The sequence below is a fragment of the Leptopilina heterotoma genome, unplaced genomic scaffold, assembly GCF_015476425.1.
Source record: "Leptopilina heterotoma isolate Lh14 unplaced genomic scaffold, ASM1547642v1 Lhet_397, whole genome shotgun sequence".
Lineage (NCBI taxonomy): Eukaryota > Metazoa > Arthropoda > Insecta > Hymenoptera > Figitidae > Leptopilina > Leptopilina heterotoma.
The window spans coordinates 12,283-84,371 of record NW_025111062.1 but is presented as its reverse complement, the minus strand read 5'-3'; the positions used below and the strand labels follow the sequence as shown (position 1 = coordinate 84,371).

General features: G+C 27.2%; 2 protein-coding genes across 4 annotated transcripts; one reads left to right on the top strand and one right to left on the bottom strand.

Moving 5' to 3' along the window:
- Positions 1-12,822: 12,822 nt before the first annotated feature.
- LOC122506164 lies at positions 12,823-52,033 on the bottom strand. 3 transcript variants are annotated; one of them, XM_043618196.1, is made up of 5 exons: positions 51,836-52,033; positions 46,481-46,666; positions 29,269-29,487; positions 15,042-15,083; positions 12,823-14,872 (listed from the first exon to the last, which is right to left on the bottom strand). In XM_043618196.1, exons 1-5 carry the CDS (start codon positions 51,893-51,895, stop codon positions 13,706-13,708), a joined length of 1,674 nt encoding a protein of 557 aa, XP_043474131.1. In that variant the 5' UTR covers positions 51,896-52,033; the 3' UTR covers positions 12,823-13,705. The 3 variants fall into 3 exon arrangements, with proteins under 3 accessions (XP_043474131.1, XP_043474132.1, XP_043474133.1); XM_043618197.1 differs by lacking the exon at positions 29,269-29,487; XM_043618198.1 differs by lacking the exons at positions 15,042-15,083; positions 29,269-29,487.
- A 12,650-nt stretch (positions 52,034-64,683) lies between these two features.
- LOC122506190 lies at positions 64,684-66,262 on the top strand. Its single transcript, XM_043618240.1, has 6 exons — positions 64,684-64,958; positions 65,082-65,129; positions 65,331-65,381; positions 65,756-65,959; positions 66,046-66,083; positions 66,216-66,262. Exons 1-5 carry the CDS (start codon positions 64,865-64,867, stop codon positions 66,078-66,080), a joined length of 432 nt encoding a protein of 143 aa, XP_043474175.1. The 5' UTR covers positions 64,684-64,864; the 3' UTR covers positions 66,081-66,083; positions 66,216-66,262.
- The last annotated feature ends 5,827 nt before the right edge of the window (positions 66,263-72,089 follow it).

Here is a 72,089-nt window from a genome sequence, read left to right as displayed (position 1 = left end):
TTATTGCAGAAGAAAAATATATACAAATTTTTTTTTTTGTAAATTTCATATATGAAACATATTTCTCAATATTTTTTTGCCAGAAATAGAAAGAAATATAAAATTTCCGTGTATATTTTCTGTCTAGAGGAAAAAGTCTGCTGACTAAAGATAGTGAAGGATTCAGCCGAGGATTGCAAGTTGAGAGAGGATAGAGAGGGGGGTAGCATGAGTTGGGAGGGATAATTCGGTTTATTAATAAGACGTGCATTCAAACCTTAGTCAAGAACTGCAGATTTGCAAAAAAGGAAGTTGTTAGTTTTCTTTTTCTTTTCTTTAAGAAAAAAAAAAAAAAAATACGAAAAAGGAAATTCGAAGACCGGGAATATTTCAACTTACTCTGATTTTCACATTATTTGCAACATTTTGCAAAATTTTATACCTAATTGATAGTATAAAGAAATAAATTATTTCTTTAGAGAAATTTGGAAAAAATTATTTTTAATTAAAATCGAGATTAAAATTTTGGAATTATTTTAATTTTAATCACTCGTTCTTTTTAATAATTCATTTTGTTTTAAATTTTAATCATTCGGTCTTTTGAACAATTTATTTTAATTATGTTTGAAATTTTAATTATTCGTTCCTTTCAACAATTTATTTTAAAGTTAATTTAAATTAAAGTTTTAATTATTTTAATTCAAGAGTGGAAAACATTAAAAGAACTAATTAAAATAAGAAAGAACTTTCAAAATAGCGTCAATTTAGTGTGCATTTTGTAAATACGGCGTGTGTGGAATGGGGGGAGGGGGGAGTCACAGTGATTGGTCACCCCCACTATTCTTCTGTCCTGCGCGTTAAGTCTCACTCGATCCCTGTCAGTTCTATTGTAGACGCTATTTCAAAATAGTGATAATTCCCTTTTATTATACATCTTTTTTTTATTTTTATTTTCAAATGTCTATAGAAAGATTTTAATTTTTTTATAAAAAATTTTTCATAAAATTTCAAAGCTACATTATTAGAAAATTTTTTTCGATTCTCTATGCAATGAGACGTTGCAAATAAGTAAAGAGTTACAACTCTTTCGACGAGTCTTTCGATGTGGCGATTGCTGGAACTGGGAATGAAAAAAAATAGTGGTATTGACGCGATCGAACCTGAAACTCTTTTCAGATATCGTACGTGATGCGCGACTCAAGCACAGGAAAGCTTTCGGAGTGATAGTGGTGGGGGAGTGGATTAAGAAGAGCAGGAAATATATAGCTTGACATCGTCTCAAGGAATGGATGGAAAAAGGTTATCGATATACGTACGTCTGTATTACAGTTGCAGTGGTTTTTCGTCATACTGAAAGCAGCTAACATCTACGATATATATATATATACATATATATATATATTTATTATATAAGACCCTGTGCTTGGCTTCTCAACGTGCTTTTCTACCAAAAAATCCTCACCCAAAAAATCAGTCTTCAAAATATATTCAAAATATATTATATATTTTGAGATATAATAAATATTGAAATATATCTAATATATAAAGAAAATAATAATATATAAAATATATTATTTATATTATATATAAAAGAAGCATTTTCTTCAACGTATCAATACATTTTCAAAATAGCAACCTTCTTTGGAAAAATTCATCAATTGGAAAGCAACTACAAGCGAAAAATTCCTTATTTATACTGCTGCTGTTGTTCGGCGCTCCCCACTTCTCAAAAGCGTCGCGCGCACTCGCTTCCCCCACTCTTCTCACTCTGCCTAATTGCCACCAACGATTATTTTTTAAAATATTAAACACATTTTTCTACTGAAAAAAAATTTTATAAACGAGGATCGTTTAGTGACACTAAAAATAATATAAATAAGGAATTTTTTTTTCCTAAATCGACTATGGAAAATAAAAAATACAATGTCGAGAGAAACAGAAAAGGAGTGAGTATTTTTCGGCGCGAAGACACGAATATTAAATGAAATTTTTGTCAAAATTCTGAAAAAATGAAATAAGCGTCTTTGAAATAAAAGGAATAAAAAAAGAAAAATTTTTTTTTAAATAGTGTGCTCTCAGCAAATAAACAATGAGGCAAACATTTAATAAAAAAAAACTGAAACAGAAAAAAAAACGCAAGCACGAGGTCAAAAATAATAATTTCCAAGGATTTTTGAATTTTTTTTCTCATTTTTGGGAAGCAGGAAGCAAGGCTTAAGAAGGCTGTGAGCGTAAAAAAATGGTCGCCATAATATAAATGAGTATACACGAAGTATAAGTATAGATAATAATTATTGTAATACTGGGATTAGCGGCTGAATGGCGACAGTGAAAAAAAAATAAAAAACGATATTTTTTAATCTTGAAAAAATTTTTTTTTGTTAAAATTTTAGTAGTTTTGAATAAAATTTAAATTTTCATAACAGACCCTTTTTTCTCAACTGTCACCATTCAAGAGAATTTTTTTCGGGAAGGATATTTTTTTTTTTTTTTGCTCTGGTCAATAGAATAAAAGAGATGAAATAAGAAAAAAGCATTATTAAAACAAATATTCATGCATTTATCAAGCATTATTATTACAAATACTGACTGACTCCTGACAGAAAAAAAACCCCGCGAGCGTGCATGCGCAAAATCGCATTCGACCTTTTTAACTCGTTCGGCTCTGTTTTCTTTTCTTTTTTTTTTTTTTTAATAGAAAAAAATGTTTTTAAAAACAGAGACGAAAAAATTAACACTAATATTGTACAAAGTTTCATATTTTTTTTTAAAATGTATTTATATACTAAAAGTCTATACTTGCGCACTTAATTAAATACAAGGTGATTAATTAAGAAAAAAAAATAAAAGTTTTAAAAAAATCGGTCGCGAACGAATGCAGGAATTTTTGCATTTGCATTCCCGGGGACGCACGAATATAGCATTATTCGAGATTTAAATATAGTATATATAGAGATATTATACATATATGCATAAGTCCGTGTACGTGTTGGTGTTTTTTTTGTGTGGACGTGCGTGTCTTTTGAGCGCGCGCTTTTTTTCCTTTTTTTTTTAATTAATATTTTTTTTTTATTTACGTACACGAAATAAATTTTTAAACAGTAATTTAGACAATAATATATTATATCGGACATTCACGTGTCTTATTTCCACAGGACGTGTTACTTTCCAGGAAAAAAAATTTTTTTTCTCAAAGTTTAGATTTTTGTAAAAAAAAATTTCCTTCTAAAAACTTTCTTTCTTAATTAATTTTAGAAACCGTAAAAAAAATTTTTTTTTTGTAAATAGAATAAAAGTCGTTAAAACTATTCAATATTTCTAAAAATTAGTATTTTTCAAATGAATTTTTTTTTGTTTAGTTATTTTATTGAAGAGAAAGGGGAAAAAAATTTGTCTGGATTATTTTTTATTTTAATTGTTTATTTTTATTTTCTTTTTTTCTTTTTTAAAAAATAGTAAAAAAATTCTTATTAGTGATAGTCTATTGTTCTTTTCATTTATTAAAATTAATTAAAAAAAGTAGATTATTGAGCAATTTTCTTCTTACTGAAAAGTAATTAAGATTTACCAAAGAAATTTTTTTTCCCTCCATTCTGATTTGAATCAAAATTTTATTTTTTCAGAGAAAAAAAATACTAGTTTTTAGAAATTTTAGGTAAAAATAAAAAAAAAAATTTCTACGGGAAATTTCTAAATTATTAAAATTGCAACAATTAGGGGGGAGGGGGGATTTCTAAACTATCGCCAAACAAAAATTGCAACAATTTTGGAAAAAATTTAAAATTCATCTTAAAACTTCCAATTTTTTCATTGTCTTAAATTATTATTTTTACTAATTTTTATAATTTTTTAATTTCTTATTAATTTTTTCTAATAATTTCTATAAGTAATTTTGTAATAATTTTTTATTAACTTTTCAATCCATTCTCATTAATTTGTTATAAATTTTTTATTAATTGTTTAATTTTCTCATTAATTGTTTATTAATAATTTTTAAAATAATTTTTAAAATAATTTTTTTAATAATTTTTCTTATTAGTTGTTTATTATTACACTGACATTAAACACAGTATTGCATAAATTTTCGTTTCATTAATCACTAATATTTGCAGATAATTTACGTCCAGATTTAATTTTTTTTTTCAATTTTTTGGTAAATAAATTTTAACTAATTTTTTTTTTATAAAGAATATATAATTTTAATTTCAATTCCTTTTTTGATCCTTTACTTTAAAAAGGTCATTATTTCATAAATTTCTAGTTTTTTTTGTATAAATATAATTCTCTTCACTAGAAGTAAGAAGTCTTTTTATTTTTTTAGAAAAAATTTCAAATTGCATCCTAATATGTTAATTTAGAGTTAACACATATATTTTCTAACTAAAATTTTTGGTTTTTTTAAAAATTTGCTTGTAAATTTAAATTTATTGCTATTAAAATTTATTGACATTTACATTTTCGAAATTTAAATTTTTTACTCAGTAATTTTTAAAATCGTTACACATTATTTTTCTTTTTTGTTCTTCTTTTCTTTTCTATTTTCCCTTCTAATTAAACATTTTAAAAACTAATTTTTATATTGCATTTCATTTCTTCAATTTTTTCTCTAAATTTAAACTATAATTCAAATTTTTTATTTTAAAAACATTTTTTAATTTAAACAATTTAAAAATATTTTTATTTTAAAAGATTTTTTTTCATTTTTAAAAATTAATTTTAACATTAATTTTTTCTATACGTAATTCCGTTTTTTTACCTGGACGGATAAACTATTATCTTCATTTATAACCTCTTCAAATTTTTTTATATTTCAAACAATACTTTAGAATTTAAAAAATTTTAAACTAGGTAAAATTTAAAAAAAAATTAAAATTTATGACAATTCACACCAATATTTATGTATAAATTTAAAAATATTTCTATATTTTGCACAAATTTTCAAAATTAGCACAATTTTTTCGTTATAATTTTTTATCGATAAATAAATAATAATAAAAATAAGTAAAAGAAAAAACACACTTTATTTTTTAGGTAAAACTTACAATTATCAAAATACTAAAAATTTACGAAAACAATTTTTTTTTGCAAACAAATAACACAATTTTTTTTCCAAACACGATAGTAATTAATAAAAATCTTAATCTTAAACGAATAAACTTTTAACGAATTAGAAAATAATTTTTGATTTTAAATTAACTAGAATAATAAATTTCACTTAAACAAAACTCGAAACAAATGCATATTAGAAAAATATACAGGAAATTAAAAACTTTTTTTTTATTATTTAATATTAATTTCTAAATATTAGTATAGGATTTAGTAATATTAAAATAAAGAAGAGAATTAATGGATTTTTTTTCGTCAAAATATGGAAAGTAAACATCCTGTCGAAATACGTGTTTATATATTATATCTTTATTATTAGCGAGGCCTGTGGGAACATAAGTCTTTGACTACTTTACTTTCCTTTAAAATTTTATTCGCAGAGGCCTTTTTTATACCTATATATACATATATAAATACATACATATACATATTTTTTTTCTTTTTTTTCGAGAAAAGTTTTAGGGCAATTTTCTTATGAATCAAGGTTACGTCACTAAATCCAAAGTTAATAGAGGAGAAAATAAGCATTTCTACTTCCATTTAACAAGGGGAACAAGACGTGTTTGGTCAGACGAGACTTTGACTCATTCAAAGAACCCCACACGTGCATTATGTAAGGTCCTTGAAGCTTTTCGTATCTCTCACTTAAGACCAAACGTGTTCTGATTCATCCAAGATGGGTTTAGTTTTGTAACACAATATACGCCCCACGAACAAACACTTGACAAAAGAAAAATGCTATCAATCATTTTTTTTGTCGTAGGAAATTTTTCTATGTGCTAAAAAAAGGAGTTTTTTCTATTTGAACCCAAAAAGCGGAATTTTATCATTTTTTTTAATTTGAATTTTAGAAATAAGGAATTTTATAATATTTTATAAGTTGAACCCCAGAAAGAAGAAATTTTTTAATTTGAACTCTGAAACGAAGAAATTTTATATTTTTTTTAATTTGAACCCCTGACAGAAGAAAATTTGTAATTTGAACCTTATAAAGAAGAAATTTTATAATATTTTATAATTTGAACCCCAGAAAGAAGGAATTTTATAATTTAAACCTTACAAAGAAGAAATATTATAATATTTCATAGTTTGAACCCCAGAAAGAAGAAATTTTAAATTTTTTAATTTGAGCCCCAGAGAGCAGAAATTTTATATTTTTTATAATCTGAACCCCAGAAAGAAGAAATTTTACAATATTTTTTAATTTGAACCCCAGAAAGAAGAAATTTTATAATATTTTATAATTTGAACCCCAAAAATGAACAATTTTTTTATTTTATAGTTTGAACCCTAAAAAGAAGAAAAACCTCAGAAAAGAAAATCCAAATTTAAAAAAATGTTTGTTAATTCGGAAAAATATAAATGATGGAAACAAAAAATCGAGTATAGGTCGTGATGTTATTTGTTTACGTAGAGGGTAATAATACATATATATATAGAAAATTATAAAAAATTACATATTGAAAATGTATGTATGTATATTTATATATATATATATATATATATATATATATATATATATATATATATATATATATATATATATATATATATATATAGGTATTTTCTTTTAAAATAAGTTCATTTTGGATAGAAGTAAATTTTTCGTTGCACATTTATTTTCATGCAACCTCGCGATTTATATATTGCATTGTATATTGTACGTGTATGTATTTATATGTGTATATAAATTAGAGATATATATGTATATTGTATATACTATGTATATTTATATAAATGTTATTATAATATGCTTTATATATATATATAGATATATATATAATTTTCTTTCCTTAAGTGGATAGTCATGTCCGTGTATAACACGAATGTGTGCAGTAGAGTGTCAGTGCAAGGGAAGGCACTTCCGCTATGTCTTAGCTTCGTATCCGATGATTTCAAAAAACATTTTTTTTCATTCGATTTTAATAAATTTATTTTATCAATTTAAAATTTTTTTTAAATAAAATTTTCTTTAAAATAAAGATTATATAAAAATTTCTCCTCATTCATATTACATAAACAATATATATATATACAAATTTTTTTATATCAAAATTACATTCAAAAGAAATTATATAAAATTACATAAAATTATATAAAAATTATATTAAAGGAGATTATTCAATTATTTTTTATTTGAAAATTATATTAAAAGAAATTAGGTAACAATTTCTTTTGGTGTAAAAATGATAAAGAAAAAATATAAAAATTCTTTTTGAATAAAAATTGTATTAATAGAAAGTACATAAATATCGTATATAAAAAAATACGGAAAGAATATAAAAAAATTTGTATAAAAATTTTGTTTACATAAACAGGTAAAAATTCTTTTACATAGAAATTATAGATATTAAAAAAAAATTGTTACCAAAAAAAATTTGTCTTAAAAATTATTTCAATGGTGACATTTTATTTTATCGTAAAAATTTACACTTTTTCAACTGGAATTTCTTTTTAATTTGTTATTTCGAATTTTTTACATCGAATAGAAAATGAGTAGAGAAGTTTTGACATAATTTTTGCATAAAATTCTTAAAAATTTTATTAAAAAATAGGCGAGAAACCTATTAAATTTCAGAAAAAGATTAAAAAGAAAATAATTAGAAGAAAGGGTGTAAAGGGGGTAGTAAGTAAGGGGCTTAGCAATTTTTAGAAAAAAATCTAAATAAAATTAGTAATAGTAATTCAATTAATCGGAAAGGCAATTGAATTCACGTAAGGATTAATTGATTATTGATAGTTTAATTAAATGTAATGTATGTATAAAATCAAATAGACTGCAGAAGGTATTAATTAAATTTAGAATCGACCACAATTAACCTATTTCGTTTAATTTAAAAAATTGTTAATTATTTTCAATTAAATTAATAAATTTTCGCCTTTAGAATCACTATAATATTTCATTTTCAAATTGAATTAAAATGTAAAAATTAAATTTTCCATTAATATCAACGAAGAAAAAAATTTCCAGCGGTAAACTTTTCGAGATAAAAAATAATTTTCTATACACAAATTTTTTCTATCGAAACTAATTATCTTCTTGTTAATTAAAATAAAGTTTCTTAAAAAAAATTTCTCTAAAATTCGAATTGAAGAAAAAGAGTTTCAATCATCGGATATTATCGAAACCAGCCACCCTCTCGTGTTTGTCCTAATGTTTTATGAAGGAACCCTTTTTTTCTTAAAAAAAAAATTGCTGCAGAATTAACTGTTATTTTCAGTTTTTTTTTTTGTTTTCATAATCGACGAATTTTTGAAATCACAATTCAGCCCATTTTTGAAAAAATTCCATTTATCTAGATGCAAAAAAAAATTGATTACCACTGAGAAAATACTTAACATTTTTCTTTTTCGAAAATTAGAACAAATTTTCAATTAGAATTAGAATTTTTTTTTAATTTTTCATCTTTGCTTTTTCATTTTGGAAAAAAATTAATATTTTCTCAGTGATGAACAAAAAAAGGGCTCTTTAACAGTTTTCATTTTTTTTTTTTTTTTTGCAGCAAGAGGCCATAATTATGAGTTCACTCAAAAATGTAAAATGTTACACGCGTTGAAAATTTTTGTGAACTCTTGTGTTCTATTATTATTATTATAAAATGTTCGCGTGCATATATTTTTTTTTCTTTAAATGTATGCTTTTTTTTAGGACTTTATGCTGTATTACATACTACGTATACTATCACAATGACGGCACTTGACATTAATTCCAGTGTTTAGATGAAAAAATGTATTATAAATTTAACCCCTTGATTTAATAGAATAATGAAAAAATAATTGGGGGGTTTCTCTTTTTTTTTTTTTAAAGTTTTAATTCTTCATTTGGAAGACTCGACGTCAAAGTTTCGCAATTCCATTTTTATATTGTGCGACATTCATATCGAGAGGTTCGTTTTTTCATCTATAAAACTGGAATCAAAGAACTTCAGAGAACAATGCAACAGTGTTGATTAAGTGGAAGATAAATTCGGTTTTCAATTTTGAATTTTTTTTTTTTTAAGAACCTTTTTTTTAATTTTTGAAATCTATTTTTTGATTTTATTTCTTTATTCAAACTCTATTTTCTGTAATTTATTTCTTTATTTGTATATTATTTCTTTAAACTGTGATTTTTTTTACTTCTTTATAAGTAAGCCGGCGATCGCGGTTCCCCCTCCACTCTCTGGACGGAGCCAATTGCTGCGCGCGGTCACTACTTGTAGGCGGTGCGCTTCCCCTACTTTTGTGCGTGGTGCGATGCGCGCAGCACTTGTTACCGCCCACTTTTGACTCGTTTCCCTTTCTCCCTCCCTTGTCGCTCTATTTTTTCCCTTTTTTCTTTCTTTTTTTCCCCTTTTCTTCATTCTTTTCTTTTTTTCTTTCTTTTCTTTTCTATTTTTTTTATTTCTTTTCTATCTTTTTCGTTTCTTTTCCATCTTTTTAGTTTCAAATTTTAAAGAAACAAAAAAAAAAATTCCCCGCAACGTGTGACATTATTTTCTGAAGTGCTTTGAAAAAAGTATGACCGTCGTACAGCTCTAACCTATACATCATGATACAATGTGAAACCCTACATAAAATCTACGTTGACACGTTTTCCTCTCTCACTTTTGTCTCGACGTTTTTTTTTTTTTTAGTTGATTATCATACGGGAGGATGAACGTATAAATGTCTATATATATTTTTTATTAATTTTTTTCTTGTTGTTATCTTAATATTCGTGTAAATGTGTATTTTCTTTTAAAGTGTTCTATAATATGTACGAACTTTTTTATATTATCTCGACATCTTTGTTTTAAAAGGAAAAATATGTACATATACATATATATTATAATATATACGCCAAAAAATCTAGACTGCTCAAATCACTGGCAAGTGGTTTTTTTTGTTTGCATTTCGCAATAATATTAATAAGTAATCATAGTTTAATAATAATAGTAATAATAATAAATTTAACGAACAACGACAACATTAATTCTCTATTCATTTTTTTTTCTCCTTATTTGCCTTGAGTTTCTTTTTTTTTAAGAAACCTTTTATTCTTTAATCAAGAATTTTCTTCTTTTTTTCCCAGCGGGGGCTTGTGAAAAATACGTCACAGTGAAACGCTCTTTTTTTTAATAAGGATATTTTGTAAAAACGGTGTCAGTGTATTGTGTTTGTTAGAGAATATTGCAAGTGAACTCGTATTCACGTCATTTTCTCTACCTTTTTTTTTGCAATTTAAATGCATAATTATCAAATCATTTATTATTTTTTTTTTAAATAAATGCACCGGTTTTGAACTTGACGTTTCACGTAGTTCACCGTTGCTATCGAACTTCTCCCGAATTGAATCGAAGACAAAAACGCGCTTATCATTTTTTTTTAAACTAATTTGCACAATTTTTATTAACTAGAAATATTCAATAATAACGATATTAATAAAAATATTAATATAAGAATAATAATTAATTAATAATAATAATAATAATTAGTATTGTAATATTATAAAACTTATAATTTTTATTATAAAATTATAATTATTATTTCTGTATTATAAAATTATTATAAATTTATAATAATTAGAATACTAATTTTTATCAAAAATTTTACGATTATTAATAAAATTAATTATATATATATTACAATTGTAATAATTATTATAGAAGAATATAATATGATTAATATTTTGAAATCTGCTAAAAACTAAATCTCACCGTCAAAAAGAGAAAACAATTTTAAGGGGTCAAGGGAATTTGAATTCAAAAATTCAATCATCCTTGGTCATTTTTGAAAATTCGAAAACCAAAATTTTTTTTTCTTTTGAAAATAATGTATAAATGAATTTGCAAAAATTTGAATCGAATTAACAAAAATGACAAAAGATTGGACGATTTGTTTTAAAATCGCTTGGGAGTAAAAAAAAGGAGGACTTCCAATGAATATGTCACAGTCTTGAGCCATTAAAACCTCAACGCAAGTATTTTTTTTTGATAAATAAAAAAAAGAGAGAAAAAAAATTATCAAAAAAAAACCCGCAAACGTTTTGTTGTGAATTGAAAAATAATTTCGTTTTTTTTTCTAAAAAAAAACGTCGCTGGCAATTTTTACAGCCGTCAAGTAATATTTGAAAATGAAATAAAAAAAACGGATGCGCGGTATCGGGTCGATAAGGCACTGTTTACCGACAATGTCTGACTAGAAAACGAAGCTATTCTGGAACTTTGTATTTTTCAATGTCGCTCGAATTTTTATTTTCAACTAGTCCGCAACTAGGTCCCTTGCCCAATGAGAAATTCTTTTTTATTCTTTCATCTTGTTTTTTATAGTAGTAAAAATAAATTGAAAAAAAAATTCGGAGATTAAAAAAATTTTTTTCACTCTCTCAGTCTTTTGATATTAGTTTTGAAAATAGGATCACAGTGAATTAAAAATTCAATTTAACTTTTCAGATTTTAATTTAACTTTTGGTTTTGATTAACCTTCTGGATTTAACAATCATTTTATTGTAATTTGATTGTTGGATTACAAAAATTCGATTCTGTTATATTTAAATATTAGAATTTTGATTTTCAGAAAAATAAAATTGGAAATTATTTTTTAATTTCGATTTTAGAAGTTGATTTCTAACTTTGATGACTTTCTTCCTAATTTTGATGTTGAAATAAAAATTTTTATAGTTGAATTTAAAAAGTAAATTTGAAAAAAAATTAATTTAAATCTTCTTGGATTAGACACAATTTTTAGGAATTAGATAAAAAATTATTTATTAAAACTTTTTTATTAATAAATAAAATTATTATAAAACAATTACTTAAGTGCTAATCAATTTTCAATTAATAAATTCTTCTAACTTATCATAATAATTAACACACTTATTTCAATAAACAAGATAAAAATAAAAAAACAGTAAAGAAATTGTAAAGAATTGAATTTTTTAAAATTAAAAATCAATTACAATTAAAAAATTGAATGTTTTTTATTTTAAAACTTGAATATTTTTTTTTTGTAAAAATTGAAGAGACATAATTTTATTTTTCAAATTATTGATCTTCATGTTAGTAAAAAAAAGGCAAACGTTGACACACATTAAAAAATAGAATTTATTAGTTTATGTAACTAATTATAATAATTATTAACTAACGACAACTGATTAGTTTTTGTAAGAAAGAAATTTGCTATAAAAAAATAGAGAAAGTATTTTGATTTTTCTTCCTCTGGAGTTTTAATTATTAAAAGTTTATTTTTCTTTATTTTCATTAAATTATGTTTTATTTTCCTACATCAAAAATTTATTTTGATTTCAATTGTAATTTTGATCCTTATATTCAAAACTAATTTTCTAGAGTACGAAGTAGCGATATTTTTTTCGTCAATTTCTAAAAAGTGTAGTAAATTGTCGATTTTTTGTTCGGATAAATTTCTGTTTTGATTAATTTCCGTTTTTAATTCCCGTTTCTTAAAATTAAGCAGTAGTTAAGTTATTTGAGTGAACCGACCGAAAAAAGAAAATTGCTTTTGATAAGAATCGAACCCTTGACGATTTTACAGCAGTCGATGACTTAACCAATCGCGCCATTTCAACTATTAACTACGATTTTTTAATTTCAAAAGAAAAAATTGAATTTTCTCGAAAGTTTCTTTTTTTGTACATTGGTCTTTTTTTTCTTTCCCAGTTTCTTATTTATAGTGAACAATCTTGAAAATTGTTCTTGTATTGTTAAAAATGGAACCATTTTTCGAAAAACAATATTTTTTCTTTTTCTTTCTTTTTTATTGTTAAAACAAAGCGATAGTTAAAGTTAATCGAGTAAAAAATCGACTACCCAGTTGAGTCAGTAAAAAACTTTACTGAAAAAAAAACTCTTTTGAGAAGAATCGAACCCTCGACGCTGTTTCAGCAGTCGCTCACCTAACCCACCGGGCCATTACAACTAACAACTAAAGTTTCATTTTCAAAACTAAAAATCGAATTTTTTTGAAAGTTTCTTGTTCCTTAGTTTCCTTTTCTTGGACATTGACCCTTTTTTACTTTATACAAATTTATTTCTAGTAATCGACAATCTTAAAAATTTATTAATCGTAAAAAATCGACAATTTAAAAATCACATTTGACCACTAGTGTTAAAAGTATAGCTAAAAATAAACTAGTTCTTGATGGTTACCGAATAGTACTAGGAATACCGAATACTACCAGGAATACCGAATAGTACAAGTAATACCGAGTAATACTAGTAATAACGAACACTGCTAGGAATACTCAATACTACTAGGTATACCGAATACTACTAGGAATACCGAATAGTACTAGTAATACTGAATACTACTAGGAGTACCAAATACTACTAGGAATACCGAATAGTACTAGTAATACCGAATACTACTAGGAATACCGAATAGTACTAGTAATACCGATTACTACTAGGAGTACAGAATACTACTAGTAATACCGAATACTACTAGGAGTATCGAATACTACTAGGAATACCGAACAATACCAGTAGTACCAAATAGTACCAAACAAGAAAACTAATAAGTAGAGTAAAGAATCTGAGATCCTAGGCAAGGAACCATATTTTGTAAACCCTGAAAAAGAGAGCCTCTCTTTTCCCGCAAAAATTCGAAAACGAAACGAAAAAAAAACACTGACGCAAAGAATTTAAGTGGTCTTCATTTTCTTATAGGGCTGCATAATAACACCGCTACTGGCAGGCATGGCGACCTGCGGTTGAGCCGCAATAGTCGCTGGACTAGCGGTTTGCATTTGTGGCATTGCCTGAAGTCCCGCAGTGGCGAATCCCGGATTGCCAGCGACACCTGGCAGCATTGCCGCGTAATGACTTTGCAAATAAGGTGATTGAACAGTAGCGGCCGTTTGCATAGTAGGCAAGGATGTCTGCATATAGGGACTCGTATGGAGCATCGGCGGTTGCCTAATCAATGAATAAGGATTGAAGGTGGCGCTCGCCGGAGCACGCGGATAGGATAGTATTCCAGCTTGGAGGGGGGATGTGAGACCGCCACCAATACCAGCAAGGCCAGACACGACTTGTCTAGGTGCAGCGGCACCCGGCATTCCCGCATGATGATGATGATGATTTGCCACTGATAATGCTTGTTTATTGAGTGAAACACCGGTGTAATTTAATGCGTTTAGAGGATTCATCGCGTAGGACTGTTGAGTGGCTTGGGAGAGTTTTAGAGCCTTGGCGTAATTTTTTTGCGCTACCTCTTTGGCAAGTGTGGCGGGATCGAGACTTAGTGATGGCGCCATACCGAGGGAGCTGAGAACATTGAGGTTCGCCATGTTGGCCATTGTGTAATTGGCCATGGACGTGGCGACTGAGACCATTGGATTCATGCTGACGACGACACTTGGGACGGAGGTCAAACCGGACATTGATGTCATGGGACTCATGGGCGGCGCTGGTAGGGCCAATTGATGCGACGCATTTGTGTGATTCAATTCGGGATTTGTTGTTTGTGTTGTGTCGGTGTCGTGATTTGAGGTTGTGTTTTTGTCGCCGCTCGTTGCCACTGAGGCGGGCGGCGGCGGTGGCGGATTGTTGGGATCCAGAAGGAGCCCGTGACCATTGGTGTCGGCGTTCACCGCCGCTGCTTGATTTTGTATTGTGTTTTGAACCGATTGATGATTTGAGGATTGGGCGGGTAGGGGTGGCGTTCCAGTGTACTCACATGACACAGGCACGAAGGGCTGCTGAAGCTGCATTAACTGCTGATAGGTCGTCGCACCGGTTGGCTGATAAACCGGTACGCCGGACTTGTCGCCCGCCGGACGTTTGTACGGAACCATTCCTGGGAAGGCCTGTAATTACCAAAAAAGAGTTTAACATTACCATTAGTTTTCTTCAAATAAACCTAGTTTTTTGAAAAGAGAATTTTCCTCCTTGTCACGTCTTTATTAAAAAAAAGAAACATTATTTTGACCCAAGGGGATTGTTTTTTTTCAAATATTCTGTTGTTTCTGCACTTACAAAGTTCTCGTAGTAGAACGACCCGACAGACTTCATGTCCATCTGCAACAAAGACAGTTTCGTGTTTCAACTTGTTTTTCAGGACATGGCTACAAAAATTTAATTTTTGAAGGGCATTTTATATTTAATTTTTTTTTATTGGAGTTATTGTTGTGCCGATGACGCAGCTTGCAGCGACGTTTCCCAAGCGACGATCCTTCTTGTATATGCAACTGTAAATTCTCCCTTTGTTTTCTTTTTTTTTTTGCAAAAAATGTCAGAAAAACCAGCCATTGAAAAGTGCGCGTGATTATTTCAAATTTTATATTCCCGTAATTTTTTTTTCTTTCTGTGCTGTGTCATTGGCGTGTATGAAAAAGTTTAACGAGGCCAAAAGTTTTCCAAGGAAAATAATGAATCGACAAAAAAGAAACCTTAATCCTCACTCTTTTGGGTGAAACAAAAATAAGATTCACATTTAGCAGGTATATCAATTTTTAAATCATAAAAAGAAATTAAAATGTCCCGTTGTAAAAAAAAATTGCTTCGACTATTTTTTTTTAATCCGAGAAAGCAAATAAAGAGAAACGAAAGAAATTAAAGTTAGAAGCTGCGACGAGATGCAAGAAAGCTACTCAAAAATAAAAGCTTTGGAAAGAACGCGAATTATAAGAGACAATTTTTTGATAAGGCAAAGAAAGTGTAGATGATCGATTTCTAAAGGACTTATTAGAACGAATGAGTTATAGACTGACACAAGGAAGTGCGTTTTTATTTTGAAAAGCGCGAGTTTGGTTAGTAAACAAACGCAACACACACGTTTTAAAAAAAAAATTACCCGAAATGAATTCTTATTCGGAGAAAAGATTTGTCGTTCCGTCAGTGGAAGGGGAGAGAGACCAACGAGGCAGGAAGTGATTGGACCGAGAGCGCGTGGAGGGGGAAAGTACTCGCTCCGCCCAGCGCCCCCCACTCCCACTCTGGACCCGCCTTCATTGAGTCTCCCTCACCTTCTATTGGTGGAACTTTAAACTTTATTCAAAAAATCCCCAATTTTGCTAGAATCCACATTTAATTTTATTTTCCTCTCATAAAACCGTTTCATCTATTTTCCCCAAAAGTTTTTCAAATTTTGTTTTCAAATTGAGACAAAAAATGTATCAAAATAGTTGCAAAGCAAAATTTTGATACGTTTTTTGGTCTCGATTGGATATCCTCCCCCCTCCCTTTAAAAATATATACACACAAAAAAATGAATTTGCAAAAAACTAAATAATAGGCGTGCCTCGTGAAATTGCTGTTTTTTTTTTTTTTTTTTTTTTAGAAATAGCAATGAAAGAAATTGTGTTTTTCGATGAAAGAGAAATGGTAGCGAGTGTGTAAGCGATCTACAGTGCGTTTTTTTAGATTTTTTTTTTGTGAACACGACGTAATTTTTTTTTTTAGTGAATGAATAGTGGCTGTTAACAAACAAACAAAGAAAAAAATAAATCGATTTTTAAAGGCCAGTTTGGTGATATCACTGAATTTCTATTTTGAGAAAAAAAAATAAAAATAATAAAAAAAAACACTCGGTCATCATTCCGAGTGTCGAGGAGATGACGTTGCACCATCACCTCGGGGTCGCGAAAGCACAACATGCATCATCGGCGCAAGCTGAGAATTATACGGATCAAATTACCAAGATCGGTTCCTCTTCATCCTAATGAATATTGATATGTTAACAATATTTACATCGACGAAATATGAAAATATTTAATTCATAAAAATTGGAGATGAAATTTTTTTTTCGAGTTATAAATTTATAATATTATGATAAATTATAATTGTAAGTATAATTATAATAACAATTATTATTTTATAATTAATTATAATTTATAATTGTAATATTAAAAATAATTTATTGATTTAAATATACAATAAATTGAACTTGAAAATCTCTATGAACGAAAAATCATCCAATTCTTTGAAATTCAGTTTTTTCAAAAATAAAACTAAAAATCAGTTTTTAAATGTTACGAAATTTTCTAGATTTCCATTCCATCGACATAAACACTGGTAAATTTCAAATTCACTTAAATTCAATTAAATAATTAACATTGAATTAAAGAAATAAAATTTTCTTCCAAATAAAAGAGGTATCGATCATAATAATCAGAATTACAATAGTATATTTTGCAATTTATGTCGTAAAAATACTTTTATGATTATTAATATTATTTCTGTTATTATTTATAACTATTTAGTACGTAAAAGTTTTTAATTTTTATTTTTTGAGTTTAATTTCTTAATTTTATTTTTAAAATTCAATTTTAAAAGTCAATTTTAAATTTAATAATTAAATGAAAAAAATGGTCGAAAGATTTAATAAAAGTGTATTTTACGATATAATTGCAATGGTCGATCATTGGAAAATTTGATTAATTAATTTAATAATATCGACCAAAGAATTGCCAAAAAGGAATTAACGATAAATTTATATGGCACATCAGTAGCAAGGAATTCTAATTGTTATTATTTATTTATTTACAGTTATTATTATTTTGATTATTATTAAAAAACTGTTGTTAAGAATTCATTGCTACTGATGGACTTAAAAATATTTTGTGAAAATAAAAGATTGGTAAAGCGATCTATAAATACATTACGAGGCGTAAGCTCCGAACGGACAACATCGCAATGGACGAACAGAAAGAAGCGAATATATATATTTTTTTTTTGGTATTTAAAAATATATATATTTTTTAAAAAGAAGATATATGAAAGAATTTTTGCGCTTGTTTCTGAAGAAAGCCAATGGTGTCGTGTCACATGATGCAAAATAGATATTATACGAATATTACGAAAACTGAACCGTCTCATATTATTATTTCAATAACCACGAGTCACTAGGATTTTATTAATCTATTTTCATTTTAGTTAATAATTTATTAATAGTACGCAAAAGTATTATTTAAAGTTTTTTTTTTAAATTAAATAATTACTAATAATTATAAAATATTTAATTATAGTTATGTTTTCCATTTTTTTTCCAAATTGAAAACTGGGAATTTTTTTAAAATAAATAAAATAATTTTTTAAATTTAATTTTCTTTTAAATTTTTAAATCAAGCGAGTTAAGAAGCGAGAAGAGCGCAGGGAGGGGGAAGGTCAGTGACCGTTTGCTCCGCCCAGCGTTCCCCCTCTCCGCTCATCATCCAATGGGAGATGTGGTCCGGTCTCTAGTCCCCCCACTTCCAGAGAAAACAATTCTCTCATATTTTTCCGTTCTTTATAATTAAAGGTAACGGTCAAGTCACTAACATTTTTTTTAAAAATTAAATTAAGTAATTGAAATGAATTAATTTTTAAAATAAAAATTTCGAATTTCTTTAAATTAGATAAATTTAGTTTTAATTAAATTTTAAATTTCTCTAAATAGAAAAATTGAGAATAAATTCTTTCCAGTTATTTTCGAATAATTTCTTTTTATTCGATTTTACAAATTCTTTTTTTTTATGTTGTATTTTTATTATTTTCATTTATTTTCATTCTGCTCTGTTTTTGAAATGATAAAATCCAATAGCGACGCGTGGTTTAACGGTTCTGTTTCGTTAGACATGACAAAGAAATAACAGGAGCTAGAGCTCTAAGCGCGCTCGGCAGTGTATTCACAATCGCAGTAAACTATAGGTATCTGTAACTTAATCGTATTTACTGCACAGGAAACTCGAGAACTGTTGCACGTATCTCTGAAAATTGGGAATTTAATCGATCGAAGCTAATTTGATTTAAACTTGAAACTAACAAGTCAGTTGGAACGAAAAGGAAAAGACCATGTAAATACAATTCAACTTTTCCTATTTTCATTTATAAAAAAAACAAAAATAGTTCACCTTTTATTGCAAAATGCTTCAAAAACAGGTTTCGAAAAACAAAATTAAAACAATAAAATAAAAATATAAAAATGTTATAGTTTAAAAAAATTTAAAAGGGCGTCGGCATTTAAATAAATGGTTGTGGAAATTTTTCCCTTGGAAATAGATTTTTTTAAATTATTCTAGTGTTTATTATTATTTTGTTTTTATTTTTTACTATGTTTATTATCTTTAAAATATTTTTAATATTAGCAATTTTTTTTTAAATAATAAAATTAATAACATTGTTCTTACTTTTACACCATACGAATAAATTTATTATATTAATCGATTATTTATTATTATTCGATTTTATATTCTTTACATTACTTTTACTATACGAATTTTTTTTATTATATTATTTGGTACTTAGCAAAAATTCCATTAGATTTATTTCCTTCCGAAGTCATTAATTTGTTTTTATTCATTAGCATTTATAAAAAAATTTAATTTTGTTAAAGCAATTACATCCTGACGTAAAAATCGCGTTGGTTAAGCAACTCTAGATTATTTTTTATTTTTATTTTTTTTATTGTTAGACTTATTATTAGTTTATTATTTATTTATAGTTATTATTATTAATAGAATCATTTGTTATTGTTATTATTATTATTAGTTAATTATTTATTTATTTATTTAAAAAAATAAAGACGGTGCCTTCCGTACAATTAGTACGAAAATTAATTGTTTTAAAAATTAGGTTACTAATAATAATTATTGTTATTATTAATTACCAATATGAATTAGTTTGAAAAAATAAAATCAGTGTTCATTGAAAAAAAGAATTAAAAGAAATGAAAAATGAAAAGAATTTCCACAACCATGAATAGAAAGGTATAATAATAATAATGGAAAAATGGATGAAATTGAAAACAGTTTTTCCGAGTTTCCTGACTACAAAAGAAAATTAAAAAAAATAAAATAAAAGGGAAAGTGTGTAGTTCATGCATAAGCCGTGGTACCATTAGCAGATCATCATTGGAGTCGCGCATCCGTTTCTTGCCAAGTTCAAGTCCCGCCATATTGGCGTTCTGAAGTCCTCCTGGAATAGTGTTGGTTGGTATTGCTGATACTCCACCAGTCATGGCGCCAATTCCTTGGACACTGGTTGGCATTGCTGTCGTCTGATTTTGTTTTTCGATTTTTTTTTTGATCATCGATGTTGAAGAATTTTAATCCATAGTTTGTTTTTGGTTTTTTTCGGCGTGCGTTAATATATATTTATTTTTTTTTTGGCAGGTAGCGAAGCGCACCAAGGTTTTTGTTTTTTTTCAGCAAGCATGAAGCATCGTCAGGCGAGAGGGCAAGATAAAAATCAAAAAAAGAAAAAAAGACAAGTTGAGGCTACGTTAGGCAGACAGTTTTTTTTTTTTTTTTTTTGAAAAAAGGTCTTAAAAACTATAATAATAATTTTAATATTAACACTCGTTATATTTTGCATCTCAATCCAATTTGCGAAAATTTTGTTTTGTAACAGTAAAAAATCTGAATCGCCTTGAAACTAAAAATTCAACAACTTTTAGAATCCTAGCGTTGGCGTCTTGAACTATAATTTTGGGAATCCCACCACTGGCGGTGGCGTCTCGAACTAAAAATTGCTGGGAATCCCCAAGTTGATATTCTGTTTTTTATTTCAAGACCCGAGCGGTTTTTTTTTATTTTTTCGAAGGAGAAAAATTTTTGTTGAAAAGAAAAATTACGTTTGGATGGAAATGCAAGACACGTGTGTGTAATTATTTTAGTAAATAATCATATTTTGGAATATTATGTGGCCAAATAAATATGACAAGAAAAAGTTGGTTCCTACTTTGCTCACGAAAGTAAAATGCGTTTCTATTGAAAAAGAAGCTGACGCTAAAAATTAAAAGCAAGCGAAGAAACAAAAAAGAAGATAATATTTTGACATTATTTTAAGGTCACAAAAAAAAGAATTATTGTGTTCTCTACGACCGAATTGGGACATTTTGGTGCGAGCGACGCATTACTTTTGAGGAAACTTGGAACCGTTAATAACTACGAATAATGACTGGCATTTAAATATTATTAAATTATTATTAAACTATTGTAAATTATCATAAATTATTGTAAATCATTAAAAATTATATAAATCATTGTAAATTATTATAAATTATTAATATTAATGTGAATATTCATATTAATAATAATAAAATAAATATTAATAATAGTAATATTAATATTAATTAATATTACCAGTAATATTAATTACTAATATTATTATTATTTCCAAAAATAGCATTTTTGAAATTATAATTAAATTATAATTTTTATAATTTATCATTATTAAGAATATTATTGTCATCATTATCATCCGAGGTTGCAATGGAAGCGTTGACTGAAAACAAAAAAAAAACATGGAAACAGAGAAGAATTCTTTTTTAAAAATCATTCAATATTTTTTCTATACTAAAAAAATCATTCCTAAACTAGAAAATCATAAAACAAATTCATTTAAACGTCAAAAAAAAAAAAATTTATAGAATCCAGCGACCCAAGTCCACTTGAAAGTCGCTTTATTTGGCTGGCATTTCTGACTAGTAAATCTGCAATAAATTAGTAAAATAATTATTTTATCATCATTTATATTTCGGTTAAATAAAAAAATTGTAAATATAACAGCATCACCTTTGAAGTTGATAAAATTCGTCATTTACTAAAAAAAAGAAAATTTTTTCCATTCTTGAATTTCGTTAATTTTCATTAATAAATTTCAAAAAGAAAATTTATGCCTCTTCCTGAAATTAATAACAGAAAAAAAAAATTATATATTATACATCAGATTTTTTTTTCTCTTTAGTGTTGCGCTGTCAGTTTTGAAGTCACTGTATGTGTGTAGTATATGTATGTAATCGTGTCCTTTGAATCCGATTGAGTATAGTATGCGTGAAATAAAAAATAGTTGTATAAAAAAAAATTTTTTTTTTTAAATTGTTTTTGTAAGAATTAAATTGTTTACTTGTTCGCGGCTTCGTGTGTATATTTACACTGACAAACATTCAGGAGTGACGTTGCAATCCCAAAGAGTGCTTTTAGATTGTGGTATTGATTTACAAATGTAAAGAGGGGGGCGAGGGGGGGGGGTGTAAATGAGAAAAAAAAATAACATTACTTACTCTTTCAAAAACAGCGAAGGTGCGTAAACTTTTCTTTTCAATTAATTAAGTGCATAAATTTAAAAAGCAATATAAGAATTTTAATTAGTTCTCTATTTTTCTCTGTCTTTTGTTTTCTAATTTAATATAGAAAAATATAAAATTTTTGGGTATTTAAAATTTAAATAAGGCGATAAAAATTATTTTCTATTTTGAATTGTGAATTTTTAGAGTCGAAACAATTAAAAATGGGCGGGGCAATTCATTGCTCCGCCTACAATGTGGGCGGAGTTTATTTCTTTCCTCTTTTTGTTCTAATTTAAGAAAGAAAATAAAATATTTTGATTTAGAATTTAAATAATGTAACTTAAAAAATAATATCTATTTTGTATTTTCAATTTTCAGGGTCGAAACATTTAAAAATGGGCGAGGCGTTTTGTTGCTCCGCCTACACTGTGGGCGGAGATTATTTTTCTGGAGAAAATGAAATATTTCAATTTAGAATATAAATAGTGTGATTTGAAACAATGTTCTTTATTTTGAATTTTCGGGTCAAAAGATTGAAAAAATGGGCGGGGCGTAAAAAAGTGGGCGGGGCGTAAAAAAGTGGGCGGAGCTTAGTTTTGGGGGGCGTTTCGTAGCTCCGCCTACACGTGGGCAGAGCTTATTTTTACTATTAAAAAAAATGTCCATTTTTCTCCTAATTGAATTTTTATTATTGATTATAATTTTTTCTATAAATTTTAAAAAAATTATACATTAAAATTACGCACCCTGGCAGTATTGGAGGAAAGGGGGTAAAAATTGATTGTTATTTTCTCCTCTTTTTTTTTTTTTTTTTTTTTTGTCGTATTCACAAGGAATGAAGTTTTAATGGCAATAAATAGTGAATGGCACCCTGTTGGAATTGAAAAGCACTTATAGAGAACGAAACTTCCCTGCTAACAAGCTGGTCTGCCGCAATCCGTGAGTTTTCCTCCCCTTGTTTCCTAGAGTGTGGCCGTAGACTTCTGAGAGAGATAGAGAGAGAGAGAGAGTTCTGGGCGATGTCGCTGAAAATGTTTCTCCCGGATATCGGCCGACCAAAAAAAGTAAGTCGTGTCTTTCGAGTATACAGTGTCTCGAGTGCAGTGTATACCGTGGTAGAAACAAATTTTGAAACTTCAAAGTTCTTATATCGAGAGAGAGAAAGATAGAGAGAGAGAGTTTCTTGCCAATATGATCGTTTCACCTTCTTTTTTTTTATTTTTGGAGTATTCAAAATATAAAAAAAGAACTCGATGCTGTGTCTCGATTTACGAATAATGGTGTCTCATTAAAGGAAAAACTTCATAACCGTAAAAAAAAAATAGAAAAAGATAAATAAAATATTTTTTTTTATTATTTCTTCGAAAAACTAGTTTTTGATATCTTGTGCCTACAAATATATTTCTTTATCCTTTTGAATTATGAAAATATGGAAACAAAATTTTTAATTAAATTTTCATTAATTACAAACAATAATAATTAGAATTATAAATTGTTACAATTACAATTATAAATTAGGATAATTGTAAATTTTAATAATTAAAAGTATAAATGAAAGATTCGAAAAATGCAAAATAACCAAAAAATATGCTATCTTCTGAAATTAATTTTTTTTTTAAATTTACAGTAAAATAAATAATTCTGCAAAAGAATTTTTTTCTTTTAAACATTCCTCTTTGCTAGACACATAATTATTTTGTCACACAACAAAAATAATAAGTGAAAATACTTCTTTCTTAATATTATTATTAAAAAAAAAAAAAAAAAAAAAATGCTTTTATACTAAAATAACTACATAAAAGATTGTGTATAAAATAGCATAAAATTCTATAAAATAATTTATAAATAAATTCATAAAAAGTTGCACAAAAAAATTGTATCAATTGCATAAAAATAATTGTACCAATTACATAAAAATAAGAATATTTCCCTAAAGAAGACGAATTTTTTTTTCCTAAATAGGAAAGATTCAGTGCCAATTGGATGAAACAAAAAATAAAGGGGGGTTTAAAAAGTGAGACACAGCGATTGATAAGAATAGCCAATTGGAAAAAAAAATAATTCTCCGTTTGTAGGTAATTTTTTTTTTTTTTTTTTTTTTGACGAGAAAGCGAAACACGAGACGATTTTTCTTTTTTGACAAGTAGAATACATTTACATATTTTACTATTTACCCACGACACCCATAAAAGAACCCACTTTGGGTCATTTTTTAAAAATTATTTTACAGAGCTTGAGTGTAGCGCTTGTGTGGAGGGGCAGCAAACAGCAGCAGGGTTGATAGCCGGGGTTCGTGCAGCACAGCTTGTCAGCAGGTTGGTGTGTATTTATGAAAAAAGGTATTCACTACTTTTTATTTAGTTTAGCAATCGTCACTTTACTCCATTTACTAAGAGACCATTTTCAAAAATTTTTCAAGTTTTTTTTTATATATAATCACGGTTTTCTTTTAATTTTCTTTCGTTAATTTACGAAGCATTTTAATCATTTTCCATTGTTTTCAGTTTATATTTAATTTTTTTTTTTTTTTTTCTTTAATAGTAAATTGTCTCTTGAATAAAGAAAGTGAAGTGTGACAGTCTATTGCGAGATAAAGTATTAAATATATATAGAGAGAGATATATATAATCTAGATAAACCGGTCAGGTGATTGGTGTATTGCGACTAGGTAATTGCACCTGGATAGCTGCGATAGGCTGCTAGAAAGAGAGAAAATAGAACAGTGGTGACGGTGATGATAAAAAAGATAACTGGCTGTTGTTTTTCTACTCACTACACACTACAATCACGGCTGTTACGAATCAAACAGGATAATAGATGGAGACAAACACAAAAGCGACAAACTGGTATAAAGTGAAGAGTTCGCAACTCTTTTTTTTTCAAAAAAAAAAAAAAAAAAAAAAAAGATTTTAAATCATAAATATACAAAATATTTGGAGAAATCAATTCAACATTATAGCCGCAGTAATCATACTGATAAATTGTTATTCTCATCTTTCTTAGATTAAAGATTTTTTTTTTCTTATTGTTCGCAAAAAAAATTTCCTTTGCCTTAAAAAAAAAAAATAATAATAAAACAGTAAAACAAATAAATAAAATAATGAGAGATAAATTAAAATAATTAATAATAATAAAACAGTAAATGAAATAAATAAAATAGTAAATAATAATAAAACAGTAAATGAAATGAATAAAATAGTAAATAATAATAAAATAGTAAAAGAAGGAATAAAATTAAATAGAATGGAAAAAAATTGTGCGAATTAGAAGAATTCTGCTAATGGTGAGGCGATAATTTTGAAAGTGGGCGTAGACGGGTCGCGTAGTGGGGAAAGCGTCATCCAGTCAGTGCGCTCCGTGGCACGCAGTGGGAGAAGCGTCAGCCACTCGCTGCGAGCCGGTCGCCCTGGTGAGGGAAGCGTCAGCCACTCACAAAACTCAACTCTCCATTTCGCATTATTTTCTTAACAATTTTTTTTTTTAAACTCAACAGTAAAATTAATATTGTTATTGAAACTCGAAATTAAAAAAGTAATATTGAAACTCAACAATAAAATTAATCAACATTTCTCGTTCCAATACTACATAGAAAAATAGTTTTTTATTTTAAAATTAGAACGACATAAAACGAAAAATAAAATTTTTAATTTAGAGAATAAAAAATGTTTTTAATTTACAGAATAAAAAATATGTATTTTTTATTAAAAAAAAAAAATTGCCACGTGAGTTTAATTTTTGTCAACAACGTTTATCAGTATAATTACGTCGGCATTACTACTGCGCAACGCTTAGCCAATTTCGATCTGAATGTTTAAAAATTTATAAATTTTCATAAACAATATTGTATAAGTACATATTTTTTATAAATAAAAGTATTTTTTTGAAAAAAGGGCCGTCATTTAGAAAAAAATTCTTCGACGATTGGCAAAAAGCAGCGCAGCAGATATTAAAAGCTTCTTAGAAGCAAACCCAAGGAAATAGGTTAGATGAAAATAAATTAAGAGAAGAGAAGTAGAGATAAAGATTTATAAAGTCGAAAATACACTACAGGATTTTTTGGATTTTGGAAAAATATTCATCTTTGCCTGAAACTTTCAATTTTGATACCAAAAATGATTTTTTTCATTTATAAATAATAATAATTATTATTAATTATACAAATATAATTACTAATTAATAAGTAATTATTAATGATAATTGCAATTAATTAATTAAAACTTATTAATTAGGTAATAATTATTATAATTAATTATTAATTAATAAGTAATTATTTATAAATAATAATAATTGTTATTATTAATTATTATATTATATTATTATAAAAATAAAAAAAAAAATTTGTCAAGAGTTAAAGTACTTGTTTTTTATTTGCATACAATGAAGAAAAATTGAAATATGAAAAGTGTTAAAGAATGCTTTTACTTTTCTTTTATTTTTTTTTTTTGCTTCCCTATCAAATCAAGAATCATTTTGCGCAGATTCCAGGATCTTGAGTTTCCTCAAGTTTCCATTGCTCAACGAAAAAAGAGTGAGGAAGGAAACCAGGGAATCTAAGAACGAATTGCAAAGGATATCAGAAGCCAATTTCATCGATGGCTCTCGAGTCATCTCAAGGGAAATGTCCCCCGGGTGAGAAAACTAATTAAGTTTCAGGCAAGGATGATGAGAAAAGGAGAAGTAGGTTAGAAAGAAAGAGGGGGGGGGGGAAGTTAAGAGAAAACACGAGTCTCGATAAAAGAATGAGACAGACCTTTTTGGAATTTTTTTTTTTTTTTTTCACCGATATGATTAGAGGCAAATTGACAAGCAAACAAGTATGTTTATAGAAATAAAAAATTTTTAATTTTCATTCATAATGAATTTTTTTTTTAAATAGTTTTTCCAAATTTTCAGGTCTGTATTGTTCTCTTAGAGGAGATAACAAAATTTTTTTAGAGAAAAGAGAGAGAAAGAGAAAGAATAAAAATGGAGACAAAAGACAGGGTTAAAATTAGTGAAGAAGAGAAAAGAAGAAAAATAGTCGGGAAAAAGTAGTAGGAATAAATCGTAGTAGGGATAAAAAATAGTAGGGGGAAAATACTAGGGATAAAAATAATAGGGGAAAAATAGTAGGAAAAAAATATTAGTGGAAAAATACTTGGGATAAAAAATAGTTGGGATAAAAAATAGTAGGGGAAAAAATAGTAGGGATAAAAAATAATAGGGTAAAAATAACAAAGATAAAAAATAGTAGGAAAAAATTAGTAGGGTGAAGACAAGAAATAGTGGAGGAAAAAAAAGTGGAGATAAATAGAGTAAAGAAAAAAATAGTAGGAAAAAAGAACATTGGAAAAAATAGGGGAAAAAGGAGTAATGAAACAATAAACCAAAAAGGAAAAAGGAAGGGAGCAAAATATAAAAAAATTTAGGAATTTAGAATCAAAACGGTAAAAATAATACATAAAAAAAATTTAGTTACAAAAACAATAGTAGTAAACAAACAAATAAATAAATAAAACACTGAAAAAAATTTATTTGATTCAAATCATCAATTTACATTTACAATTTACATTTCTGATGTATTTTTTCGTCCTCTTTCAGAATCTGCAAGAAAATTTAACTTTTGACTTAAGGATTAAAAGTTATGATTATTTAGACAAAAAAAAAATTATTTTTTGGTTTTTCTTTCATTAAAACTATATTTTCGTTTGGAAATCGCTTCAGGAAAAATTTGGACTGACAAAATATCGCGACCAAAAATGTATTATGACCTTTCATTTAAGCATTGCTAGAAATTTTAATTTTTTCGAAATTCAAAATGGCGGCTTAAAAATGGTCGACAAAATATCTAAAATTTTGAATAGTCAGAAAAATAAATTCTAGACACATTTTCTCATCACAAATTACTAAAATATTAAAAAAAAAATTTCTTGTTTACATATCGCTCTTATTTTGATAGTTGCAATGAATATTGATGATAAAAATTGTTTAATATTATTATTTAACAATGTTATAAACAAATTAAGAATTGATAATAATTGAAGCTGAAAAATAGTATTTTCTTCCACCGACTTTTTTTTACTGTTCTCTTAATGAATCTTTGAGGTGAAAACTATTGACTACAATTATTTAACAACTTTATAAACAATTGTTATAAATAAATTTCAAATTAAAAATAAGTAAACATGTAAAAATTTCGTTTTTTCCTTTACAATTTTTTTTCCATAGGATTAATGAATCTTGAACATTTAATTTACCTACTAATATTTTTCCATAAAGTTATAAACAATTGTTGTAAACAAATTACATTTTAACAACAATTGAATATAAAAAAGTAGTTTTTTCTTTTAATATCCTTTTTTCGATGTTATTTTTCTATGTGAGAGTACTGCCAATACCAGCACTTTACCTTCAATTTACTGAAAATAAATAATTTGTTTACAAGAATTGTTTACAACTTTGTTAAAAATATTTAGATGTAAATTTAAGTTTCAAGATATATGAACCCTATAGAAAATAGGATATTAAAAGAAAAAACTATTTTTTTCATATTCAATTGTTGTTAACATATTTTGTCGGTCCAAATTTTTTCTGAAGCGTTTTTTCAATCGAAAATATAGTTTTAATGAAAGAAAAACCAAAAAATTTGGTGTTTTTTTGTTTAAACAATCATAACTTTATTAATTTTATTTTCGAACCGTTTTTTAATAATATTGATGATAGTGTTCACTGACCTTTTAAAGTCTTTTACGGTTTTTTTTTTTTTTTTTTATATAATAACTTTTAATTATTAAGTCATAAGTTAAATTTTCTTGCAGATTCTGAAAGAGGACGAAAAAATACATAAGAAACAAGGTGTGCAAATTATTTTTAGCCCACCATTTTCGAAAATGCTAAGTGCAAATGTGAAGAATAAAAACGGACACTTGGGACTAAATGGGTTAGGCACCCAACATTTTTTACACCGAGAATAACAAAAATTAAAAAAAATCAATATAATCCTACAAGGTTAAAATAACAAGGAACAGGATAAAAAAGAATTCAAAAGTTCTAATAATAAAAAAAAAAAAAAAAAAAAAAAAAATGAAAATAGTCAGTATAAACAAGGAGGTTTTAAATAGAGAAGAAAAGACAAAGACAAATAGGCAAAAAATAAACAGAAATAGACAGAGAGAGTAAGAGAGAAAGAGAGTGAAAAAGATTCAGAGAGAGAGAGAGAGAGAGAGAATGCATTACCGCAATGCTAGCCCGAGATTGTGTGGCCTTAATGTGGGCTTGAAGGTGCAGAGGGGGGTGGAAATAGCGGCAGGGGTCCCGATTGCATCGGCCCTTGACAGCGTCCATGCAGACCGTCACAGAGCCGTCCTCGTTCGCCTGCACCGTCTCGAGGGGGTGCGCAAACCGGCACTCCGTCTCGCCGCGTTTGCACGCCCCGCGTTGAAACTCGCGACATACCTACAGCAAGAGCGAACACGCATGGCATGGCATGGCACTCTATCTATGGAGTGATAAGGGGGGGTGGCAAAAAATAAACTGGGGTGGGGGCAAAAATACTTGGAAACACGCTATATACATATACAACAAAATTTAGGTTTTAAGGTCCCAACCCACAAAAATTATTAGGTACAACTGTTTGATCAAGGTGACAATGTGTAGTTTTTTTTTTTTTTTTTAAAGATAAGGTATCGGTAGTCTACTTTTTTTTATTTTAAAGGCGAGGACAAACATGCACCGTGGATAGCTAACTACAATTAAATGGAACAACTGATATCAAAAAACTTTTCCTTTCCTTTCGTTTTTTTTTTTTTGTTTTTTTGTTTTGTTTTTTTTTTTGTTTTATAATTTAAAAATTTGATTGCAATGTATTACAAATTTTATTTACAAATTTTGAGAGTTGCCATGATTGTGCCAGTTTTGCGCCAATTCTGTAATTTAAAAAAAAAAAATTTTTAATTTAAAAAAAAATTTTTTTTTTAAACTAGCGTTTTAGTTTCTTAAGAATTTTGAAAAATTTTTTCAACTTTATATTGTGCCAAACTTGGCTCAATAATGGTTAGTTGATAAATCACTTAATTTTCGATTTATTGGAATTTTTTAAACAAAAAATATTTTATTTTGTCGAAATTTGATCGTATGGATTAAATTTGCAAACACTGGCATGCAATGTAGGCAAATTAACTAAAAATGTTTAATTTAATTATTTAATAATTAATATTGACATTAATATTTATGAGTAATATCATAAAGTATAAAAATAAATTTATTTTTATACTTTATGATATTATTCATAAATATTAATATATTTATAAATAATAATAATGTTTGCTTTTTGTTAAAACCGTTTTAATAAGAAGAAAAGTATTTTTGATAAAAGCTGTTATCAAGGCTGGTAGTTTTCGTCCACTTTTGAAAATTCTATTTATAATTTATATTTTTATTTTATATTTATATTTCTATACTTTGTAGCTTTGATGTATTTTCAAATTTCGAATTTTATTTAAAATCCTTTTTCTTTCTAAATTCAACTTTAAAGGAATAATTTAAATTATGAAAAATTTAATTTAACGTTTCGAAAATTATTTTCTTAATAAGAATTTTATTTAAAAAAAAAGGAACCAGCAGACATTGTGACGTGAAATGAAATTTTAATATTCGAATAAATTTATAATTCTTCTCTTATATTGAAAATTTAATTATAATATAATTAATATAATTGTCATTAGGAGAGTTAATAATTTGTATATCAGTGTGAAAAAACTTTCGAAATTTTCAAAAATTTTGACAAAAGGTACGACAACCTTGATATTTTTCTGATTAATTCCACAAAAAAATCGTAGATTTAGAATTGAAAAAAAATACTTTTAATTAGTCAGGAGGTTGTGAATTTTTATAAGAAAAATAAATAAATCGAAACCAGTCACTATTAAGATTTAGAATTTAAGTTTACTGTGAAAATTTTTAAAAATTAACTTCAGTAAAATTATTTTTTAATTGTTTTATAAACAATTTGAAAAAATAGTTAACAAATTTTATTCGTTTCTTGTTTTAGTTTGTTTTTCAATTGTTTTTAATAGCTTTTAATTGTTTTCAATTGATTTTAATTATTTGCAATTCATTTTAATTGTTTTCAATTGATTTTAATTGTTTTAAAATGTTTCCAATAGTTTTCAATAGTTTTCAATTATTTTCAATTGATCCTAATTGTTTTCAATTAATTTTAATTGTTTTAAAATGTTTTTCAATGTTTTGAATTGTTTAAAATTATTTTGAATTGCTTTGAATTGTTTTTAAATTGTTTTGACTAAACAATTATAAAAGAATCTTTGATTTTGATAGAAGCTGTTATATGTACAATTTAAATAAATTGAAATTAAGTGAATTTGAATTAAAAATTTTTTTTTCGTGGTATTAATCAGAAATGTAGATTTATCATACGAGGAATATATGATAAATCGATTTGAAAAACCACGGTAGCACGTTTCTGCCAAATAGACTAATGCTAGCGAGTGTTTTTTTTAGCGGTCATAGCACGTGCCGAAACTGTCACGATGTACAGGCAATAATCTATACATTGTACTTTTGGATTTGGTATAGTGTGGAAAACAATAGAGTGTAGGGATTTTATAGGAGAGACAGGCTTATTAAAAAAAAAAAATTGTTTTCATAAAAAAAGAAAAGAAATACAAGAAATTAAGTAGTTGATTGACCAAGAATCATGCTAGATTGTAAATTTTACTTATATATCCTTTATAATTCAAACACACTGGAAACTAAAAAGCAATCTATCAATTTTTATTCAAAATTTGTTGTTCTTTTTTATACTGATCGGTAATGATGGTATCATCATCCTTTATCTAAAATTAAATTTAAATTTAATCAGTTAATACTGATTAAATACTGTTGACAACAATAGTGAATTTTAGGTACCAGAAGTGTTGATAAAATTGGAACTAATACTAATATCTGATAAGAATAAAAATTAGGTATACCAAAAGTATACCCAATACTATTGGTATTGGGAAATAAAATTTGGATCAAAATCAGCATTAATACTGGTGTCAACAATACGGATGTAAATTGTTTGTTACAATCTGTATTAGCAGCAATTTAGACAATTACTTACTGCACCTTTTGGTACAAGTAATTTTGGTCAAAATCTGTATCAATGTTGTCAACAATACTGATTGTAACAGACGTTATCATCCGTATTGTTGACAACAACATTGATACAGATTTTGACCAAAATTACATGTACCAAAAGGTACAGTAAGTAATGTCTAAATTGCTGCTAATACAATCTGTATTGGTAGCAATTTTTGATTTTTTGTAAGTAATTGATAGCATCTTGGTACTGCATCTTTTGGTACAAATAATTTGGGTCAAAATCCAAGTTAATGTTGTTGTCAACAATCCGGATGATAATGTTTGTTACAATCTGTGTTGGTAGCAATTTTTTTAAGTAACTAATAGCAATTACTAACTGTACCTTTTGGTTCAAATAATTTGGGTCAAAATCCGTATCAATGTTGTTGTCAACAACCTGGATGATAATGTTTGTTACAATCTGTATTGGTAGCAATTTTTTTGTAAGTAATACAGCATTTTGGTACTGTATCTTTTGGTACAGATAATTTGGGTCAAAATCCGTATCAATGTTGTTGTCAACAACCTGGATGATAATGTTTGTTACAATCTGTATTGGTAGCAATTTTTTTGTAAGTAATACAGCATTTTGGTACTGTATCTTTTGGTACAGATAATTTGGGTCAAAATCCGTATCAATGTTGTTGTCAACAACCTGGATGATAATGTTTGTTACAATCTGTATTGGTAGCAATTTTTTTGTAAGTAATACAGCATTTTGGTACTGTATCTTTTGGTACAGATAATTTGGGTCAAAATCCGTATCAATGTTGTTGTCAACAATATGGATGATATCCGTATGATGGTATCCGTGATGATGAATCAGTATTAGTACTAGTAACAATGTAGGCATCATTAATGGTACTTTTTTGCTCGCTTTTTTGCCAATAATAATGCAAATAATAATTTGTATTAAAAATCTGCATCAACTGCAGTCACTATCGGTCAGCTTACTACAAAAATCAAATTGTATTTCTCTTCTTTATAAATAGGGGTAAAAATCAGCTATTCGGTGTATTCTTTTTAGTAGTACTAGTAGTAGTATTAGTAGTAGTAGTGTGAATGGCGTGTTAAAAAAATGGGTTTATAGGAAATGAGACAAGCAAACGTAGGTTCCTTTCGCCAGGGTGAAGAGCTTAGAGCATGTTCTCTCAGAGAGCATAATACACTTACTTAAAAGCTATACAGTATACATGTACATTAACGGTGCACGCACGTGGTGGTTTTGTAAAGAGCATTACAGATACGCAGAAATTCAATCTATATCCGTCGAAGGAGGCAAACCTGGTTTGTGCATAAATATATATATATCTATATATATATACACACATACACACATTTGCATTTGGGAAAATATGGATAGAACGAGTAAATTGACGGATGCAAAGTAGGGTTGTTCCTGCCCTCGCAAAACTCTATTATTGAACTCTCTACCAGGAAAGCTAAACAACTTCCTGTGTTTCTTTTGTTTGCTTTCTATGAATCTTTTATTTTTTCTACTTTTTTTTCCACTTTTTTTTCTCTTTTTTAACCCTATTTTCTCTTTTCAGTTTAAGATTATTTATCTTTATTTTATTTCTCTGTTTATATTTCAAGTTTATGACTTTTTTTGTACAGAAAAAGAATTTGTATTTTTCCAAAGGGAAAAATATTTTATTTCTTTCTATTAATAATTAAAATTAGGTCATAAATTTATAAATAAAATAAATAATAAATAAATATAATAAAATAAATATTGCTAATAACATAAATAATAATAATTATTAAAATTATATTACATTGTACTTTACACTATATTATATTCTAAATATTGTATTATAATCACTATTATATTATAATAATATAATATTAATTTTTGGTTTTGAATTAGTAAATTTTACTAATAAATTAGTAGAAAGTACTATTTATTAGCAAAATTATATTAATTCAAAAGCAAAAAGTCAATTTCTGATTCAAATTAATAAACACTTTTACTAATCTGAATTTAGAGAAAAGAGAAATTTTTTTTTGATTTTTGAAAAAGTAAATCTAAAATTTTCTATTTTCTTCTAATGAAAAAAATTAATAATTTTTAGTGATATTTTTTCTTTTGTTCAATATAGAAATTTGCAGTCAGAGAGCAGGAACATGTCCAACTTTCATTGGGATTAAAAGAAAACATTTTTTTTTTTGGAAAAAGTACAAAGTGGACTAAGTGAGAGAAATTAATTTTGTTAAATGGTTTTTCTTCTGATTTTTTTGTTTCATTTTTTCTAAAGTACTTCACTTTCGTAAATTTCGGACTATTAAATCTTATTGTTTCACAAACACACTTAAAAAAAAAAAAAAAAAAAAAAAAATTAAAAACAATGTTAAGGAAGAAAGTTTTACTTTCCTTCCTTGAGTATTTCGTTAGCGATAGCGTGTATAATGCAACATGCAAGAATTTGTGTGTATATAAAAACCCCATTAACTCTTTTTTTCTCATTTTTTTTTGAAAACCCTATATTATTCATTTTGTTCGTTGGCATTTTATTTTACTTTTCATTACTTTTTTTATTATCGTTTCTACGTTGGTTACTTTTGACTCTTCGTGGTGTATTTTTTTTATGTATTGATGATTGTATGTATACATGTAAAAATACATGTACATATAAGACCTTGTAAATAAAAAAAAAAAAATAACTTAACGGTATTATTTTAACATTTAGGTACATATAGACAATTTTATCATACGTAGGTGCAATACGAAAAAAAATGTTAATTTAGGAGAAAAAAATTTTATTTTACTGTATTTATTTTGAAACTAATTTTATTTTACTTTTTTTTGTTTAGAAACTAATTTTATTTCACTGTGTTCATTTATAAAAAATTATTATTATTTTAGTGTGTTTATTTCTTCGAAACATTTTTTTCTAGAAAAAATATGTATTTATTTATTTGAAACATTCTTTTTAGATAAAATATTATTTTACTGTATTTATTAATAAAATTTTTTTTTCCTCATTCATTTAGAAAATAATTTTATTTTACTGTATTAATTTAGAAAAACTTTTTATTTTACTGCTATTAATTTTTTAACAGTATTTATATTAAAAGTTATTGGTCTCTTTGAGGCCGGGGCGGGCGGAGTGGGGGAAGTCCCCACTACCACTGACAAGCGGCGCGCGCATCTTCCCACACTGCTCAGGTGTTCTCAACTTAAAACCACCCAATTTTTTTTTTTTTTCAGAAAAAATACAATTTTTATTGCATTCATTTCTTTGCAAAAAGAGAAAATTGTTAAATTCAATTATTAAATTATTAATTAAAAATTTTTTTCTTTTTTTTCGTATTGTACCTGTAGGATATACTAATAAGCTCATTTTAATTTTACTTTTTATAAATTTGTGTACGTCCTTTTGTTTCTTTCTTCATTTTTTATTTTTTCATTATTCTTTGTTAAAAAAAAGAGAAAATAATTTTTTTTCGACACTTTACATGCAAAAATTATTACTGTATGTACACAAATCTATAAAAAAAATTTTTCTTTAATATTTAATATATATTTTCTACATGTTTATATCTACATGCATATTCACAAGTACATTACATGTATGTGTGTGTTTTTGTGTGTATATTGTGTCTCTCGTGCGCATATATGTAAAGAAAAAAAATAAAAAACCCGAGTTAAAATTTCTTTTTTTTTTTTTTTTTATTTTTCTTTGCGATTGACAACTATAAAAATATACGTTTGCGAGAAAATGATGAGAGAGAGAGAAAAAAATACATCGATTGTGCGACGCACGTTCTTCCTCGAGAAAAGTTTTCTCGCATCTTTTTTTTTTCTTTTTCGTGACTTTTTCGCGAGAAATGGGGAAAATATTTCTCAAGAAACGACACGAGACGCACGACGAGAAAATCAATTTTTTGTGAAATCATATACCGAGACGCTGAAAAGATGGTTAAAAAAAGAAAGAAAATGTGACTATCAAAGAGAAAATGAAAAATTGTGAAAAGTGTGTGTTTTTGTGTAAAAAAAATGTATAATGTGTGTTTCATTTTTCTTTTTTGGCGCAAAACTAGAAAATTGTTTCGAATAAATCGTTTTTGAAAATGTAAGAACATTTTATTTTTAATTCAATTAGTATTAATTTTTATTAATTTTTATTAATTTTTAATAATTTTTATTAATTTTTATCAATTTTTATTAATTTTTATTAATTTTTGATTAAATTTCATTAAACTTTATTTTGATTTTCGAATTTTTATACTTTTATGAAAGTTTTACATTTTCTTCAACGTTTATTCGAATTTATTTTTCAAGTTTTTTTCTCTACTTGAAATTATATATTCCCTTCTTTTTGTAAACAGGAATATATTTAGAGAAAAAAAAAACAAAAAAAGATGAAAAATATTTTTTTGTTTTTTTTTGAAAATATTAATACGAATGTACATACAAATATAAATATATAAAATTGACATGCTTTTTGCGTAAAAGCCCCTTCTCCTATAGCTGTAAAAATAAACACAGGGTCAATGATCAAAAAATTAATAAATTAGTGAAAATAGGCATTAATTAAAATCATAAAAAATAAACAGCCGCAAAATTTTTGTTTGCCACCAGAGGAGAATTTATATTTTTTAAAAAAAGGTTCCTTTTCCATTTAGGAAACTCTTTTTATACTTCAAAAATTTTCTATTTAATTTTTATTAACATTTGTAAAATGTTTATTAGTTTTTTTAATTTAACATTTTTTTTAAAGTTTAAAAAATTTTTATTAAAATTTTGTGTTTAAAAATTTTATTTCCATGAAAATTTTATTGTTTTAACTCACTGGAACCTTTTTTTTGTCTTTGATATTTTCTCCTCTCGTACAATCGATTTAAGCTGCTTAGCTGAAAATTAATAGAAATTCCATTCCTCCTTGTTTGCGAGAAAAAAAATTATTTTTTTTTCCCTCTTTAATTTTAACAATCGCTTACAAGGAGGAAGAAGATTATTGTATCAAATTACCAAAGATAGAAGGGGGAAAAAATAGCATAATAATTGTCGGCGGATGAAAAGGTAGGTTAAGAAAAAAAAGGATTGAGGAATTTTTTTTTTTTTGCAACTATGTAGAGGAAAGCAAATAATAAAAAATGACGTAAATTATAAACGAAAAAAAATGCACTTTTCAAGTGCGCGCAACTTAGTTAAAAATTTGTAATGCTAAGAAATTAATTAAAGAAACAGAAAAAAACGATTTTACTTGTCATGACATTTACTAATTTCAATCGAAATTTTTCTACTGTTAGAGCTCCGAGTAATTGGCGCGAAATTCGACTCTTTCTTTTGAAGTTGAGAAAAAAAATTATTATTATTATTATTATATTTTTTGTTATAATTATATTTACAGTTTTTTCTGTATTTTTTCTCCATTCTTAACATTGATGATAAAATAAATTATGTTTCGCGAAAAGTCGAAATAATTCGAGCCAATTATCGGTGGGATTAATTATTAATCAGCTAGATGAAAAAATTCACAAAATTGTATTAACATATAAACAGGCAGCAGGCAGTTATATACGTAAAGACCATTGATAGTGATGACGGATGTTTTTTTCTAGGGTATGTAACGAGTAATGAATTTTTTATTCTACAATAAAATAAAATTTTTTTTGTTTGTTTTCAGTTTGTGGTTGATTGTTAGGACGCGAAGAAGGCGCGCCAATCAGAGCGTAGCGTCGGTGTGTAGAAGGTCGACGCGCAACCAGCGAGTGAAGAGTGGGGCGCAACGGGCCAATTGTCCGCTCCCCCCACTCTAACGCCGGCTCGTCTCCCATTGGTGCGCTTTCTTTCTACCTCGAAATCTTAACTCCCCGGCGTTTATTCAATTTCAAATTTTATTTTCGAACAAATTCACTAATGTTACATACTCTTGTATCTTGTAATTTTAGGGGGGAATTTTAATTCGTACTTTCAAGGAATATTTTAAGGAATAATTCAAGGAATATTTTGAAAGGAAATTTTCCTTTTTCAAGGAAAGGAAAAATTGCAGAGAATAGAGAAAATTAGTGTGAGGAGGAAAAGTTTATGAGATCGACGGAGATAGGTCTATGTAACATTTAAGGAATGTGCATCCGCCATGGAATTTTCTTTTTTTTTTTTTGCCTATATGGAAAAGAACTACAGACAGCAATATTTCTATTTATAGCGAAAAATTTTCAAACGAAGCGCTACTCTGATGCAGTTTTCGGATTTCTTTTTGGTAACAAAATGACGGAGGCACATTTCTATTCGATATAGAGGATCGATTATAGCAACAGGTAACCTACACACTCACAAAAAAAAGAAGTACATACACCCTATGGATTCCACCAATTTTTTTTTTGCCAACGAACAATTTCGGTCTTATTTTTTTCTTTTTATATGTGCAAATGGAATTTTTTTTTAAATTTTCTACTCGCGGCTACCGAAGAGTTATTTTTTTTTACTAGGAGAGAAAGGTTAGAAAAAAAAAATTTTTTTTTAGAGAGGAATTAGCATATTTCATTCGACTAAAGCATAAAAGAAAAATTGCTAAGAGCTTACTGTTTTTTTTTAAATTTTGTTTTTTGGTAAATTGATCAATTAATAAAAAGAGTCGTATGATGCGATTTCAGTCTGAATTATATTTGTTTTTATTTAAATCCATCATTCAAAGAGGTGTTGCGTGACTTCGTTGATTCAATTACGATGTCATCGCACGTTTACATGATCACCAATTATTTTTATTATTATTAATTATCATTATTATTATTATCATTATAATAAATCGTCATCATCGTCGTCGTCGTTGTCGGTTTTCTTTTTTCCTTCTTTTTTATTTTCTTTATCGGTAGCATCGACTAGACTAAACAAAATTACTTCTATTTTCGTTTTTTTTTCTTTTGCTCTTTTGAAAATTAAAAATTTGATTGAGATTTTTTTATTTCGTGACTCGAAACGAATATGACGAAACGTGCGTTTATTCTAGGATAAGGGGAGAAATAATAAGGATTTGGATTTTTTTTCGTTTTTGAAAATATAGTCAAAAGTGGGGGGATAGTTGGAGAATGTGTCCGGAGGCAAACTTCGAAATTTTTTTTTCGTTAGACTCACTGTGAAAATGTTTTAAATAAATTTTTTTTTATTATTATTCAATTTAATATTATTAAAAAAATTTCATTAACTAATAAATAACAAATAAATAAAAAATCATAACAAACTCTTTAACAAAAAATTTTATTATTTTCATTTTATTATATATTAGGTATAAACATTTTTATTTTGAATTTTACAAACAATTTCGTTTAAAAAAAATGTCTATTCAAAAAGAATAAATCTTAAATAAATGAAAAATAGAATTTAACGAATAAATAAATAAAAAATAGAATTCAACGAATAAATAAATTTAACAAATAAACTTTGACAAATAAATAATAATTAATGAATAATAATACTTCATTATTGATAATAAGTGTAATTAATAATTATTAATTAATAGAAAATTATTAAAAAACCTAATTTCTTCAAAAAAAAAAGTAATTCATCATCATAAACACAAAATTTAAAAAAAAATAGTTATTAATAAAAGAAATAATTGTTTATAAATTAATTATTTTTATCAAAAAAGTGTGATTCAAAAAAATATTTTTCATTAATTTTTAGAAAAAACTAATTATTAATATGATTAATAATATTAATAAACAAAATTTAATAATTCTTTTTTAAAATTTCAAAAAATAACATTTTCACAGTGTAAAAAAGAATGTTTGAATAAATCAAATTTTTAGCATCTTTTTTTAAAATTTTTTTTGACTATTTTTCTTCTTTTTGAAATAATGTGAAAAAAAGGAATTTTTTTTTCGATCTTTGCTACCGGTCCTACTGGTCATACAAAGTATAAACAATCAATTTGTTAACCTACCTACTATCTATACATATGTCAGCATGTTCGTATGCAATAACGAACTTCCGTACGCGCATCGTGTACATATAAATAACCTGCATACGTACATATGTGAGTGTGTAAAAATGTGTCTGCGCACACACAAACACGAAATATTATTTTTATAATGACAAGAAGAAAAAGTTAATTCCATTTATTTTTTTTCATCAAATAAACAATTTTATTTTTTGAAATTAAAAAAAAATTTTTTTTAACAAATATTTTACTAAATAATCGAAAGAAAATTAATTTTTTCAGAAAAAGTTTTTTTTTATTAAATAAAAACTCGAACCCACCTGCTTGTGCAGAGAGAGAGAGAGAGAGAGAGAAAGTAATAAAAAAAAATTATTATTATTATTGTTATTATTATTATTACCATTATGAATTTTATTCAAATTAATTAAATTATTTAAAAAAAGGTAAAGTAATTAAATAATAATAGTAATGACAATAATAATTATAATAGAAATAGTACTATTATTAAAAATATTCGTGAAAAAAATTTTAACTTTGGCGAGAATCGAACGCATGACGCGAAACGCTACCTGCGGCTTGCAGTGCTTTAACGACCCCGGTCAAGGCAGACTCAATTCGTCAATTTTTTTTTTTATTTCACTTTGGATGTTAAATAGGGAAATTTGCAAATATTAACGTTAATAAAATTTATAGTATTATTACTTTCATTAAAATAGATAATTAATCAATTAAAATATTAGTAATAATACTAATAATTTTAATAATATTAACACTATTAACAATATTAATACAATTAACAATAGTAATACAATTAACAATAGTAATAGTATTAAAAAAAATAATAATAATTACAATGTTAATAGGATTAACAGTAATAGTATTAACAATATTAATTCTATTAACAATATAAAAATAATATTAACAAGTATTATATAATACAATAATAATGAAAGTAAAAATAATAATGAGAAAAAGCATGGCAGAAGAATAAGATAATAGTAATAAAATAATGACTTTTAATAATTAAAAATAAATAAAAAAAAAAAAAAAAAAAAAAAAAAAATTAGAAAATGATTTTTAAAAATTGTTCATTGTTCACTTGATGAAAATTGGAAAAAAAATTTCTCCCTGCAATTTTGTGCATGCGCGTACACACTGTTGTATGTACTTTTTTTAAATATATATTTATATATAATCATGTATGAATAATAACTCTACTATAGAAGTTACAGTCTTCCATCGAATGAAATTTGTGCAACCATGAACAATAAAGAAAGAATCGATACATGTACGAATATAATAAATAACAATAATGTATCAGCGTTCCATCGGTAAGGTTTCTTTTCTTTTTATTTGCCTTTCTTTCTTTCATTTTCAAATTTTTTTTTATCTCAATAAGTAGTGCAGGCCTGACCGACTAACGAGTCAAGATACAATAGTCAAAATGTAGTAGTAACGTAGTAATATAATTCTTTTTAAATTCGTTACGATCCACGTACACTCGAATTACCTACTTTTTTCTTTTTTTAATCCATTCAATCCATTAGTTACACTTGCACATATAGAACCGTTTTTTTGGTGTTTGTTTTTTTTATTCTCTTTTTTCCCCTAGGCTTCTTTTTTTTTACTCTTTTGTCATTTTTTTTAATCTTTCAATGGTAAGTTCCGAATTGTCTTTCCTAATTTTTTTTCTCGTTTTTTTTTTATATATTCATGGCGGGAGGAGTTGAGGTTTTGCTTGTCTGGCAGAAACAATGCGAATAGGAGAGGAAAAAGGGAAAATATACTTTTCTTTTTTTTTTCTTTCGATCGCTTTGGGATTTTCTTTTTTTTCCTTTCATTTCCACAATATTCGGGATTTTTTTTTTTTTTTTTTTGCAATCTGTCTACGTTAATGCGACTTTGTCTCATTAATCTCACTTCTTTCGAGTTAGATGGATAGAATTTAAAAAATAAATTTAAATAAATTTAAACAAAATTTTTAAATTGAAAAAAAATTTTTTTTTTTGTAAAAATAGATGAAAAATAAATTTGAAAATTTACTAAAAAATTGATAGTATTTTTTTTTTTGGGTAAATTGATTTTAGTGTGCTATCATTGTGCTTATGTTCCGCGCGCACACTGCGGGCGCAACATGTGAGGAGTGGGGATAGCGTTCCCTTCCCCACTCCTCGAAAATTGCGCGCGCAGCTTTCTCCACCGCATCAAAGGATAAAAATCTAACGTTTAACTCTACTTCAGACTCTAATCGTTACTCCAAAGAAAACTCAAACATTTCCTTTTAAATATATTACAGAATTAATAAGTATAATTTATAATTAATTAATAACTAATTAATAATTAATAATATTGAAATATTAATTAATAAACCATTAAATAACAGTGAGTATATTAAATAATCAATTATTATTTAATAAATTATTAATTAGTTATTAATTCCTAATTAATAATAAATTGTTATTAATTAATAAAATAGGTTTGTGCTCCCTCTTTTTCTTTTCTAGTGCAAAAATCTATGAAACTATTTTTTTCAGTTTCTTTATCATTGAAGATAATTAAAAAAAAATGGTGAACATTAAAAAAACAAGAAAATAAATAATTAAAAATATAATTCGTTTTATTAGTTTTTAATTATTCTTTTTGCATTATTAGAAATACGTTTATTGTGTACTTACGATTTCTAAATTCCCATTTTTAAGTTTAAATTCTTATTTTACAGAAATATGTAGTAGGAGATTTTTAATATCTTTGAAAGAAAAGCGAAAGGACTATTCGTCTACAAAACCACTCGACAATAAAATTTTAATTAAATAAAAAAAATATTCAACTAGAAAGAAAAATTCTAAAATAAAACAGAAACAATTTGTTGTCTAAAAATTCTATTTTTATTTTTTACTATTTCTATATTAAGGGATAATTTTATTTTTTACAAGTGAATAAACAATTTAATTAACAAATATTAATAATCAATTTGAATAATATTAATTAAAAAATATTATAATTATATTAAATTACTTAAGTAATCAATTATTCAATGAATATTATAAAATAGAATTTTATGTATAATTAAAAATTCGAAAAATACAACAAACGGTATTAAATGTTATAATTAAAAATTATATAATACAGAATTATTACATTAAATGTAATAATATTACAAAAAAATTTACTATACCTAATAGAATAAAATTACAAAATGTAATTATATTACATTAATGAAACAGAATATTTTCTAAATTTTATTTTCGAAACAAAATTTTCTAATCTTCCAGCTTTTTATTATCGTTCTGGTAAATAAATAAAAAAAAATTTGTTAATAGAAAAAAAAATGGCGACATTTCATTTGAAATTCCTGTCCATTGTGGTCATTTATTCGAATATATTTATTTTATGAAAAAATAAATAATAAATAGTGTATAAATGTGCTTGAAAGAGATATGATTATAAAGTTGATAATGGCGTTCATTTTTTTTTTTTGTTATTTTATACCCGTATGAAAATGTATATAAAAATAAGAATTTCGAATATTTACTCTCAGCTATAATTACAACAAAATTTTTTTCCTCTTTTTTTTGTTATTTCCATTCGCCCCCACATTATTATTTTAAAAATATCTAAATTCTCAAAAACTAATATTATTATCTAGACTAATTCCTTGCATTTGTTTCTTTTGTTTATTATTTTCATCCCTTCGATATATTATTAAAAAAATGAAATTAAATTTGTTTTCCTAAAAAAACAAATTAATTATTATTAAAAAAATCAATTTTTTATTCTCTTATTTTATTGATAAACACTGATCATGATTTTATTTTTTTTAATTTTTTTGACTACCTCAAATTGGTACGTATTTTTTTCAGGTTTTTTTTTTCATTATTTTGTTTTTAAATTTTTTTTTAGTTCTATAGTTTTAAATATATATTTATATATATATATGTATATGAAGAGGTTCACTAAACTTACTTGGAAACGACATTTTAAAGGCTTCTTTCAGTATCGATTCCGTTAATAATCTTAAAGATTCGTATGATAATGACTCATTTGTGTTTTTTTTCTAACTTTACAAATCGTGCGTTTTTATTTATTTTTTGGTTTTTAAATTAAAAAAAAAAAAATTTTTTTATTGAAAAAGGAATTTTTTTATTAAGAAAGAAATTTTTTTATTAAAAAAGGAATTTTTTTCTTAAACAAATTTTCATTATCAAAAATTACTTCAAAAATCACAATAAGAAATATAATAAAATTACATTAAGAATTACATTATAAATTAGATAAAAAATTCCATTAAAAATTTCATTAAAAATTGTCAATATTTTGAAAAAAATTTTTTGCATTCTCTTACCTTTTGTCATCGAATTTTGTAACAATTCGATTAAATTTTTTTAAATTTTAATAACTATAAATGTAATGAAAATAAAAATTCATTATTTCCAACATTAATTACTAATTAATTAATTTTTTATATAAAAATTAATTCTCTAGTTATTGAATTGATTACATTGTGTCGTTGAAGTAATTTGTGCTTCAATTATCACGTAATAAAGCTTTATTAGCTCACAGTCAATTTAACACACAAGGAAAGAGTAAATCAATAAATTAAAAAAAGGGAAATATAACAACAACAAAAATAAATAAAAAAAATACAAATTTCTAAAAAAATTAATAAATTATCAGTAATAAAATTAATCGATTAATTAAAAAAAACCCTTAATTTTAATAAATTAGTCTATTTATTTTCGTAAAATTAAATAATTAATTAAAGTGACCTTGACTAGATACTTATTTAGTAATCTTATTTTTTTTATTTCTTTAATTTCTAATTGTAAAATTATATACAATAAGTTTAAAAAATAAGACAAATTTTTCTTTTCTATATTGACACTTTTTATTTTTTGTAAAATTTAAAAATTATAAATTAAAAACTACTTTAGTTTAATAATTACTTTAAAAGTAATTTAAGATTTTAATAACTTAAGTAAATAACAATTTATCTATTTAATAGATTAATAAAATAGTATTTTTCTAAATTAATGAAGAATTATTTTAATAACCTAATCGAACAATAGTATTTTAATAAATTAATAAAAACAGTATTTTAAAAACCTAATCGAATAGTATTTTAATAAATCAATAAAAGAGTATTTTAATAACTTAATCGAATAATAGTTTTGAAAAAATTAAAAAAACATATTATTTTAGTAACATTACCGAATAGTATTTTAATAAATTAATAAAACATTATTTTAATCACCTAATCGAATAGTATTTTAATAAATTAAGAAAATAATAATTATTTAATAACTTAAAAAAAACAGTATTTTCGGAAATTAATAAAATACTGATTTTAATGTTTAAAAAAAAATTAATAATACACTTATTTAACATTTCATTGTTTTCACAAAAAAATGGTGTCATTTTTAAATTTGCAATTAAAAGATTTTATAATCAGAAATAAAAATTTATTTATTTTGAAAAAAGTGTCTCTGGCGCGTAGTGAGAAAAATAGTAGTAGTGGGGATGATGAATCACTAGGCGCTTGCCCCTAATACTCATGAGCTGCGCGCGCAGTAGTGAGAGTAGTGGGGATGACCAATCACTAGGCGCTTCCCCCCACTACTCACGAGCAGCGCGCGCTGCTTTCGAACTTTCGAAGACGCTAAAATCACACTAACTTCGTTTCTACCAATTTTGATTGAATTTAAATAAATTTAAATTCTACCGCTATTTATTTTTTATCAATTATTATCGTATCTATCACTACTGTTTATTTAAACTCCAAACCTGTCTATTTACATTACTGAATATTAGTCAATATTTTTTTGAAAATTAATCCCCAACGTTGTAAATTTTCTTTCTTAATATTGAATTTGGTTTGTGGATGAAAAAATGACACCATATTAAGATATTAAAAAAATGCTAATTTAACCTCCCTTTTCACAAACACGACGATTTTAATAATTTCTAATAAAGAGAGAGAGGGATTATAAAACGTGAATAAAAAATGGATACGAGAATAATTTTCTTGTCCTCTTGGACTTGGTGGATGTAGAAGAATAATGAAAAATTTGATTGTAAATAGGTTACGTGCGAACGTAAATTGGAACATAGGGACCCTCATAGTACGCATGAACGTAGACAAGATTGTGGAGGGGATTTAGAGTTGGATGGTGGGGTGGATTGTGTAATGGAGTGCAAACGGATGAGGTGGTTGTGGTGGGACTGGTTGTGATGGTGGGTGATGGGGACTGATTGACAGATTGCATCGTGGAGACGGTGGGTGACACTCGATTTTGGGGACCGCCGGCTTGAACCTGGTATACGGTTGGACGCGTTCTTGTGGGGCCAGTCATCGGGCACTGGGCCCCGGCGGCGCCATGTTGGGCCCCAGCTTGACGAATGTAGTTTGATGGTAGACATACCTCGAGGCGATCTGTTCGCGGCATCTTCTGCGGCATCGCCACCGTCTGCGGCACCACACCCAAGGGACTTCCCACTCCCGTGGGATCCGCTGGTCCCATTATCGCTGGCATTATCGGACTTGGCGCAAAATATGGACTGTAGGTGTTGCCAACCTGCGGCATTCCAGTCAGGTACGGATTGGTCGCCTATTGATGAACAAATGAAAAATTCACCCGGACACCAGCCAGGTAATTTTGAGATTAGATTATTGTCGAACTTGTTTTTTTTTTTGGTTTATTTTTTTAGATATTAATAACCCTAGATCTATTAGTTTAATCATTCAAAACAAGACATTCATTTCTTTCGTGACAATTCTATTTTTACAGATTTTTTTTTGTTTACTGCATGGAGAAAACTGGGTACAAATTTATACCGAAATCCTTTAATTTTTGTATCTTTCGTCCGCCATATTGGATCCTCCATTTTGAAATTTGAAAAAGTAAGTTTACATTTGTAAAAAACCCATTATAAATCAAAATTCTTTAATTTTTTTAACTTTAGTTCGTTGTCTGCAATCTCAAAACGCATTTTAAATCGAAATTCGTTAATTTTTTTTAACTTTCGTCCGCCATATTGGATCCACCATTTTGAATTTTAAAAATCAGGCTTTAGATTCATAAAAAACCCAATTTAAATCGAAATTCTTTGATTTGTTTAACTTTAATTCTTTGTCAGCGATCCCAAAACCCAATTTAAACTGAAATTCGTTAAATATTTTATCTTTCGTCCGCCATATTGGATCCGCCATTTTGAAATTTGAAAATCTAAGTTTAGAGTCGTAAACAGCGACCTCAAAAGTCCAATTAAGCGGAAATTCATTAATTTTTTCTTTCGTCCGCCATATTGGTTCCGCCATTTTAATTTTTGAAAAACTGACTTCAAATTCGTAATTTGTTTTTGGGGTTAAAATAATGTAACCCCCAGTTTTCTCCATGTAATGTAGTGCAAACATCCCAAACAAAATAGATCTGTATTAAAAAAAATCACAATCGAGAAGAATCGAACCCAGGCGCTCGATTTGACAGACAAAGCACTTGACCCACTAGGCTAATGACCCAAGATGAAAAAATTTTATTTAAAATAAAAAATTCCCCTTAAATGGAATCGTTTTTCTTATTTTTCCCAAACGTAATAATACATCAACAATTAATAATAATAATAATAGCAAAAAATCTCTTATAATTAGTACAAAAAATGCGATTTATCTTTAGAAAAAGAAATAAAAACCCTATTTAATTAGTCCGTAAACAGAAAACTGAGATACTTTGCACCACCAATTTCATTCTTTAATTTTTTTTTTGTTGTTCACTCAAGGCATTCAATCTCTTTCATCCTCTTTATACAATTCTCTTTCAAGTGCAAGCTGTGTATTTCGCATTTTAATTTAATGGCAAGCAAAGGGTAAAACAGTTTTCAGCAAAAATTTTTATTTTTCAACTATATTCTATATTGTATAGTGGAAAAAAAATTCACAAGTGAACAGGATTCTCTCATTTTTTTTAGATTTAATTTTTTTTAATTTTCAAATTTTATTAACTGATTTTAAAATATAAAAATAAGAATGGGCAATATTTGTAGAATTTATAGGGTATCAATTTCTGTTTGACAGAAATGGATTTGTGGATAAATATTGTTTGCTTTGGTATATTGAAATAAATTCAAAAGATGAAATCTGCCCTCAGTGAATTTCAAAAGGTTCAGGTAAAGCTTCATTAGTCTGACACAAAGAGCTCGTGTTCACTTGTGTTACGGGTACGCCCTGTCAAAACAAGCCTCAGTCCAACGTGCTCCAACAAATCAAAACACACCTACTATTTGCTAATAAGTTTTAACACATCATGCTTAATTATCAATGAAAAAATTTCCAATTTTTAAATTTTAATACAAAAAATTCATTTTTGTAAATAAAAAATTATTTATTTAATTAGAATTGCATCTATTTAATATTTTTTTTAATTTAACATTTTTTTGCAAATTAGAAATTTTTTCAAAACTGTGTTTAAATCATACAGAATAATTAAAAAAAATATTTTTCAAAATTGTAAGTTTTATAATTTATATATATACTTAAAAATAATTATATTAACTACTATAGCGTAGACTTATTATTTGCCTTGGGGAAGATTTTTTTTGTAATATTCTTGCGTAAAAAAAATTTCCTTTCACTAATACGATTAAATTGTTTTCCAGAGGAAATAAAATATAATATAAAACTATTATTCTTGCCAATAAACTTTTCTCTTATTATTCCCTTCGATTTAACGAAAGTTTACAACTCTAAAAGTACCATCAATTGATAAAGAAAGGAGTATCAATTAATGAGAACAATTTTATTGGCTCTTTATACTGCTCTTTTTTATATTTTATTTCACTACGATTTGCAATCAATTATAGACTAAAGAAGAAAATAAAATTAAAATTCTTCCCCCGGACATTTTTACAGCATTTGAAATACAATTTTTAAAAGTTGTAACTAAAAAAAAGTTTATTTAAAATTTTTTTGGAATTAAAGACTAAAAAAAATTATTTTTGTTTATAAACAGTAAAGATTTTATTATTAGTTATGAGAAAATAATTTCTGAATTGAAAAATTACGAATAAAAAAAAATTACTATCGGGAAGAATCGAACCCTGGGCGTAGAACTGACACGCAGAGTACTTTTCCTCTAGGCCAACTGATCATTAGCAAATTTTTTTCACTTTTAATGAATTCCATTAAATATTTCAAATTAAAATCGAAGTTTTCTCAATATATTGAGTAGTATATTTATTAAATTTCTATTTATTGCAAAAAATTAATTTCTTTTTGTGAAAAAAAAATGAAAATTAATATTTGTATTTCAAATACCGTTTTGGTAAGTCTACAAAAAAATTAGTGAAAGCCAACCAAAACCAGGAGTTACCATAAAGGCGTGGGTAGCGAGTAGTTGCTGCTGGATTTGCTGTTGAAGGTGATGGTGTGGTGGCGTAGGAGATGGAGACTCCTGTTCACCAATGACGTTATTGGAGAACACACCAACAATCAACCACAACCACGAGCGCCACAGCGGCAAACATAGGGAACAGACAGGCAGTCATACGTGTATTATATGCTCGATGTCATCACGTTGCAAGACGATTAATTAATTTGTAATAAAATTAAGGGAACAAATTTTCCAAATTCAAATGTTAATCAACTCTATTGTAAAACGCTCCTTTTCTCAAAATTGCTTTTTTAATCTACATCGCGCCATTTATTTTCTTTTTTTCTTTTCTTTTCCTCTTTTTCTTCCTTTTATAATATTATTTTGCTTTCTGCTGTCGTGTCTCAAGTTTTTCATTTAATATACAAAAAAATTTATCTTTTAAAAAACTTTCTTCAATTTTGTTTTGAATTTTTTTCTTTTCAATTCCATTTCCTTTGTTTTTCTTTCGTTTTAATTTTTTTTTCTCTTTAAAATTTCTTTCCCTGAAAATGTAATTTTAGGAGGGAAAAAATATTCTTTTTAACTTTGTTTTTATGAGTGCATTTTGTAAACATTTTTTAATAAACTGGTTTTCAATTATTCTCTATAAGGATGTAATGAAAAAATATTTTTTAAACGAAATACTTCAACTGATGAGTTATTTATTACTATTTTTATTTCTCGGAAATAAAAAAATTGTACTTTAAAATTAGTTATTTTACAATTACAATTTTTTTCTTTAATTAAGAGAGATTTTTGAGCAAAAATAAAAAATTTTTTTTTTAATAAAAGCTTTGAATGTATTGTAGAATGCAATTTTATTTAAATTATTTCTACTACATATTTTATTGAAAGTAAATTCATCAAGTCTTTTATTAAATTTTTCAAAGAGATATTTTTCCAATTTGTATTTTTTAATAAAAAAATAGTTCTTTTTTTCAAATTCGTTTTCTCATTTATTTTTAAATTTCTTTTATATTTTTTTGAATACATTAAAAAAAAATACATTTCGGCATTAAAAAAATTCTATTAAAAACTAATTTCTTTTGTTATTTATTTTTGTTAATTAAAAAAATTATTTCTTTGTAAAAATAATCATAGACAGAATATTGGACGTTTATTTATTATGATATTTTTTTTTAAATTTATTTTTATTTCCATTTTTTGTCGAGGACATAATTTAATAATTTATGTAATAAAATGCGTTTGAATCTTTCGAAACAAAAATATTAGCAGATGTTTTTCATTTTGATTTTCGTATAGCAAAATGTATGTATAAATTACACGTCATGTTAAAAACTAATTAAAGCGCTGGAGAAAAAGAGTAGATTTAAATACAGTCATTGCTTGTCAACTAATTTTTTTAGAGTCAAGAAAATTATTTTATTTTATCACATGAAATTAACATCAATCAGACCTGTACGGGGGATAAAAGAAATAAACACAAAAAAATAAATAAAAAGAAAAAAAATTCACACCCTCTAGATAATATCGAACACTTTAAAACTATAGAAAACTTGTCGAAAAAAAACTCGAAAACTCATGCAAGAAAATAAAAACAAAATAATTATTATAAATAAAAATTCGAGGAAACAAATTTTCTTTCAAGTAAAAATAAAAGAGAACTATGGAAAAGTAAATACAGGCCTGAAAGACATTAAGAAAAACTTGATAAACGAAAGCAAAAGCGTGACATAATCGCTAGAATGACACTGACGAGAAAACATGCGGCGTGCTAAATTCTTTTGTAAGTAGTTAATTATCTTCACGTTTCATGCCAGTCCAAAATTTCGTATTTTTGAGTTTTTTAATAATAAAAAAATTCTTAATTTTGTTTCTTTAATTTACATTTTTAAAAATCGTAATTGATATTATAATTGTATTTATAATTCCATTTTTAATTATATTTATATTTACAATTATATTTATATTTATAGATATATTTATAGTTATATTTACAAATATACTTATAATTATAAATATAATGAAGTTTATAAGTATATTTAAAAATACAATTACTATAAGAAAAAAAACTTTCTCAATTTTTCGAAATAGTAAAATTTTTTTAAAAAGTTTTCATTTAAAAAAATTATTATTTGTAATTTGTACCAGATTATAAATAAAACTCTTGAGAGTATTGAATAATTAAAAAAAATATTGCAATTAAAACATTTTGGACGTAACATTAAATCGAGAAGAATAACATGAAAATTTTCTAATATCTAAATGGAAAAATCTAATAGCAATGGTCAACAAGGGATTGAGATCTCGCGAGAAAGATAAAAGCTATGGTTTTCGTGTGTATAATAAAGTAGAGAATGATGCAATATAATAATAATAGTAATATTTTTTTTGAACTTAAAAACATACCACTGTGGGCACCTGACCAGGTACAAGTGCTTGGCCCGGTGTGTAACCCATTTGTTGCATTATTGCATTCTTTAGTGCTAAATGATTTCGTCCATTAATCAAAAGTTGATCCTTCAGATGCTGTGGTGGATGGAAGTATTTGCACGGTGGTTTTTCTCGATTACATCGACCCTGGAATTTAAAAAAGAAAAAATATATTTTTATTTGATTTTGAAACAAAAAAAAAAGTTGTTGATTAATTATTTTTTTGTTTTTAGTTTCATAATTTGTTTCTAGAAATAAGTGTGGTTTTCAGGTCAAGGATGACTCTCCACTTTACTTTATCGACTGCTGAATAGTTATCGACCGCATATACATTGAAAATGAGACATTAACTCTGAAGGCAGTCACTGAGGCGTCGGCCATTTAATTCTCATTCTCTCCTGTGCTTTCGTCAGATTAACATCGTTAGTAAACTTTATTTTATTTTTTTTCTAAATTAGAAAGTGGAGACTAAGTAGGAATAACGGTTATTTACTCTCAAACTGTCAAATTAATAAAAACAACTTTAAAAGTTTAAACAAAGGTAAGAAAACTTACGAAGCAAAATAAAAAAAAGGTAGTTATACTCTCAAACTGTCAAATTAATAAAAACAACTTTAAAAGTTTAAACAAAGGTAAGAAAACTTACGAAGCAAAATAAAAAAAGGTGGTTATACTCTCAAACTGTCAAATTAATAAAAACAACTTTAAAAGTCTAAACAAAGGTAAGAAAACTTATGAAGCAAAATAAAAAAGGTGGTTATACTCTCAAACTGTCAAATTAATAAAAACAACTTTAAAAGTTTAAACAAAGGTAAGAAAACTTACGAAGCAAAATAAAAAAAAGGTGGTTATACTCTCAAACTGTCAAATTAATAAAAACAACTTTAAAAGTTTAAACAAAGGTAAGAAAACTTACGAAGCAAAATAAAAAAAAGGTGGTTATACTCTCAAACTGTCAAATTAATAAAAACAACTTTAAAAGTTTAAACAAAGGTAAGAAAACTTATGAAGCAAAATAAAAAAAGGTGGTTATACTCTCAAACTGTCAAATTAATAAAAACAACATTAAAATTTTGAACAAAGGTAAAAAAAATTTCGACGTAAACTAAAAATAAAGTTGGTTATACTCTCAAACTGTCAAATAATGAACAAAAATTACCGGCAACGTTAAAAGAAGATATAAAATAGTTTCAGAACAAAGTACAAAAAACATTTATAGTTTGCCCATCTAATATTTTAATGCAAATTAAAAATCCATAAAAATTTTTAAAATCCGTTTTAACTTGGATTTTTTAATTCCAACGTACTTCTTTTAAAATATTTTTTCAAATTACTTAAAATTTCAGACGAAAAATAATTTACAGAATTTAACAGACAGATGAAATTTTGAAAGTGAAAGCACCATCATCATCTATCGTGAATATATGAAGTTTTGAAACACGTTGACTGTTTACAAGCGCAAGGAGCAACTACTCGTTACAAACTCAAACAGCAAGCTGCTCTCTCTCTCATATCATAGAATTGCGTTAAGTCGAGCGCGCGACTTGGCAAACTGAACTTGGATCTTGCTATCAAGCTACACGAACTATAATCTCACGAGATTGTTGCTAAAGGTGCCGTTTAATAACTATAGCCTTTCGTTGGAATGGTGAGGTAAAGTGTCTTGCACATACACACAGAGGGCTTATCATCCCTAATATCACAAAGTGCTCCTCATTTAGTTTACGTTGTTTTACGTGAGTGCCAACCTCAAAAGAGAATCTCCCTACACACATAATCCTGCCTTGAGGTGTAAAAACTAAAGCAGGGCAGAAAAGGAATTAAAATGAAATGCATAAATATATTTTTCCCAAAAACTTAGCTAATAAACAAATGTGAGAGGGGCGAATGTGACACTAATTAGACTCTAACAATATTGGCTCAAGTTTTGTTAAACTAGGGAGAATTTCTGTTCGAGAGAGAAAGAGAAAGGAGAGGGAGAGACCCAAGGCAGTTGGTACAAACATCGTCTTAAGTCTTGAGCCAGGCCACAACCTAAGTCTTCCAGAAAGCCAATGGCTTTGCGTAATAACTGCCTGTGAACACCAACTTCTTGGTTAATGTATTGCCTAATTGGAAACCCAGCTTATACTGTTAAACTTACATTTATGTTCTTCCAATTAATTCTCTACTTAATACTCGCAATTAATTATTATCAATGATCACGAGTTTGCAAACATCTTACCCTTTCTTTTCTATTAAAAAAAAATGCATGGTAATAATTTTCCAATAGAACAAGTTTTTTCAATTTCATTTTTGCAATATTGAAAATATTGATTTGGAAAAGTTTGCGTACTCTTTATGTAGAAATCATATTTCATGGCAGTATATTTCTGTGACATACCGTCCATTGTAAAAAATGTTATTTTATACAGATTTTATTTTAAAACACGAATTTTTTATGCTTATCTCAAATAAATAATATTTACAATTGTCATGAATCATTTTTAGATTTGGTTTTTGGTGACTGCGATTTTTTCTCTGTGGATCTTTCAAATGGTTGTAAATTTAAAAAGTAGGGAACAAAAGGTTTCCTAAAGTGGTGTGATAATTACTAGAGTTGGTAGCAGACTGTGACAATTATAGTGGGAGCGGTTGTATTTATATGGCGACTGGAGGGGGAAGCGACAGTGACGCTCGCTCCTGATTGGCCGCTTCGAATTCGGAGAAGGGAGATCCGTGCCCTGATTGGAGAGCGCTCTGAAAGACGAGAAATGATATTAAAACTCTAGGATCTTCGATTTCGAAAGCATTACAAGAAAGGCAATTAACGGAAGTGAAAGTATTTTTGAAATTAGTATTTAAGTATAGAAATAGACGGAAGAGAGATGGGTATGAAAATAGAGTTTGAAAATTGAGGTTGAAGAGCAAGCTCTCGGGGTTGAATGGAGACTTCTTTTTCACCTTGAGCAAAATCCTGACATGGAAGATGGTCGAGAAACAGGAGACTTCAGACCCGAGGTAACCCCACTTTATAACCCCTACCCTTCTGTCTTGTCACCGACGCGACTCGACGACATCGTTCACTATTCCACGCCATTCAGGTCTTGCGATCCTTCCATCGTTGCTTTCTCTCTCTCTCTTATCCTCCCTGGTCGTTGCAGCACGCCATGCCGGGAGTCAAGCACCCTATGTGGAGTTAGGGTGCAAGATTACTAGGATTTGCGCCTAGATTTGCATATCGATTTTCCACCAAGAGACTCCTTCATATATGGCAGCAAACGGCGCACAATTTGCCTTAATTTCGTATAGGGCGACAGCAGATCTTGCCCATATCATCTTGGCTCCCACGTGCAATATGAGATTTTCAAGGAAAAAAGAAAAAAAAAAACCTTGGGAAAGAAATTTCTTTCACAATGTCACGTGGTATTTGTTACAAAAAATATTTTCCACTCCCCCCACATTCATTCAGTAATGACACTATTGAATCATCACATTTGCAATGTTGACAAATATTTCTGAATAATAAACCCCTTTTAATACTATTAAAACTATTACCGACCTTTTTGAAAACTACTGTCATTCCTACCAAATGTTGGGAGACAAATATTTAAAAAAAGAAAATCAATTTAAACTCGATAGAAAAACAAAACGATCAACGGCAGTAAAAACTTAAATATGTAAAGGTTTTTTTTATCACCACAATCGAGAATCGTATTTCGTTGGGAGATATGTATCTGATTGAAATGGATATAGGACAATAATAGTTTGCCATAAAAATGCGTATGCAGTGAGTTTAGTGGATTTAATAAATATTAAAGTTGGAATTTGATTGGGGCGTGAAACATTAAAGTTGATAGTAGTTGATTTAAAAATAAAGATGATTATACTCTCAAACTGTCAAATAGTAATAAAAAATTACTTGCAACGTTGCAACGAAGGTAAGAAAAATTTCGAACCAAACTTAAAATAAAAGTGGTTATACTCTCAAACTGTCAAATAGTAAAACCTAACTTCAGCATAAAATTTGAATTCAAAATCTAAAATTTAACGGTAAATAAATAGTAGCGAATAAAAAGGAAATTTATTAGAACCACTTCAGTTGGAATTTTGTTAAAAATTTTTTTTCCCACTGTGGAAAATTCTTTTTCCCCATAAGCCCTTATCGGAAACGAAGAATAAATCCCGCTAATTCGACAATACATTTCGAGAAAATGTTCCAATCGTACATTTTATGGAGATACAGCGACGTCGCTAAAGTGGACCTTGAGCACATAAAGAAGTTTTATGAACCCGAGAATGGACTGTTTTATTCCAAACGATAGAGTAGTGGTCAAATTCATATCAGAAATGTAGGAGGGAAACGTTTACATGCTCATAAGTGGGGAAAAGTAGAAGAAGAAAGAAAAAAAAGAAGTAGATCGTTAATAAAATGTCTGTTGAATTCTTGGTTAAATGTATAAGAATACGAAGGATGTAATAAATATTTTGAAATAGAAGAAAAAAGAAGGAATAAGAAGAGGAATAAAAATGCAAAAGAATAAAAATTGAAAAAACTAAGGAATTGGTAAATTTAATATTCTTTCTATTTAAGTAGTTAATTTTCTCTTTGTTTCGACATTTCTTTTCTTTATTTTCATTTGCTCAATTATAGAATCGATCATTTGTATTTCATCTTTTTTTTTATTTCCTTCACTCCTCCAAGGAAACTATTTTCATCCAATGATGTTTTCTTTTTAATATCGGGAAAATACTCTTTTTTCTTCATCTCAATATTTAGATTGCTGGTTTAATAAAAAATTATTGATTTTAAGAAAGGTAATGCTTAGCTATGTTGCTTTCAGAATATCCACTGATGGATTGGTTTGATTTCTTGAGGGGAAAATATATTTTATCATCAAAGAAGTTAACTAATAAAGAATTAAGAAATCAGTTAACCAATTAGAATCCAAGGTCTATGTCAGATTATCAAAATATTTTTAATAACCGGGACATTTCAAATACCACCATCATAGGAGCTTTTTGTATAAGGGACAGAAGGTAAGACGAATTCTAATAAGATTGAAAAAGTAATTCATATAAATCTGTTTTTATAACAGGAAGGCAGCAAACTCATTAAATGATGGTGATAGTAAATATTCTTGAGTTATGGTTCAGGAGGACTCATCCAAACTTCGAAACTCTTGAATCTGGAGGGCTTTGGAATTGGTCACTTGAAAAAGGACACGTGACTGACAAAACCCATTAAATGGATGGTCCAGACAAATTCGAGTACTTCTAATTTCAAGATGTTCTGTACACGAAGTATTTGTTATTGTATTAAGGTAAAGTTTGTGAGAAAAATTTCCTCCTTTGGCTAGACGAAAATTCAACCAAGGACTTACCTAAAAGACAGAAGGAAAATGGGCAACGCTCATAACGAAAAGGATGGCAATAAAGATGAATTGTAATATACTGAGAAGAATAAAATTACTACAACAGAATTTCAGCAAAATTTAAATAAGTTGCAAACGCGCAATATAGGGTATTACAATTATTTTGAATTTCAACTGCAGTAATTAATTTTACTTGGGTTGAAATGAGGATAATTTTCCTTTAACACGAATTCAGCAATCAAGTAGATAGAGAGGCCAAATTGGAAGGTCTCCATCTTTATAAAACGGGCTAATAAACCTTAACCCAGTCTGGAAGAAGCTGGAAACAAGATTAAGACATAAAAGTTGGTACCTGATGCAGAGCTCAGCTCGTAACTCGACAGTCCATGCAATTTATACCTTCTATCGTAATTTACGAATCGTGTGTTTGGTACAAACATCGTATCCGTAAATTGGAAATAAAGTTTTCACGTTGACACTAGACGTGAGTTAGGAAGTTATGGTTGCATCGTAGCTGGGATGTTGACGAGTTGACAAAGAGGAACAGAAATACAGAGTGACAGAGGGAGAGTGAGAGCGAGAGAGGAAGTCAAGAGGATTCGAGAGAATAGACCATGGCAAGTTTGATGCAATTCCGGACAGGTTGGTCACGTCCTAACCCTGAAGTTGTCGCCACAACTCCTGACGACCTCTCTATATTTCCCTCGTTCGACTCTCTCTCTTCATACCTCTCTTTGTTTCTCCAGCCTCTCATCACGCCTCTTCGACTTTCAAGAACCAAGTTAATTCGAAAACTACCGAGAGTACCAAAGAAAATACATTTCTTTTTCTCCCCCGAAAAAAAATCTTATTCCCACTTTACAGGATGAACTTGGATTCAGATTGGATCAGCGATTCTGTTTTACGACAGATTTCTTTTCAAGACCCACTTATATATATAAGGTCGAAGAGTTAACAAGCTTATCTCGTAAAGGACTTGCTTTCTTGAATTGTGTTACGGTCAGGATATCGAAAAAGTCCCTTCACCTCCCCCCCCCACACAGCTTCTTCTACTTTCAAACAACATTAGAAAACAACTTCTCAAATCTCTTGCAAATCGAACATCAAATTCTCACGACGAGGGCGAAAATCAGATTGTCACCATATGTGGAGAATATTTTTTCGGCGGCGGATGAATACGAAAATAATCCAGGATTTCTTGCCAGTGATAAATTTATCAACCTTTACACAAGATCAGAGACAAGGTAAAAATAACGGTTACTTATACTCTCAAACTGTCAAATAGGAAAGTGAAATTAATTGCAACGCTGCAACGAAGGTAAGGAAAATTTCGAAGCAAACTAAAAATAAAATTGGTTATACTCTCAAACTGTCAAATTAATAAAAACAACTTTAAAATTATAAACAAAGGTATGAAACTTACTAAACAAACTAAAAAAAAATGGTTATACTCTCAAACTGTCTAATTAATCAAAACAACTTTAAAATTTTGAACAAAGGTAAGAAAACTTACGAAACAAACTGAAAAATGGTTATACTCTCAAACTGTCAAATTCATAAAAGCAACGTTAAAATTTTGAACAAAGGTAAGAAAACTTAAGAAACAAACTAAAAAATAGTTATACTCTCAAACTGTCATATTAATCAAAACAACTTTAAAAGTTCAAACAAAAGTTAAGAAAACTTACGAAGTAAACTTAAAAAAGTTGGTTATACTCTCAAACTGTCAAATTATAAACAAAAATTACTTGCAACGTTGGAACAAAGGTAACAATACTTTCAAAACAAACTAAAAAAAAGTTGGTTATACTCTCAAACTGTCAAATTAATAAAAACAACTTTAAAATTTTGAACAAAGGTAAGAAAACTTACGAAACAAACTAAAAAAATTGGTTATACTCTCAAACTGTCAAATTAATAAAAACAACTTTACAATTTTGAACAAAGGTAAGAAAACATAAGAAACAAACTAAAAAAAATTGGTTATACTCTCAAACTGTCAAATAATAAAACCCAACCCAACATCATAAAATTGAAAATCTAAAATTTAATAATAAATAAATAAATATTTCTCTGCCGCGGATAAATACAAAATCAATCCGGGATTTGTTGTCAGGAAAGAAAAATTTATCAAACTTTAGAAAAGTTTTGTAGAACATTTTTAGAATTTAAATTATGAATTAAGGAAGGAAAAGGATAGGGATTTAAAGCAAAGACAAATATTGAAATTTGTGAATATAATTTTTGAATAAAATAATAATAATAATAACATTGTATGCGAATGAAACAATGTGAATGAGGGAAACAACAGGAACGTAATTACCAAATAAGCATTAATTCAAACTCGGCATCTCTTTCTCAAGCTAACCAACTTACGATATCATAATACTCCCCCGCCCCTCCTACCCAATGAAACTCAAAGCAAGAGAACATTCTCTGAATATAAATGAAACACTATACACAACAATTTCAAGCGCAACAACAGAGCGTCACAATCAGATAAATTTTCATACGCTATTTTGCCTTTTTGCAGAAAAAAAATTGTGAGAGAGAAAAAAAAATCCATTAAAAGTTCACTCTAATAAAATACAATCTGCTGGCATTTTTTTAAAAAAAATTTATTCATTCTTAATTGGGTGGAAAATAAAATTGAAAAAGTTTAAATGCAAAAAAAAATTAATTTTCAAGACTCCTTTTTTTGCTGTAAAAATAAATAATTGTAGAGATTAAAAATGGTTTTCTAACATTTTTTTTTCACGATTGACTAATTTGATTATTCGCTTTTCGAAGAAAAAAAAAAATAGTTGGGATAGTTATGAGAAGAATTACTGCGAGGTAAAATTGGATCGGAAAAGCAAAACTCAATAAATCTAGAGATAATAAAGAAGAGATTGGTTTTGTCGTCCCTTGGATGAAGAATTTTTCATTATATTGATTCTGATCAGAAAAGAAGTTAAAGTGGCATAATATTGACGGAAGGAAAGAGAGAACTAAGTGACCACTAAATAGGAAATATATATCTAGGTTTAATAATAAATATTATAGTAGCAAAAAAATTGCAATTATAAAATGATAAAAGCGTAATTGTAAAATAATAAAAGTGTAATTATAAAATAATAAAAGTATAATTGTAAAGTAATTACATTATCTAGTTCTAGCAAAAGGAAGTTGAAAATTGTTTTGTTTATATTTTTGTATGAATTTTTTCATTTTCGGAAATAAAATTTTTTGATGATACAAAAGAAAGGAAACTATAAAAAGAAGAGGATGAATTATTTCGAGAAAACTGAGTTATCGGTTAATGAACACCCCCCCCCCTTCAAACCCCTCTTATCGAAACGGGGGAGTGTTGAACGATTCTCTAGATTCTCTAGTGCAGTGTACAGACCCTATATTCTTCCCTACCGCACACCCGTCAATTGTGTGGACCTTCATTTTCTCTCTCCCTCTCTTCCCGTCACTCTCTTCAACAAGTCAGAGAATTTCAGATATAATTTATACCGTCAAGTGTTCGAGTATTCGAATTCTTAGGCGTTTCATTCGTCAGCACAATTAAACGAATTAATAGGCGATCCTTGTCGAGAATCTCTTTCCCCATCTACCTCCATTTTGCACCTTTTTTTTCTTCCCTTCTTTCATTCTCATCTCGCAGTTTAACGTTTGCTGCATCAACGCTTTGTGGGCGTCACGTCGTCAATTATTTCACTTTTCATTAATAATATTAAAAAACCACAATTTCACCGATAAAACTATTTTCGACTCTAAAAATATGATTTAAAAAAAAGGAATTTAATTTAGATTTAAAAATCTTTTTTATAAAAGAATCCCATGAACAGGAAGACCTAATGGAAAGAAACAAAAAAGGATAAAAAAATAAAAGAATTTAGTGAAGGAAAAGGAAATTTAATTTCCACCAAATTGGGGATTTGTTGCGAAGGGTGAAATCCATTAAAACTGATTTAGTAGGAGAGGTCACTTTTGTAGTGTTTCGATTAATGATGTTGAAAGTCGTTAATATATCTTCACTGACAGAAATGGAAGACAGTGGCTTTTGTCGTAAAGTGAATATATATATATATGTAGTACAACCGGAAGTAGTGCCATTGTCTAGGAACCCTTGACGACTTCCTGTTCGCAATATTTCGACCGGACTTCGCGAATCGTACATTTAATGGGGATTTCCAAGCAAAAGGGAACAGCAGGTGGTCACGCACCTGGAAAGAGTGAGTGAGTTAAGCACACGACTGTGTGGCATGATTGTATTTCGTGTGTGAAATGAGACGACGACCCCTCACGATACGTGAGGTTTTTTTTTCCTCTAATTTTTGCAGTTCTTAAAACGAAAATTTTTTCCCAAAAAAAAAATAATTTACCTAACAGCTGCGTAACAGACGATAAAAAATAATTTCTTGCAAATTCGTCTACTTTATTATTGGAGTAGGAATAATTTCCCTCTGGTTGCATATTGTCCATTATTTCGAAAAACTAAATGTTTTATGCAAATAAAATAATTTAGCAGTCATTTTTAGTCTTACTTTTTTAAACAGTGTTGCTTATCAAAAAATAGTAGAATCCCGGATACAATAACATTTTTAAGGGGCTAAGATGAATTTAAATATTTGTTTATCAAATATCTTTTTGACGATGCGGTGTAAATTAAATTTTCCATTCGGGGAGATGCGAGCCGATCGAGCATCTTGTCAGTAATGGCCCTTCTTCGGGGGTTCGTTCGCTTATAGAGTCCAGTGGTGGGGGGATGCTCTGATTGGCTGGCAGTGGTTGCCGCTAATAACCTGTCAATTCTTTTCGTTTCTAATAGAAAATAATATTAAATTTTCCTTAGTAAATTTCGAAAGGAAGAGAATCTTTGTTTTGACAAAAGAAAATCAAAAGAGAATTGTGTGAGTGGAAAAAAATTTAGAAAAGTAAATGACATAAGAGGTATACTCGAGGCTTTTGTGAAACTTTGAGCTTCAACTTTTTAGCACTAATTCCAAGCAACAAATGAGATAATCTCCAAGGACAATTCGTTTCGGATTCTCAAAAATTAGATTGGCTGGGTATTCTTTTGAAAGATTAAGTACATTTTCACGTACGTTGGGAAAACTGAAGGCGTCTTTGATGTACAGAGATAGCACAACAGACACCCTGGACTTGAATGAGGATGAGGATGTTACGGAAAAACGTGCTGAATATACCGGGAGCGTTCCTTTTTTTATTCCCTCTTATCTCACCTCTCTTTTCTTTCCTCCTTTTTTTCGCCCTTCTTTCTTCAATTTCGTGTACTTTCTTTTTCTATCTTCGTCACTTGAATTCCACTAGAGAAATTCCTTCTCTCTTTCTCTTAGGCATTCTTTCTCTCTTTCTCTCTTTATAGGGTTTATCTTCTTTTTTCACCTTTGAGAGTTCCTTTAGACGACCTTCGCTTTTTCACGCGAGGATCAACCAAGAACTACTTTCTTTGATGCTCCTAATTCACTAAATTATTATTCTTTGAGGGACTTCTTTTGTCGCACTCGACGCTTCTCCAAGAGACAAAAAAAGAGAATGAGAGAATATTCTCCAACCGTGTTTTTAGTTTTACGTTTATTCCCCGGTATACATACTTTCATATATATATATATATATATCTTCAGGAAAAAAAAATATATATATATATCCATTATTAGGTTAGAGTTAGAAACAAAAAACTTTTCTAGTGTTCTCATACTGATGCACTTTCGAGGTTCAAAAACTAATTTTCAGGAACATTTTCTACATTCCATTTTTATTTCCATCTTTCAAAGGAATTTTTGACATTTTATCGTATCGAATTTTTTCATTCTCGAATAATTTTTATATTTAAAATAATTTCTATCAAAAATATCATAAGAATTAAGTTTTTTAACTAATTACCAATTCATTCTCTCGGGTGCTTCCGACGGATTAACATCATTTAATAATTTAGTCAAAACAACTTTAAAAGTTTAAACAAAGTTAAGAAAACTTACGAAGCAAACTAAAAAAAGTTGGTTATACTCTCAAACTGTCAAATTAATAAAAACAACTTTAACATTTTGAATAAAGGTAAGCAAACTAAAAAAAATTGGTTATACTTTCAAACTGTCAAATTAATAAAAACAATTTTAAAATTTTGAACAAAGCTAAGCAAACTTTCGAAGCAAATTAAAAAAAATTTGCTATACTCTCAAACTGTCAAATTAATAAAAACAACTTTAAAAGTTCAAACAAAAGTTAAGAAAACTTTTGAAGCAAATTAAAAAAAATTGGTTATACTCTCAAACTGTCAAATTAATAAAAACAACTTTAAAATTTTGAACAAAGGTAAGAAAACTTACGAAACAAACTAAAAAAATTGGTTATACTCTCAAACTGTCAAATTAATAAAAACAACTTTAAAATTTTGAACAAAGCTAAGCAAACTTTTGAAGCAAATTAAAAAAAATTGGTTATACTCTCAAACTGTCAAATTAATAAAAACAACTTTAAAAGTTGATACAAAGTTAAGAAAACTTACGAAGCAAACTAAAACAAGTTGATTATACTCTCAAACTGTCAAATAATAAACAAAATTTACTTGTAACGTTAAAACGATGGTAAGAAAAATTTTGAAACTAAGCAAAAATAACGGTTAATTAATCTTAAACTGTCGAATAATAAACAAAAATTATTATAGTATAGTAAGCAACTCTTTATAAGAAGAATTATTTTTATTCTTCTTATTACTTTCATTTTTATTATTTTTATCATTTTTATTACTTTTATTTTTACTTTTTTTATTATTTCTATTACTTTTATTTTTATTAATCATCCACAAGTTTCGAACGTTATGAACAAAATATTTTTGTTAAAATTTTTTAATAAATTTTCGATTGCAATAAAAATTGGAAATTATCATTTTACATTTCGAAATTTAATAATTCATTTCATTGGCAGTGACGATGAAAAAATTATTGTAATAAATATTTAATTTAAAGAAAAAATAAATTTGAATGTTCAAAACTTTGGGAAATATTTTTTTCGTTTTTTAGTTTTAATTATTAAAGTACGCTATTATAATTATAATATAAGTAATTATATGTTCTTTTTCTTTTGACGTTATATACGTAATTATAATTAGTTAATTATAACAAAAAATGAGAATGTAAAAGAAATTAAAATTTTTCTTTTTTAAATTAAATTTATATTTTTAAAATTAAAATTATATTTTTTAATTAAGATTATATAAAAGTTGAAAAAATTTTAAATACGTAAGTTGAAAATTGGGTACGATTATTATTTGTTTTTAAGAATAGAGAAAAAAATTTACTCTTGACCTAATTTTTAACAAATTAGATTTATATCTGTTCCAGTAAACTTAAAGAAATTCTATTTAGGTCACAAGTGTTTTTCTTTGTTTCCTTTCTTTCTTTCTTTCTTTATCTCCCTACGTCCAATAATAATTTCCCAACGAAAAACATTTAGAACCAATAAAATTAATTTATTTGATAAAACGTTTACTATAAATACAAAAAACTTTTTTACTATTCTCTAAATTCGAATATACGGTTCAAATGAGGATTTTTGCTTTTTAATTTGATTTTTAAAGATAAATTTTCTTTTCGAAAAAAAAGTTTCATTTCTTTAAAAGCAGTAAAGTAGTGACAAAAAAATGAAGTATTTTAAAACCTATTTACTTATTGTTGTAATTATTGGTGTTAATTTGTGGCAATCTGATTCTTTTCAACTTCCTGTTAAAATAAGAAGTAAGTAAATTTTTGTTTCTAGTTATTTATTATTTTTTTAAATTCTATTTATTAATTCTCGACTTATTGTAATATTAGTATAAATATTAAATGTTAATTAAATTTTATAAACAATTTTTCTAGCATGTGCACAAGTCGATTCCAGTTTAGCTAGTAACACAACAACTTGTGGTAAGAAATAAATAAATATATAATTTTAAAGTAATTAAATTTATTCTGAAAATATTGTGTAAAATAAATAAAATTTATTTTATTTTTTTTTTGTTAAAAAGTTGTTACTAATTTCTAAAATTTTCTTTCTTAATTTATTTCAAAATCATATAAACAAATTTCCACTATTCATAGCTAATGAAAAATATTTTTGCTTTACAGAAATTTGTATAGATGTCAATGACGTAGGGAGATTCATTGAAGCTATTTGTAGTAAGAAGAGTTATTTTATACTATTATTTGTTTTATTTAATAATCAATTTTAAATAAATTAATTAAAATTTTATTAACAGAAATATTATAATACTTTTATAATTATTACTGCAATTTTTAAACATTTATATTTTTATAAAGTAATTTTTATTATTATTATTATATTATTTTATATTATTATTATATTTTATATTATTTTACTTTCTTTTATTAATATTAAATAATTAAATATTTATCTTGATTTTATTTATTTTAATTACTTATATAAACAGGATATTATAAAAATAAGTATTCAGATTGTTTTATAAAAATATAAATAATTAAAAAAATATTTTGAAAATTATAAATTTTAAAAGAAAAATGCATTTTTTTAGATACCAAGAACTGGAATACAAATCCATTTCCAATAAAGAAATTTGGATTATTCCATTTGTCCTTAAATCCATTTGGTGAAATATATAGATCAAAATGTATGAATGTTAAAAATATAATCACCGCAGCAGCGCCATTCGGCTTTGCTTCAACGATTAATTCATTAACTGAAACGAAGAGCCCTAAGAGAGATAGTGAAATTTGTGGTAAGTAAATTAACGATAAATATTTAAATAAAATAAATCTAATTTTCTCTTTAAATTAGCAAAATTAAAATGTTCACCTTTTTCAGTATCAGTAATAAAGTCGGCTTATGTAAATCCATGAAAGGTAAGATAAATTTTAGTAATTTAATATTAACTGTTTTAAAAATAAATAAATTTAAAAAAAAATTAATTTTTGTACACAAATAAATAAATTTGACTTGTTTTACAAAAATTAAAATATTTAATTTTTTTTCAGATGTCGGAATCGAATTACAATCAGTATTTTTTTATTTATTGAAAGAAAAATGTATTGCTTAGAGAAAAAAATGTTTAAATAAAATAAACGATAAAAAAAGAAAAGAAAATAATAAAAATAAATAGAATAAAAAATTAATAAATTATACTTTTTTGAAAAATTACTAAAACAGTTTATTTTTTTCCCGATGAAAAAATCCTAGTTCTTTCTTTATTATTAAAAGGAAAATAAAATGTTTTACTCCTAAAAAATAAATAATAAATAAAACTTGACTTTGTTGCAAAATTGTAAAAAAAATAATTTTTAAAAAGAAAATTGGGTGGAAATTTTGAAAATAAAATAATAAGGGTACTAATTTTCTTTTTTTTTTTTTTGAAATATTAGGGGGGGGATTATATTGTAAACACTGTGTGTCAAGTTATTACTTTAGTTTAAAGAGACAATAAAATAATGAAAGGCGCAAGTTTTGCGATCATATACGGTATGAGATTATAAAGTTATTCGAGTCACCTACTGTGTATGTATATAAGTACGTCAATTAAAATTGTAATTACACTGTTTTAACTAGGTTACAGTAGAATGAAATTGCCGTTCTTGCAACATGCATATTTCTCAAAATAGTTTGACTAAACAAACATTAGATTTGCTCCACCACATGTTTCTTCCCTTACAAAATATATATATTTCCTGAACAAAAGAGAGAGAGAGAGAGAGAGAGAGAGAGAGAGAGAGAGAGAGAGAGAGAGAGAGAGAGAGAGACTTCATTTCACCAATATTGGACCAGCATTTATTACTCTACTCATATGAGAGCCAAGAATATTTACAACCATCGCCAATAAAATTTTAAATTACGACATTTTTTCATTTTTAAAAAAAAATTCTTTTTTGTCTCTCTATGTTGAATTTTTATTCTATTTTCTTTAAAACGAATTATTATTTCAATTATTATTAATTATTTTATTTATTAATTTTAAAATGATTTTTATTGCCTTTAACCATGTGTTTGTATCTGCAATTAATAAATAAATAAATTAATTTTTGGGTTAATTTAAATATTTCTTTTTATTATTTATTTATTATTATTATTATTATTTATTATTACAATTTGTTGTTAAATATTATTTGATATTACAATTTGTTGTTAATTATTAGTTAATATTATCAAAAATACGTCAAGATCACGTAACATAAGAATTAGCGGCAACAATTATCAATGAGAAAAGTTATATTTATTTTCTAAAATTGAGAAACAGACGCGAATTAAGAAATAGGTCGAAGAAAAAGTACTGCTAGATATTTAAAAATGTAAAATTATTTTTATGTCAATTGGTAATTTTTCGAAACTTGAATGATTAATAGAAGACGAGATAAAATAAACTTTAACTCATTAGCTGCTTTTTTTTTTTTTTTTTTTGAATAAAGGAGAAAAAAGAACAAAGGAAAAAAATTATATCAAAGGAAGTTGACGATCATTTTAAAACTCCCGACTCTCCCATTGATATCCAAATTGGAATCAGTTGAAGCAAAAATTTTACTGCTCTTAACTTTGCATCGTTTATGCTTCCTTTTATTCAATGAGAGGAAAAAGAGAAAAAAAGAGAGAGGAGGGGGGGGGGGGTGGATAAAGAAAGAGAGAAAAAGAGGGAAGAAAGAAAGTAAAAAAAAAAAACGAATCTGCGGACAAAAGTGCCGAAAAGCAAAAGGTACGCATGAGCATACATGACGTATCCCATCGGTACTTGATAGATCACTCGAGCATACACTGCACTCTCAAGTGCATACGAGTGCAGTGTGTATATATTTCTATTAAAAAAAAGAACACAGAGAGGGAGAAAGAAAAAGTCAAATAGTTTTTAGGTTTTTTTTTGTGTTCAAGCATCGTGCAATTCCTTAAATGCACTCGTCGGCATTCTCTTATATATATACATTTAAAGGGAATATAATGTTGGTACATATTAATTCCACCGTTTAGTGCCCTCAAGCATTGAAATCTCAACAGTTTTAATCAAATATTTAACTTTCTCTATTTTCCCCTTATCGAGGATGATAATTAAATTGATATTCTCCTTGTTATTCCTACTAATTTACACACATTCCAACAACCACAGGAAAATTTCTATTTATTCAGTCAGAGCTTTGTTTTCTAATTTCAACATTATTTAACTGAATTCACGTACTATATATAAATTTATATAAATCTATAGTTATTCAAGTCACGAATGAATGTGAAATTTGAGAATTAGTTGCTTTTTGGTAAGATATTTAAAGAATTGAGAAAATTCTGGAATTTCTGTTCTTGATCTGAATAATCCAAATGATAGAGTTTAGTTTATAGTTTCAGTAATTAAATGATGGGATCTGGATATGCTAATCATTTTACCGTTGACTGTAGATAAACAATAACTATTTTAGGATCTTTAAGTTTTAATGACATATCTGACTTAGGGACAGTTTTTCAACCCTTCCCCCAAGGTATGCAACTGTTTATTGGTTATTTTCGGATTCAGTAGGGTAAAAAATATTAAAAAATAGTCTTCTTTTACTTTCCAGTTCTGGGACACCCTACTGTCACATGCGACAAATTTTGTACCTAAAATTGAACTCTAAAAAACAAATCCGCCCCCAAAAAAATTTCTTCACTGAAAATAAATGCGTTTACGCAATTTAACAAGAAATGTTCTAAATCAAACTTGTCTTCATTCCACTTAGTGCAATGCGTACCCACGTACAATCTATCATCTCGGGTGAAATGTAATTTCTAATTCTCCCTCGAATGTGTCAGAGTACCGCAAGAAGGAAATTCAAATTTGGTTGCAAGTTTCCAAGTGCGTAGAGTTGTCAGTTTGCACTTATAGTTGGAATTGTGTGAGCGCATATATGAGATGAGACGATGGTTTTGTGAAGAGATGAGGTCAGAATTGGGGGAGGGAGGGAGGAAAGGTGTCTAAAAGTGTGAGGAAGATGGAGGGCGAGTTGTATGACGGAGGGAGAAAGAGACAGAGAGCAACAGGTTGCAAGTAGAATGCACGAGAGTGACAAGTCAGAGGCAAGAGACGAGAGAGAGAGAGAGAGAGAGGGAGGGAGGGAAAATTTGCTCGAGGCAGTCCATGAACCAGCATCGCGCGCTCCTGCTTCTTATTATGACTATACCCACTTGGCTGTATTACTAACGTGTCTCCGGATCTTTTCTCTAAATTTAGCTCAAGGAACACCCAACTCGAGAAACGAGAAAGAGAACTAAGATTAATCTCCCTATCACTTCAAGTGAAAAAATTCCCTTCCAAATGATTTTCTTTTTTTCCTCCTATGAAAAGTTTTTCTAATTCACCAGCTGCTTTAATTTTTTAATCTACGAAATAAAAATCTCTACCATTCTTTTCATCATACAAAAATCGTACAACTAAATTTAAGAATAATCAATATTTCTCTAAAACAGAATTTAGAAAATTATATTGAAAACTTATTTTAGAGAATATATTTCAAATGTTCACAGATTTGTCTTTTTACACGTTGAGATCTTAACAGAAATAATATTGCCTCCTTTAGAAATTTTTTTGAAGAATTTACTGTTTTATAACTATAATCCTAAACACCTACAACATGATGGTCACATCTGCACTTTTATTATTATTATCGAAAACTTCCTAGCTACCAAGTTACATAAAAATACAAATAGTTTTCTAGAAATTGTCCGCCATATTAGATCCGCCATTTTGGATTTTGAAAAGTTGTCTTCTAATTCGTAAAAAGGCCCCTAGATAGCTAGTGATCATCAACCTACGTGTTGTTTCATTTAAATTTGAATAAATTTTTTGTACGGAATTGTTGATTAGACATTTTCCTTAAATTGATAAGTATACCAGTGATTTAAAAAAAATATTTCAAAACCAGCGATAAACTGTAATAATAGACAGTTTAATAATTCACAGTAAAAAGCATATTTATAATTAAAGTCATTAGGAGATCGATATTGTATAAACAGTACAACAATTTTGGTGGAAACGATTTTCATTTAAGCACAATGAAATGGCGATACAATGACAATAATAAGTCCATTACAGATAAAACTGTTTTGCCTCAATCTCGTTACAATATTAAACAGAAGAGATAATAATCGTTAACACTAAATATAGTTGATGGTCTATATTAAAAGCTTGTCAATTATTAAAAGTAGCTTTAATTTTCTTTATTTTCCGTTACTTTTTTCCCGTTTGAGATATATATTTAGAGATGAAATTATAAATTTAAAGAATTTAAAAAAATTTTTCTTATAACTTCGCTTCTTTTTCTTGCTTTATTTCTGTTTTAGATTCATTTCAACCTATTTCTCGATAGACTGTTTTAAAGTAATTTTCTTTAATTCTCGTTTGGTGTAAATCTCTCTTCCTCTATTTTTTTTCTCTCACTTTTTTTTCATTTCTTTTTAACAAACTTTTCTCCTTTTTCTTCTCCCCTCCCTTCTCCTGCTTTACTTAGTCCCGTTTCTTTTTTCTCCTTCTCTGTCCCTTTCCTTTTTCTTTTTCCACTCTTTTCTTTGATTCTTTCTTTTTCTCCTGCCTTTTCTTCCCTTCTTTATTTTTTCCATTTCTCTAACCTTAACCCTTTTTACCTCTCCCTTTCTTTTTTCTCCTCCACTTTCCTTCTCCTTTATAAATTCCCCTCTTCCCCTTTCCTTTTCTTATTTCACTCTTTTCTTTCTCTCTTTCTTTTTCTCCTCCCTTTTCTTCCCTACTTTCTTTTTCCTCTTTCTCCTATCTTGTCCTTCTCCTCTCTTTACTTCTTCCTTTCTTATTCTCTTTTTTCTTTCCCCCTATTTTTCCTTTTCTTCTCCTCTTGTTTCTTTTTCTCCTGTCTTCTACATTTTCCCTCTCCTTTTCTTTTTTCCCCTCCCTGTTGCCCCTATTTTTCTTTTTTCCCTTTCTACACTCTTTTATTATTTTTGCCCTCCTCCCTTCCCTTTTCTTATTTCCCTCTTTTAATTTCTCCTACTGTTCTCCTTTTTCCCTTTCTTACTTTTTCTCTTTCACTCTTTTCTTCTCATTTTATATTTTCCCTCTTTCTTTGTTTTCCCCCTCTCTTTAGCATTCTCTTTTTCATCCTCACTCTCTTTCTCTCTCTCTCTCTCTCTCTCTCTCTCTCTCTCTCTCTCTCTCTCTCTCTCTCTCTGTCGTGAGGATTTCTCCTTTTGTTTTCAGCCATATTCTCCATTTCGCACACGGAAGTTGGCAGCTGCCGCCCACTCTTGCAGTTCGCCCTACCTAATTACGCGGAATTCATAACTTACCAAGGTGTTCATTTCTCCGTTTGTATTTCACTCTTTCCACTTCTCCTTCTTCTCCTTATTAACATTTTTTCCTACCTTTTTTTGCTACCTATCTTAAACGATATAGTACCTGCCTCTCAAAACTCCACCTCTCTCCTCCTTCTCATTTCTCACTCTCTCCCTGCAGTTATCAGATTACAGGGAAAGAGAGAGAGGGGAGAGGTGAAGTATCTTCAAAACATAACACCGCAAATTGAAAGCGATACTTTTTTCTTCCCACTCATTTTTCCGAAACAAATTTTTAATCAAAGTTTATAATTACAATCGTCATAAAAAATTTCCAACCAAACAAAAAAAAAAAACGATAGCAATAATCCACGTTTATTATCAACGAATTTAAGTGAATACAAAATTAAATCAGACAAATGTGAAAACAAAATTTTACCAACTCGTATTAAGGAAAAAAAGAGAGGAATAGTTTCTTTTTTGCTATTATAATTGTAGGAGAAAAATGATTCATGAAAAAAATTATTATTGTATATGAAGTATTTCGCATGAAATTGGATTAATCGCACGATCAGTGTATAAAACCGGAAGAGCTCAGTGGAATT

Coding starts and splice junctions, on each gene's coding strand:
- LOC122506164 (XM_043618196.1), bottom strand. CDS start 51,895: ATGCAACAAATGGGTTACACACCGGGCCAAGCACTTGTACCTGGTCAG. Junction 46,667..51,835: donor CTGGTCAGGTGCCCACAGTG/GTATGTTTTTAA, acceptor GTTCATCAATAG/GCGACCAATCCGTACCTGAC. Junction 29,488..46,480: donor CGCGAACAGATCGCCTCGAG/GTATGTCTACCA, acceptor CTCTTGCTGTAG/GTATGTCGCGAGTTTCAACG.
- LOC122506190 (XM_043618240.1), top strand. CDS start 64,865: ATGAAGTATTTTAAAACCTATTTACTTATTGTTGTAATTATTGGTGTT. Junction 65,130..65,330: donor TAGTAACACAACAACTTGTG/GTAAGAAATAAA, acceptor TTTGCTTTACAG/AAATTTGTATAGATGTCAAT. Junction 65,960..66,045: donor GAGAGATAGTGAAATTTGTG/GTAAGTAAATTA, acceptor CACCTTTTTCAG/TATCAGTAATAAAGTCGGCT.